Source organism: Erpetoichthys calabaricus, chromosome 9 (genome assembly GCF_900747795.2).
Source record: "Erpetoichthys calabaricus chromosome 9, fErpCal1.3, whole genome shotgun sequence".
Lineage (NCBI taxonomy): Eukaryota > Metazoa > Chordata > Cladistia > Polypteriformes > Polypteridae > Erpetoichthys > Erpetoichthys calabaricus.
In genome coordinates, this window is record NC_041402.2 from 135,529,651 (window position 1) to 135,601,739 (window position 72,089).

Consider the following 72,089-nt stretch of genomic DNA (forward strand, 5'->3'; position numbering starts at 1 on the left):
TTATATTTAAAAAATAAGAGGAGGCCAATGTAGCCAAGCAAAGTTTCTCAGGCACAGAGAGTGACCAGGCCAGCAGTAAACTCAGATAGCAGCAGTAATAACTGCACCATCATTGCCATCTGCAATGCTATAATTTCCAATTCAACACCTTAAAAACTGAGTAACGGTTAAAATGTATTTACCACAATGAGCTATTATTGAATTTTTGACTAAAATGTAATTAAGATTAAAATGGAGTGTCAATTTTCCAGAAAATTAAAAACAAGGTGCCAACAACAACACACTTTATCTCAGTCCAGATCTGGACACATGGCTAAGAAAGCTCATCTACTCCTTATGGGAGAAACATGACTACATTTAGTTAAAAGTCTTTAAAAATTGTAACAAAACATTGTTACTTATCCTGAATTTACTCACTTGTTGAGATTTGTTAGCCGGCTATCTTTTTGTGGCCATCTACATTTTTTTATTTGTTAGATAAAAAAAAGACTGAAAAATAACCAAATCATATTGTAGTAAAGAACAAATGCTGGACAGCATCATTTATTATAGCAACAAATGTTTACAAATCAGTTAACAGAAAATAGTTTTTTTTATTATTATTTCTTTTTTTTTTTTTGCAAACTAGAACTTTGCAGGTAAGATCACTCTTTTTCCTTTGTAAACTACAGGCTAGTTTATAAAACAGAACAGTTAAGAGCCCATTCTGCTTATCAGCAGAAATAACAGGGGTGTCACAATATTGCAAGAGGATGTGGGCAGTAATTAAGATAAAGAAATGTTCTAAAACACTCATGAGATGCAGGTGAATCTATATCCAAATAAATAAGCTTATTTTCAACTTAAGACAATTTTACATTGAAGGTTAAAATAAAAATGTATATTTACATTCAAAGTCCCAACTACTTTTCTAGCTACATATCACATCTAGAACAAAGACAGAAGCGCACAAGAGTCGGTCAGTGCACTTTAAAAATTACAATGGCGAGGGTACAAACAAAATAAATTGCAGCCTTTGAAAATTCAAATTAGCAGACTCCTATTGGTGAAAAAAATCTTGTAAAGTGTCTCTTGTTACCTTTTGAATTAATTTAATTGATACTGACAATAATTTTAGGAGGTAACATTTAAAAAATGGTTTTCTGAATCATATTGCCACAAAATAAATAAAAACACATATGAACATCAATAGGGCTGTAGACATGCTAGACACTAGCGCACTCACAGGAGCACACTGGAGATGAACTAATTAGCTAAGACATAAAAATAATTAAAAAGACACATTAAATTATAATATTGAGGACCAAGGAATTTGTCCTCATAAGGCATGGGCAGATGGATAAACTTGTAAAACTTGTCAGATTCAAATTCCTTCATGGTTTACTATTTTTCAACAAAAAAATTACATAGCACAATCTATGAGCACCCCTTAATGTTTAAAAATAATTAATATATATATATAGTTTTTTTTTTAATAAATATCACATATAAATCTGGCTGCTATAAAATATATACGCATAATGTCAACCACTTTCTCTTTGAAAATTGTGACACCTCCCATTAAAGATATGTTTAAGACTCTGTAATAAAAACAGATTTTTTAAACAAAATCCTGCTTGTTATAAAAACTCATATGTACACACTGATATACCTGCCACTGTTGCTGTATTTTAAATATACAGTATTGCTGTCTATTAGTAAGATGCAGTAGTAATAGATACAAGTCCACCCCCTGGCTATTATGATCCGATGGCCTATTGCCTCTTCAGGTGGCATATAATAATGGGTGTAAGGCTTTCATGGAAGCATACAGAAAGTATAAATTACATTCACATATAGTAATTTTGTGGTATCCAAGTGTCTCATACATCATTATAGCTAAGCTTCCACCTCCATTCTGTCCCAGCTGCTATATAAGACCACACTCCCATCTAGACTGGTGGGGATGCTGTGGAGACAGTGAGCTTTACATTTCCTGGGAGTGACCATTACTGATCAGCTGAAGTTGGCACATCATATCTTGGTTTTTGTCAAAAGGGCTTGCCCATGCCTCTACTTCCTCAGACTTTTCCATTTGGTCTTCCTAACGTTTACAGATGTGTAGTAGACTCCATCTTCAACTGGCGCATCACATTCTGGTATGTCCCCTGCTTGGCTAAAGAATGTAAAACACTGCAGAGGGTGGTGAAGACAGCATAGAATATACCAAAAGCCTGCTTTCTGTTCAGGACATATACAATACTCATTGTATTAGAAAGGCAAACTGTATTAAACACATCAGCCATCCCACTAACCCGCTTTTCTCACTCCTTCCATCTGGCAAACAGTACGGGACCACTGGTACTTGGACCAGGAGATTCAGGGACAGCTTCCATCCATTAATTGTACACGACAATAAACTGGAATATAAAATGAAGTGCCACAGGTGCCCAAATGTAATTTTGGAAACTTATATATGTACACACTCCTTTCTTGGCTTTAGGCCACTAAAGCAGTCCAATAAGTGATTGGGGGGGCTGGCTCTCCTGGCTTAGAGCTGAACAACAGTAAAGATTTCAAAATCTTCATACAATTTTGTCAAAAGCATTCACCAACCTTGGAACTTCAGCTTACAAATCCTGATTTGATCAGGTAACAAAATACCTAATTTATGTTAAGTTAAAGAAGCACAGAAATAATACTGACATGTTAAACAAGTATTTATGACAGGTGTCCTAAACTGTAGCTTATGTGTAAGACTTCTGCTGATAAAAACTTGGCTATCCCCCACACTTCCAAATAAGGGGTATTTCTTGCATATTCAAAAAGAAACCAGTGATTAGATCATGAATCTTTGTTCACAACTCAGATGACAATTTTAGCATCCATATTTACAAAAGCAATAGAAAATGAAAAGAAAAAAAGCCCCATCTGCTTTTCTTCTCCAAGGATATAAAAACTATAGTCCAACTCTTGGGAGTTTCATTATTCTTCTTATAAAAACAGACAACAAATAAAAGTATAAATAACAAGGCAGTGTTCTTATGCCACATGGAAGCCCATAAATAAATACAAAAATGATCAGAACATTACTCTTCTTTTGATATAAAAAAATCCTTCAGTCTTCTATGAGTGCTTCTATATAATATATAGAAATACAAAATCCCAGCCGCCCACTGTGGGCCACGGTGTTTTCAGGATAAGCAAAGCCAAGCTGCTTTACTTAAACTGATCTGGAATGTGGGAAATTTGAGACTGCATACTGGTTGGAGGGCTGGAGATGCCTTCTGACCAGTCTGACATATTGGAATGTGGAGAAGAGCTAGACCATTGGTCAGGTGATTCTGGGGATGGGGTTAGAAAGGGGTGATCTGGTACTTGGAGCTGGTGGTTTGGAGTATTGTCCAGTGGTGAAGAGTAGCTGTGCTGTGAAGGGGGAGTCAAAAACTGGGTGGTTGCAATTGGCTGGGTAATGGAGGAGGGCAAGATCTGGGGCTCTTGTGGCAGAATAGTGTGAATTGGCAAGGTGTTTCCTGAAAGCTGCAGATCAGGCTGGTTTAAGTCACCCCCAATGAAGCTCTGACTCAGTGCATGGCTATTGGTAGCACTGTTAGAATTCTGGTGTTGCAGTTGCGGGTGCAGGGTTTGTTGCTGCTGGAGCTGGAGGTTCTGCTGGTTTTGCACCTGCTGCATTTGCTGAGCCTGGATTAGGTGTGTTTGACTAGTGAGCCTTGTGTTTTGCATTCCCTGGTAGCTCATCATCTGAGAAAGGGTAGTTGTTGGTAATCCATTATGCAAAGTGGTCATCATGCCATGCTGAAGAGCCTGGTTACTCTGATGAATGCCGCCCTGATTGGTACTTCTCATTGGATTAAACTGGTTTTGCCCCATAGTTGCCTGTATTCTGGATAGCCAGTCACACTGACCATTCACACCTGGAGCTCCACTCATGGTGAAGGACATAGAGCCATTGTGCTGTGGAACTGTGCTGTTTGGACTGGACACTGGTAAATGAGACAGACGTGGTGGTACTGACTCAAATGGCATTCTGTTGGCCCCACCTATTGAAATATCTTGCTTTCCGGTCATACCCAGGTGGTTTACTCCAATGTGAGCATCTGATATACTCTGCATATGATTGAGTGGTATTGAAGGGGACTGTTGAAAGGGAGATGTCATCATTGGAGGTGATGCCACATCTGACAAGTAGCCATGAGGAGATTCAAGGGAATCTACTGGAGAGAGCACAGCCGAACTGTCAAGCAGGCTCCCCTTCCCGTCTTGGGACTTCTTCCTCCGTGCTTTGACATCTTTGGCCTCTTTTCCATTGCAGCTCATTCCCTTGGCACTTGGCTTTCTGGCTTTCTTGCTCTGAACTGCAGGTTTCAGGTTCCCAAGATAACTGTTCGGGGAGCAAAGAGGCGGTGAGAGCGTTGCCCCAATAGAACCATTGTGCAGTGGAGGGCTCCTGACTAAATTGTATTCATCCAGTAATCGTACAATATCATGGTGCATACGTTCCTGGGCAATGTCCCTTGGCAGACGGTCCATGTGGTCAGTAATTTCCCTGTTGGCAAAGTGATCTAACAAGACTTTTGCTGTCTCATAGCTGCCTTCTCTAGCTGCAAGGAACAATGGTGTTTCCTCCTGTTAACATTGAAGAAAAAGAAATCAATGAAACATTTGCTATACTCAATGACAAATAAGAAAAAAAGCATTTTTATGTAAAATTTGCCCTTTATGTTTGGTTCTGAATAGATGTCAATGTTCAGTTCCTCTATAATAACATAGCATTGCATTATTCACAATTGAAACAGTTTATAAAAACAGATTGTTAGGAGTTCGTGTCTAATCCTCAAATTTTTACTCTGTGTGCTCCTACCTTATTGTTCTGCATATCCTTATTGGCCCCATTCTTCAGCAGTACAACTGCAGCCTCCACATTGTTCACAGCTGCTGCCCAATGCAGAGCAGATTTGCCTAGAAAATGACAAATACTTATTATTACTGGGGGAAAGCAACGCCATGGAATAAGCAAGCAACCTGAATTTTACATTGTACCTTTCTACTGGAAACACCATCCTAAGGCTCTTGCAGATACATAGCAGAACTCTTCACAAATAAATATATATAGTTCAAGCATAGGCAGGTTAAGTAGTTATCTCCTGGTCATATGGTGAATGGCAGATGGGAAATGAACCAGTAACCTGGAGTCTAATTCCTTGCCTGCTAGACTTCACTGCCTCCAACATAACATAAATAAGTCAGTCAATTCCAGTCAACTTACCAAAGTCATCGATCGCATTAACATCTGCGTGGCAGTTAATGAGCTCCTCCACCATGCCTTCCACTGCAAGGCGAGCTGCCAGAATTAAAGGAGTGGTCCCATCATGCATGCGAGCATCCAAGTCTGTGGCTCGGTTTCTTATTAGAATCTGGAAGGATTAAAATAATGTAGTGCAGCAAATGAAGGAAGATTGTATCGATATTAAATTGAAAATTTTTCAAAATAAAACAGATTCTTCAATGGAAAGATTGAAAAGATTCTTCAGTGGTAGACAAGTTCATTTAACTGAAAGCCCATCAGCTTGTTCTAACAAACAATATTACCTGAAAAACTCCCTGAGCATCAGCTGCCACGGCAGCATGCAGTGGTGTGCGCCCCATGTTATCTTGGATGTTTGCATCTGCACTGGCTTCCAGGAGGCGCTTGGCTGCATCAGAACGGGCATATCTTGCTGCCAGATGTAGTGCTGTCTCTCCTGTGCGATCTGTCTGGTTGTGAAGATTTGCGCCTTGGTAGATGAAATCTGAAATGACGTTGGCAGAGGCATCTTCTTCTTCCTCACTATTTCCAGTCTCCAGTCCTCCACCACTACATGATGCTATCATCAGTGGAGTAAAGCCATCTAAAGGGAAAGCATTCCCGAGAACATGATGGGAAAACAATTCAGTAATATTCCAAGTACAAAAGCATTAATTAGTCAGTATATCTTAGTGTGATATGCTAAAATCCACAGTGAGGGATTTTTACTTGATCCACTTGCTTGTTAAAAAGGAAGGTCATAGTGGTCAGAAAAATGACTGGAATTCACATCTGAAGCAAACATTGAGGAGCAGAAAACTGGAACATACATGGGTTTATTAGCTCCCTTATGATTAAAATACAGTACATGACTAAAAAGTCATCAAGATGCTATACTCTGCTATTAAGCAGAACAGCCTAATAGAGAAATCTACAGGATTCTATAGGATATAGTAATTAGAAGTCACACATACCTGGTCCCCTAACATTCACATCCATACAGTCATTATCAATCTCTCCCTGTGGTGGGGTAGGAGCCATGGACGGCACACGAAGATCAGCTGCGTCTAAGTGCTGTTGTGTCCACTGCCTGTGATCTGTTTGATCATCAAAGTCTAACATTGCTTGTTCTTCAAACTGGCAAAATTAAAAAAAAATGCCATTAACAAATTTGAAACAAATCTTCAGTTAATACTGCCAGGCAAATATGAACACAATTACAAAATAAACAAGTCAAGCCATTAACATCAAAGCACATAAAAGGCTGCTTTAGGCAAGGATAGCTTTAATAAGTGAATTTCATTTGAAAGTCTTTACCCGGAATCGTTTGGTGTCGGATGGCTCCTCATCACCCCATTCATTTTGATTATCATCCATTAAGGACATGTCCAGAGAGTTTTTCAATGGCCTGTTTGAACAATAAAAAATAGGAATATGTAAGTGTAAGTAAACATTCTTTGCCAGTATTCCCAAGGATAAAAACAACGTTAATTAAAAGGGTGAAACTTGAAATATTCAAGGTTGAATCTATGTTTAAAAACAATTTAATTCTCATTAAAATGTAAAAAGCAGAAAGACAAGGTGTACTTACTTTAAGCCAACAGAGTCCTCCCCAACAGGCTCACGTCGCTGCTTCTTGCTTGGCTCTGTCACTTTGAAGCCCTCGGGAAACCACAGTTGTCCATGCTCTCTCCTGCGTTTTCGGGAGACTAAGACCCCAACGCCAATAAATGCTAGTAGCACAAGTGCTGCCACCACCACATACATAGGGTACAGCTCAAATCTGTTCGTCTCAAAATCTGTCTCACCTGCAGCAAGTGAAAAAAGGCACATTTCTTATTCGGAGTTGGGAATATCCACCACATGCATCACCTCTGGAGCAAGAGCCAAGAGGAATCTGCACTAGGCAATTATATTTGTATACTGAAAGCAGGGAGCAGGCTAATAATTTGTAAAACAAGGTTGTTTCATTCGCTAATAATCAGAATTGCTAACCATTTTGATGGGAGGGGGGGGGGGGGGAAATCCCCAGTCTCTTTCAGTCAAGAGCACCGAGAGACAACTTCACAATTTTTTCTTTAAGAAAAAAGGGATTAATGAACTTCAAATTACTGCACATGCTTTAAGCTGTAAAGACGAAGGATTTATTAGGATTTTCAAGATAACAAAGACTCGCAACTTCTAGCACACTCCCGATCAATTTTTTTTTTTTGCTAACGATTTTGAAATGATAAACTCTCACAACCTAAACCCTTTGGGATATATTAAGTCCTGGTATTACATTCAACAAGGCTGAGGTAGCAACATCCCCTTTTACTGAAGGAGGGGTTAGGATTGAGCGCAATTAACCATTTTATAGCCTGAACATTTTTAAATAACAAGACTAGTATATAAAGAAAGCCTCAAAAGGCTTTTTATATCTCAATGCTTATTTTGTTTATGAATATGCCTTATAAAGCAAACTGGTGTCCTGTCCAGGTGTTGCTACTCCCTTGCGCCCTATGGTTGCTGGTATGGACTCCAGCTGTCTCATGGCCCAGCCTTGGATAAGTGGGTTAGGAAGATGGACGGATAGAGGGATGGGCATAAAAAGGATGAATGGACAATTAAAGGGAAAGCACATTGTGTTTGGTTATTGGTGCCACATTTAAATGCATACAGCCTTTTCCCATTTGTCTTTATGTAAAGACCATGTATTTACTTAAATGACGTCCGCTACATAAAATGTACTATATATTGGCAAAAGAAAAACAGCAGAAATCCCACTCCTTTGTAAGAGCAGGGGGAAATGTCAAGATGTAACATATAAATGACTAATTAATGACGGCCAACTAAAACATACAGCCAAGGACAACAACCTTTGACCTCATATTTATCTAATTTATTCAAATGTCTTACTTGTGACAGATTTAACATAAGGCATATTCAAATTTCCACTGGAGGCAAGAGCACCAAGGAAAGCAGCCACATCTGTTGCACTCTGGAAACATTCTGTTGATTGTTGATAACACTGTCGGTTGTCAATCTCCAAATATACAACAGAGCTGAAAGATGAAACAAAGGCTTTTAAGTGTTGCATTACTAGATGTGACATTCTTCTTCTAAATATAATTTATGAAAATTCCTTTTTCAACACTTTGTCTAAATGTTTGAAAATGTAAGAGTACTATTTATTATTTATATGCTGTATTTGTTTTTCATTTGGAACTAACCCTTTAATTTGCATGGCATCCAGCTCTCTACGTTTTCTGGAGTTTATAGCTGAGTACATAGACGACTTCATCTTGGTAAAGACATTACTGGAGAAATCACTCCAGCTGCCTGTTGATCTCTTGATATTATGTTTTTTGAGCTCCTGTTCACTGCCGTAGTATGGGTATATCATGTACTCGCCCTTCTCATCTTTGCGGAAGACAACATTGGTGTGAAGTACCCTACTGAGCTCTCTGAGGAAGCCAAACGAATTGTTCTTCAGCTGTTCAGGTAAGATGTGCACCACCAGCACCAGCCGGCCTTCTGCCAATTTTTCTGGCATATTGGCACAGTCAAGGCCATCCCATTCACACTCTGGATTATTGCAACCTTGATCACAGTGTCCATCAGCATAGTGATCTTTACAGTATTGATCATATAATGGGCTAAAGGGAGAAGAAAAGAGATGCAGTTATGAGGGAATATAACCCTTTACAATGCATAAAATGCAGAGCTTATTTATGATCTAATATATGTTAACAAAAGTAGTTTTGAGGAGCAAACAAAAAACAAAGTATAATCTCCACTAAATTATCCAAGGACATGCATCTGTATATAGAGAGCAATGATACTTACTTGCACTGGCCATCCACATTTTGACAGTCAAAGCCATCATAGAGACAGCCAGGGTTGTTGCATTGTGTGTCGCATTTTCCATCATTGAAGTAGCGCCAGCACTGCAGGGACTGAGTACAGTTCTTCCATGGATCATTGAAATTAAGAGAACAGTCACCCCCATCCCAGCCACATGCATGGTTGTTGCACAGGCTGTCACAAATCTTGTTGTTCTTGCGGTTCTCACATTCTAGGTTCTCACATCGCTCTGTGATCTCAGGAGGTGGTGTAATATTTTGACCAATTCCACCTGTGAAAGTGTGGTCCAGTATGTGGCAAGAGATTCCATTGAATTTGGTGGGACACTCACACTGGTAGAAAGGAGATTCTGCAGAAGGCTTGCAAGTTCCTCCATTGTAACATGGGTTAGAGTTGCAGGGACTATTGACTGGATACTGGCATTCAGTGCCAGTAAAGGCTGCTGGGCACAAACACTTAGGACTTTTTGAAATCGACATGCAGGTTCCTCCATTTCGACACTGAAGACTTCCACAGAATCGGGAATCATATTCACATGCAGACCCTTCAAAACCCTGAAAGGGAAGAGGTGAGAAATACATATAAATGCTTTTGTGATAACTGTACAACTTCACTCATCACTATATGGATGCTTTGCAACTGTAATCTATAGTGCTGTAGAACAAAGGTAAAATCTGTGAGCCCGTTCTCATGTCTGTCTCAACCCTTTTCACAAGATGATTACCCAGCTATACCTCCATGTTCAGCCACTTAAGCAGGATTTACGTGTTAGGTCTATTGTGTTTTTTCTAAATTCAACTTACTGGAAGGCATCTACAGATGAATCCATGAGGTGTGTTACTGGCCACTGCACATGTCCCTCCATTTTGGCACGGCTTTCCCTTGCAGCCATCAAAAACTGCATCACAACGCCTTCCTGTTAGATACAACATTGCTTTAGAAACACAAAATGTTTGCAGATCCATAACATACTGTAATGTTTGTATCTGTCACTCACCAGTATAACCAGTGCGGCACTCACACCGATAGCTGTTTATTAGCTGTATGCAGTTCTGAGTGCCCCTGGGGTCACATGGATTTGACAAGCATTCATTGACGTCACCTTCACAGCGCTCTCCCACAAATCCAGCCTGACAGATACATTGGTATCCACCAACCTTGTCAATACATCTTCCACCATTAAAACACTTTGGTTCTTGTGTGATGGGATCCACAGAAGGATTACAGTCATCAACATTAATTTCACAATGTACACCTAGTGAAAAGTAAACAAAATTTTTGGAAAAATGGCAACAAGAAACAGCCAAAAAGATATCTTAATGTATATACACCATACCATCTCATTATCTAAGCCTGCTTAATCCTGAGCAGGGACACAGGCGGCTGGAGCCTATCCCAGCAAGCACAGGGCATAAGGTAAGAACAATCCCCTGGACAGGGTGCCAGTCCATCACAGGGGTACACACTCACACACACCACACACCCACTAGGGCCAATTTAGCTCCATCAATCCATCTAATCTGTGCATAATTGGACTGTGGGAAGAAACCAGGGCACTCAAAGGAAACCTATGCAGACACAAGGAGAACTTGCAAACTCTGTGCAAGGAAGACCTGGGATGCAAACCTGATCACAGTACTTCAAGGCAGCAGTGTATTACCTCAATGTATTTTTGTATGGATAATTGGATAAATGGATAAAGGCTGTTGATCAATCAATTGTTCAATGACTAAAAGCATACCTTGTGTTCCTCGAGGACATGAACACTTGTAAGTGTTAATCAGATCTATGCAAGTCCCACCATTCTGGCAAGGTTGTGAAAGGCACTCATTGATCTCATCTGAACAGTTCATTCCCTGATATCCTGGTACACACTGAAAAAAAAAAACACAATTTGTGAAAATCTGGTTTATTGCTGGAAAAGTTGTCCTTTTATTTACTAAACCGGTAAATGCTTTTTTTTTTTTTTTTTACATATTTAACACTTCCAATTTTTGCAACACGTGGCTTTTGTCCCTTCACTATTGTTAAAGATGAAATGTTTCTTTCAAAAAGAGGAACCTGTACATGCCATTTTATATAGTACACAGGCTTTAAAAAATTAAAAAAAACATACTGTATGATGCTTTTGCTAACAGTGCACTGAACGCTAAGGACATTTACCTTCCTTTAAACAGAAGTAGGAAAAAAAGTAAAACAATCTACAACGCTTTAATCTTCATAAAAGGCAACCAACTCCTGCTACTTAACTTATTTCACAATAGAAAACAAGTAGCACCATTAACTCTCCACAAAAGAAGAGGACTCACCTCACAGGAGTAACCTCCCAAATAGTCAGTACAGGTGGCACCATTCTGACAGGGATTGGGGATGCACTCATCCACTTGGGCCTCACAGTAACTGCCTGTATAACCAGCTTGACACTGGCAGTAATGAGTATTTCCTGCATTTACACAAAGGCCTGAATTTCTGCATAAGTGTGCCAAATCTGTGCCTAAAATGTAAACAACAATACAATTTTTATATATTTTTATTTATTTGCATTGATTCAGTGCATCATATTTGAAATATTAGCTTTCATGAATCCCATATTCAAGAATTTTCAATTAAAAAAATGTACAAGTAAATAAAAAACAAGTACAATTTTTTAAATAAAAATAAGACGTTTTGACACCGTTACGTCAAATATAATGAGAAGACAAGCTGAAAGTAGCATTTACCAGGGCTCAAGCAGCTGATAATTGGTAAGGATTGTAAGTAAAAGAAACTAAATGAATGACAACTGTATTACAAAAGGACAGTGAACTAGCTACTCTATGCTACAATATATTAAATGCAAGTCAGGAAATTATATGCACAAATGCCAGGTAAATGAATATACAAATGTAATGTGAACAGATGTGAAAATACAAAGTGCTCCTGCTCTGGAGCTCCCTGAAGCAACTGGCAGATAGTTAAACTTAGTTTCTCTTTCATGAATAAAGAAATATTGCAAAAAGCTGCATCAAGAACATGGCTGATGAAGTGAATTCTGATTTTTACTTTAAAATGCAGTTTATTAAGTAGAACTAACTATTTATGTCACAAACTGCATGCATGGTAAAAATGGTGACTACAGCAGAAGTGTATTATGAGGTAACATGATTTTAAAAATGTATATTTCAAGTATTTCAATTGAGGAGACAGCTTTAACACAGCATTTATAATATACATACATAAATATAGATGTAAATGCATATTCTGCAGACCAATTGTGCTAACCAAATTAAATGCCACAGATACCTTGTTGACGGGCTGCTACCTCACAGGAGACGCTTGGAACATCACAATAGAGTCCAGTCCAGCCACTTTTGCATTGGCAGCTATAGGAAGTGTTTGTCTGCCAACATGTGCCTCCGTTTTTGCATGGGGAGGAGTCACACCAACGTACAAGATTCTGAAATGAAATAAAAAGCCTTTTATGAAGAGGCTGGGCTGAAATGAGACTATTAATTACTTAAACAAGATTGGCATCTGTTTAATATACTGTATATGTGGGCATAACCACTGCAAATGCACAAATAAGCACCACCTAGAATGCTCTTAAATAAGTACAAAAAGTTAGTTCACCCATTCTATTCTCACACTAAAATTCTTGTATGCTAAAATAGCCCCTTGCTTCTATTAATAGACTAAATATGAATGTGTTTTTAGCTCAAGTAAGGCATGCAGGCTTAAAAGCCACTTCAGACAGTTTTCAATTAGTATATGTAAGTGTTAACATTCAATATATGTTTATCTATAAAATTTTATTAGAATTCAAGAAGTGAATGCCAGCTCAGAGAATGCTGTAGTTACCTGGCAGTTTATTCCTGTGTATCCATGAGGGCAGGTACACTTGTATGTGCCATAACTGTCCTGACAGGTGCCACCATTTAGGCAAGGCTTTGAGTCACATTCATTGATATCATGTTGGCAGTAGCTTCCTGTGAAGCCAGGTGGGCATAAGCAGGTAAATGTATTGATGCCATCCAAACATGTGCCTCCATTGAAGCAAGAGCTGCAGATTGAAATGACAAAGAGTTAAAGATTTTGTTAAAAAAATATCAACACAGTATATTTTCCCTGTTGCTATCAGTGACGGTTTGTAAACTAAAGACAAACAAAAATACTGGAATGTGAAATGTTTTTACAAAAGATTTTAGAGAAGGATTGTCTTACACTTGGATAATTGTGTGAGCTTTCTGAAGACAATGGCTGCACTAACAGGGAGGTGACTGTATAAAGTAAGAAACCCCAAACACTAAAATTTGGTCAATATAAAACACAAATAATCAGCCCGACTGAAACACTCCTTCACCTTCCATTTCAGGCGGCACGTGATACTCTTTTTAAGGATTACCTTTCAGTGCAGTCTTGGGTGTTGTTCTCACAGTGTATTCCACTGAAGCCTGGTGGGCAAGTGCATGTATAGCTGTTCACACAGTCAGTGCAGTTGGCTCCATTTTTGCAAGGGTTGCTGTCACATTCATTGATATCCTCTTCACATTTCAATCCACGAAATCCCAGAAGGCAAGTACATACAAACGTGTTGATGCCATCTGAACATGAGCCACCATTACTGCAAGGATCTAAATGTAATAAAAAATTTCTATAAATATAAATGTTTATAATGGGCTGAGTAACAAGAGCTTATGAAATGACATAAATTAGAGTAAGTTACTACAGACAGTCAATTAAAAATGAACTAATAATATAAATAAATCTATTATATTTACAGAGGACCGTACAAGTGAGTTTAAAAACAAATGATCACTGCCATACATATCAGACACAGAAACCTAAATGTTAATTTGCTTTGCTCCCTACCTCCCCCATGTTATTCACAACTCTACTAAATGGGTTAAAATTCTGTGATCTGCCACTTGGGTACCCAAAGCTAGGCCTGAACAGCTGTTCTTGTGGTTTTGCTTACTTGGCTGGCAGTCATCAATATCCGTTTCACAGTTGCGGCCAGAGTAGCCTGTCTTACAGTTACACTTGTAGCTGCCAATGGTGTTCTGGCAGGAGGCTGAGTTTTGGCAGGGATTTTCAACACATTCATTGATGTCGATTTCACAAGTCTGCCCTAAAAATAAAATGTTAAGAAAAAAAAAATGAATACACATTTGTAGAGCACTACAGACCGTGGTTTAAATATTTCCATCCTGCTTAGTGTAGTTTTGTTGCAATCTGAAATACACTGCCCAAAACTACAAAATAACAGTGTCTTTTTGTATATATGTCCACAAAAATTATGCACTTTTCGTCAAAATATACTTTTCACTGAATCTTTAAGTAAAAAGAAGGAAGCAGGGTACAAATTTAAATATGGCATATCTTTGTATATTTTAAAACAATTGTGTACATGTCAAATATTTTACATCATATATATTTTAATACAATATATTGATTTATTTCAGCCTAGTCTTTAAACAGTGTTGAAAGTGCACACTGAGTACCATTCCTAATATAGAAATACCACTTTCTCCAATTAACGTGACAAAAAAGATTTCCAATTAATACTTCTGTCAAGATGTAGTAAGTGCGAGTAGTTACTAATTCACAAAGATTAATGCATATGCTTAGTAATATATTGCAGTTTTATGATAGAAATGCAAACGTTACTAAAGTCTAAAGAGCAAATTACCTTGCCATCCTTCTGGACAATCACATGAGAAACTCTCATAATCCTCAGACTCCCTACATTTTCCATCATTCTTGCAGGGGTTTGAAGCACATGGAGCAAGCACTAGTTCACAGTTGTCTCCTGTAAATAAGAGGTATAGCTGATTCAGAAAGGAACAGTTTTAAAGAGTAAGAACACAGAAAGGAAAATCTGTCAATGCTTAGAAAAAATAGTTTAGGGTAGGCTATCGCCACCCAAATAGACAGACATGTTTTGCATAAATTAAACTCTAACTTAAATCTTTAGGCAAATAGCCATGAAGTACTACATCTCTAAATAACAACATAGTGCTTTCTTTTTCACCTCTACAGAGCCATTTTCTACTGTTTCCACAATAATGAAAACAGGCAGGAAAAGCTGCCCTGCTTCCTTCCATTGTCTGCTAGATTCTACTGCCACAGGATGTTGAAAAGGGGGGCAGGAAACTGGTTGAGTAGCAGTTCCCACCCTTCACATCCAGTGTTAGACCTCTGCTTTTTTCCAAAAAAGACGAGCCCAATAGGAAACAAAAACTGCAGACTTAAAACAAAGTGAAACAATGCATTGTAGTTTGTTTTCTAAAAAAACAGTTTCAGAGGAGAAAAATATGGCATAAAAATATTTACTTGCATTGTTGAGCATTGTAAAGGACCTATAAAACCTGCTTAAGAGTTTTTTAAACATCTGCCCATTTTTCCTATTCTTTGAAAAATTAGTAGGCAACTGCCACCTGCTTTTTTTTTGTAAAAGAAAGAAATTATATTTGTAATATGATGGGGCTAGATTCTGAAGTACGGTGTTTGGACAGCATAATCACATTGTCTACATGGAGGGGACAGGGTAGTGGTAATTTGTGCCTGAGGAAAGCTCTGTAATGTGTTTAAACATGCTTTGTTATTGATATTATACCACCACAAAATGTAAAGGCTATACTGATCAAGTATAATTTTTTAGTGATAAAGTACAGTTCAATGTATATCAAAACAAATATTAACCTCCAGTCTTATTAATACATCTATAAATAATTATTTTCCCATGTACAAAGCCAAGGGTTCAAAGTAGTCAGAGTCTTTGACATCAATAAATTGCGAAACATCCTGATGGGATACCTGTTGAAATTAGACACAAAGCTAGTATAAAAATGCATCCACCGCAATATAAAGGAAAACTGGAGCTTGTGGATACAAGTAAACTACACATAGAACAGTGTTCCAATTAGTCTTATATTATTATTATTTTTTACAACTTAAAATACTTCATTCAACACGTTTCCACTTGTTATTATGACTGAACATCCAAACAAAAGGTAGGATTGATGGAGGGCCACAGATGAGCCTGGTACAAAACCAATAGGAAAATGGTTCCATAAGTTGACCCGTATTTTCCTAAAAATGTCTGTAACATTAGGAAAAAATGTATTCCAGAAACTGTAACTGTGTACATATTCTCAGAAAGATAAGGTTACTTTAAAAATATAAACTAGGTATTTATATGTGCCTCTATAAACTTAAACATATGGGGAGAAAAAGATTGATAAAGAAGATGAGATAACAGGCTGAATTTAACATGTTATTAGCAGCTGGAGATCCACAATGGGAGAAAAATAAATCATGTATCATAAAGTAGTTTTTATTCCTGATTCTTGTAAGTCTAAGCATTATCCTCTGATGAAGGCTCCTGGTAGGGGCTGAAAGCTCAGGAATAAAAATTACTTTATGATACGCGATTCATTTTTCTCCCTTTGTGGATCTTCAGCTGCTAATATGCGAACCGTATCACAGTCCTTTGCTTCCAATATATGTTATATACATTATATGACATATATTGTACTGTATATGACATATATATTTCAAAAAGACTTCTTACCAGTATATGGAAGCATGCAGTTGCATTTATATCCAGCTACATCATCAATGCAATTTCCTTTGTTAAGACAAGGATTTGAAGCACATTCATTAATGTTTGTCTGGCAATTGGGACCTGGACAGAAGGAAAACAAATTTTTTAGCTTATAACTGAAAATAGTTACACTGACATTAATCACTTTTAGTTTACCTTATAGCTCATTTTGTTTGTGACATGTATTGTAATATCAGCATGTCTACTATTTAGCAGGGTTGAAAAAACCTTTCAAGGTTTCCTATATGCATAACTAGACATTTTCAAGTACAACCTTTTCTGCATCAACCCTAAAAGGCCAGTAGGAACTTGCTTCAGAAATAAACCGAGCAATGAGTACAGGGCAAATTACCAACGACGAACATCTAAAATGGATTACAAAATTGCTGCTGTTAGCAACTCACATTTTGCATCCAAAACTGTGACATTATTCTTGCTCTGAGAAGCACCATGTTTGGTCCACATTATGAAAGGTTTTAAATTGTAAATGTTAATTATCTAAAAAGAAATGTATTCTCTATTCTCAATATAATACATAGTTTCTTCTGTCTTTTTTGCATCTTTTCCACAATCCCTTCAGAGCTTTGCTGCCTTATTTTGTCTATCTTGATAATCATTTTTCATGGTGAGAAAGAACAAATTCTGCTTAAACAACATAATTATCTCAACGCATCACAATAACTCTTACCACTGAAGCCTGCTCTACAGGCACAAATGTATCCACTTGTCATGTCTTTGCAGGTCCCTCCATTCATGCAAGGGTTTGAATCACATTCATTGTTATTAATGTCACAGTTAGTGCCACTCCAGCCTGGATCACAAACACATTTGTAACTGCCAAAGCAAAGAGGATAAAAATAACCTTAGTCTTGTAAAATAAAAAGTAAACTATATTTACAAAACTATATGTACAACATTAAAAGAATAATATTTTAATCTATATAGAATTTACAACCTAAGATTGATAGGGTTGATTCACTGAGACCTATAAAGTTAAAAAGATCAGTATAAACAAGTACACACCTCTATGAACATTAAAAGCACTTAACAATGGACTAATCATTTACTGTTATATAAATTTACTTTTACGTTATTAGAAAATAGAAAACAGGAACTCTGGAGATTATCATAATTGGTTCACAAAAAAAACTAAACATTAATGAATAATGGAAAAAAATGGAATGTATAATAATTTTGTTTGAGATGCAGAAGAAATGCTTCATACCCATTGATTCCATCCTGACAACTGCCATGAATGCAGGGGTTACTGTTGCATTCATTCACTTCTGAAAGACAAGTAGGGTCATGATACCCTTCTGGGCACACACAGGTGAAGCCATTGATGCCATCTTTGCAAGTACCACCATTGTGGCAGGGATTGGAAGCACACTCATTAATATTAAAGTTACACATAGACCCTGTGGATACAAATAAAACTGAATAAATAGGTAAACAAAAATATTTGATTTCAAAACCAAAAGATAAAATCACAATCATAAATCACAAACTAATTAAAAATGCAAACTAGAGTAAGTCTGTAAATTATAATAAGCTAAGAAAATTTTATCTGAAAAAAGAAAAATATTCCAAATGCAAATCATATTTTTTAAATGAAGAGAGGCAACATGTTTGATATTTAAATACATATGTGTGCTAATGTCTGGCAGCCAGTACACACTACCAATAAAAAAAAGAATCACAAGTCTCTGAACTAAACAGCTACACTACAGGCTAGCCAGACTCTCTGGAGTTAACAGGAGCAGGAACATTCATGGCTCGTTTTACACATGACTAAGCAACAATTGTTATTCTGCTCCTTGCCTTCAGCCTCTTTTTTATTGTTGATTAAAAATGGTAATGAACTAGTTGTTCCTCAAATTACAAATTCTTTTTTTGTGATCTCTTTTCAGTGCTTGAAGATTTTATTCAGTAAAGAAATAAGAGGAGACTGGACCCCAGGCTGTAACTCTACCCAGCAGCATGTATCAACAGAGAAGAAAGGTTTCTTTCACCATTCTACATATGCAGAATGGTCAAAGCTGCATTACTTAGCTTTTTACAGGTAGATGGACAGTGCACGATGATGTGTAATTGTAAAGGCCTGCTCAAAATAATTTCTTTTAAAAAGTCACAATAAATAAAAAGGTTGCCTGCCTTTTTCATAATTTAAACTTTTTTTTTTGCAAATATTGTTTTGAGATACCATTCTGTGGCTAACAAGGTGTGGCTGTTAATATATAGGGCAACAAGACTAACTGTCTCTTGCTTTTCCACATTATTGCTTTTAGGTGCTATCTACTAGATCATGTTCTTATTCTTCTATAGCAATGTAGTCTGTGAACATAAAACATTTTTTGTGCTTTTAATTGGATCTGGTGCTTCAATTACTACCACAATGATTTGTAATACTCTTGAATTTAGCAACTAAATGCTGACTGTGCTCACTGCAAAACTGAAAAATGTGACCTCGTTTAATTTATCAAGCATGCTACATGCAGTCTGCTGTGCAAAAGTATGTATGAAGCTGAAATAAATTAAATATAATTGTGACATTCTTTGAAAGGGTACATTTGAAGTCAGGTAGGCAGCTTTGTAGGCAGTACAGGTTTTAGGGCTTTGAAAGATGTCTTGACATTTAACTTTCAGCCATCCATCCATTTTCCAACCCGCTGAATCCGAACACAGGGTCACGGGGGTCTGCTGGAGCCAATCCCAGCCAACACAGGGCACAAGGCAGGAACCAATCCTGGGCAGGGTGCCAACCCACCGCAGGACACACACAAACACACCAAGCACACATTAGGGCCGATGTAGAATCGCCAATCCACCTAACCTGCATGTCTTTGGACTGTGGGAGGAAACCGGAGCGCCCGGAGGAAACCCATGCAGACACGGGGAGAACATGCAAACTCCACACAGGGAGGACCCGGGAAGCGAACCCAGGTCCCCAGGTCTCCCAACTGCGAGGCAGCAGCGCTACCCACTGCGCCACCGTGCCGCCCCCATTTAACTTTCTCTTATTTTAATTGAAATAATTAAAAATGGAAATTAGGTGGTGCAATAAGCTCTCTTAATTTCTCCTCAAGGTGTATAGAGCCACTCACAATCGACTATTACCGTAAACACAGGGTTATGGGTATTCTCTGAGAATTATTTTTTGTATACAATGTTTTGATACACAGGAGTATTTGTCTAGAAGAAAAGATTGTTAAAATGTATATTTAATATTTTCAACACTTTAGTGTTATATTCATGTTCATATTTTCTTATTTCCATATTGCATAACATATTTTTAATAGACTCACTCTAGAATTTCTTTTAATTTAGTATTAGATAAGCTAAATACAAGGCCATCATACTGAAGCTTGACTCCTGGTATATACTGTACATCAGGGGAGTGTGAAATTCAGAAAAGGTATTTTCCCTTGTAAAAGATGATGTGAGCACACTTTCACTTTGGGAAATGTCTAAGATAATCATGCACTATAAAATTCATGAAGGTGCAAAACTACAACCACTTTACCACACAGAGGTAATGTACTTAATTTAAAAAAATGTCCTAAAACAAATAACTATCAGTTAACTGTTTATTTAATAATATTCACAAATCATAACGAGATACATATTCAGATACAAAGTGTATTTTTATTCTACAGCAGAAAGTTCATTGTATTTACTGTACAAGTTTCTGTATAAGGTTTGTTTGAGTAATATTTTAAATATCCATAAACTAAAATCTGTTGTAGTTATAGAACTTGGGAAAAATAACACTAGGAAATAAAGAAAAAAATCGGACATAACAACCATGTAACTTTGCAGAGATACATTTCCTAGCATCTTTAATATAGGTGTTACCCAATCTTCTGGAAAAAAAAGCAGATCAGCTGCCAGCTATGCTGTTAGCAAGACCAAGTACCGCTGTTCAATAATCTTAAATAGGTAACTTGAGACAGAAATGCTGGAAACACTCTATGGAAGCCACCTGTCGACAAGGTATAAAGCACAGAAAGGCATACCTGTATAACCCAGCTCACAGGCGCATTCATAGCCATTAATTTTGTCTATACACTTTCCATAATCACAGGGATTGCTCTCACAATCATCCAGATTTATTTCACAGTTAGGTCCTATTAAAAAAGAAAATAAAACAATTGTAAAGAAGGGAGCCAAACTGCATGAAACACTGACATTCACTGCGTACACCTGTGAATAAGAATTTAAACTTACCTGCTGTACCCTTAGGACATATACAATAGTAAGCATTGACTCTGTCCTGACAGGTTCCTCCATTCTGACAAGGATGGCTTTGACACTCATTAATTTCAGTTTCACACCGGCGACCCCCATAACCAGGTTTGCAGAGGCAAGTAAAGGTTGCCACGCCATCCTTACATGTTCCATAATGACAAGGATCTGGCTGGCACTCATCAATGTCAATTTCACAGTGGGGGCCTGTAAAACCTTCAATGGAAATTTAATGGAAACAATTACTTTAAGAAGCACTCACAACTTCTTTGAAAAGTTCAAGGAAAGCGAAAGGTCACTACTGCTCTTGGGACACACCCATACATACCTTCAGTGCACTGGCAAGTATACTTGTTAGAACCATCAATGCATTTGGCACCATTTTTGCAAGGAGTACTAGCACATTCATCTATATCCACCTGACATAACGTTCCTGTGAAGCCTAAAAGAATGAAAATAGATTAAGTAACAATGCAAACTATGACAATAATAACAAATAAAATAACCTACATAATAAATTTCAGTAGTACAGAGGATGAAAGCCCATGCAAACTGTATTGGTGCGAAAGGCAGGAACCAGCTTGGGAAATGGACTAATTCACTGCAAGGCCCATTCATTCATACACTCACATGGACCCAATTTACAGTTGCTAATTCACGCAATGCACAAATGTTTGGGAATATGGAAAGAAAACACTCAAACTTCATATCAATGAAGACCAAGTTTGAATAAATTAGTTAGAAAATCTAAGCACTGCACCATCCAATAGCACACATGATTAAAAAATACTGAAAATTTTATACATTAATTTATGTGGATGAAAAAACAAAACAGTGAGAGGTACAGTGTCCCTGCCCAAGCTTTTAAAGTTATTACAAGTCAATATATATTATTGCTCACCACAATTTTCCTATGACCAGCAAATCTGAAAAGTTTAAACTGCAATTTAGATAGGTATATTTCAAATATACAGAACTTGGTTGTTTTAATATTTTATGGAGTTAAGATTTTCACAAAAATGCTTTAACTGTAACCTATCTTAAATAAAGCGCTAAAATATGTTAACCTTTCTGCAATAGAATTCTTTAATTGTATAATGTATGTTTTCCAAAATACTACCAGTAAACTGTAAAATTTACATGGCTTAATCATTATTTTCTTGCAAAAATTTCAGAAATAACTTAATTTCTATGGATATTTTTTCCAGGTATTGGACAAATGTTTACTTCACTGCATTAAACATATAATAGGAAATAACCAAATGAAACATCTAATTCACTCTTACCTAACATTAATTTATCACTAGATAAACTATTATAATATTTGTGTCAAGGTCTCTTTTTAGACAAGGTATTTAAAACACATATTTCTTTTAAATGATCAAAGTTATTTGACCGAACTTGGGTAAAGTCCAAATTTCAATTGGACGGGTACACCTACAGAAAGCAATCACTCACAGACAGTTTAGAAAAACTAGACCTAAACAGTTGCACTATGAAACACCTTGACTTTAATATTTAGGAACTGTGTTCAGCAACTCAGATGGCCTATTACAATTATTTATTCAAGATCAATAATGAGTTCATAACAACTATAACTATAATGTTATGGTTGAATGTTACAGTAACAAATAATGAACCAACATAACTTAGCAGTCATTAGACCACAGCCTATTCTGGCAGCACTTTGCACAATTCAGGAAAACAGTCCTGGACATTCAACCTGCACAGGGCCCATTCACACATGCACTCAATCTGGGCCAACTTGTAACCACCAATTAATATACAATTGACAATCTTTTGGGATGAGGGTGGAAAACTGGATTAACAGAGGGAAATCAAAGCAGACAGAAACTGTGCTAACCCCACAGAAACAATGTCCTGGGATGTGATTTAAACCTAGGTTACTTGATTTCAGAGGTGGCAGCTTTATTCACTGCACCACCATGAACAAAGTAGACATGCCCAACAGATGCCTCAATCAGAACCGTCCAATTTGAAAGTTTTGGAAACAAAAGATATTGGAAAGGGGAGAGAGAAAAGCAGATTTTAAGATGAACGTTTTGTCCATAACAAAAAGAAAGAGCAAACAGGACTCTAACACTCCAACAAAAAATGATGAGAACATTCCATAAACAAACCAAACAAACAAACAAACAAACAAATAAATGCAAATCTCATATTGTTATCAAATCTTGATTGGCAAAACAATTTTTAAATCTGCTTTTGTCTAATTTATTTACAGAAATTGAGATCTTATGCCCACTTTTTTCTCCATTATTTGCTCTATTTTAGTCTTTTCATTTTTTGAAGATTCATCATCTTTAAAAGTTAAAAAGTGTAAAACTTTAAAGCTCCACACTTCCTCGATTTTAGGGCTTATATTAAACTATTACTTAAGCCTCTCTCATATGGATTTTCCTGCATTTTCGTGCCCTGCCTGCTAAGCCTGCCTACAGGCAAGGATTAATTTTTGTATCCATTTCCAGTTCAAAGGCCCTTCTAACAGAGTCTCCATCGACTCTCCTCTCTTACCTGTGGGGCACTCGCAGTGATGTGCATTGATCTTGTCGATACAGTTTCCATTGTTCAAACATGGGCTGCTTGCACACTCATCTACATTGTTTTCACAAAACATTCCTGCATAACCTGTAGATCAGAGCATAAAAGTTACTGAATGCAACTATCTAGTCACACACATTCAAAAAGACTAGGAAACAACCTCACAGAATCTTCTTGCTGGTCTATGCCAAAGAACTTAACAGCAGATTTTAATATTTTAAATGCCAAAAAATAATTTTACAGTTATAGTTCTTAGATTTTTAGAAAAATTTAAAAACAACTCTGCTAGTTTATATTTGTCACGTTTTTTGCCCCATCTCTGCAGGCTACTCCAGACCTTTTCTTTATGTGTGAAAATGCTACTAATGCTACTACTACTACTAAAATCTATCGGATAACATACAATCTCTGCCTGAATTTCACACTGCGCCTATTCCTATTGTATTTTTAAGAAAGACTTTGTTACAATATAATATTAAATGTACTTTTATCTCTTCATTAGTGTTTTGGAACTGTGCATAGATTTTCTCTTCATATAGATAAAACAAAATATTCTAATTTAATGTGAAATTTGGTGCCCCTAGTTTAGAAGGTGGTTTCTTATCTTTTTCAGTGATTTCATGTCTGTATTTGGAACCTCACCTGGCATGCAGATACAATGGAATCCACCAATCTGATCCAAGCAGGTAGCATCATTCATGCAGGGATTTGACATACACTCATTAACATCCAGCTCACAGCGGGGACCAGTATACCCTGGAAGACACTGGCACTGAAAGGAACCCTTAGTGTTGATACATTTTCCTGCATGCTCACATGGATTGGCACCTAAAATGCAAAATTGAAATTGTAGCATACTATAGTAGTATTTCTGTTAAAATCTAAATTCTATGTAAAAATGAAAAAAAAAAAAAAACCCTTAACAATTTAGGATGTGAAAAATGATTACCTAGAGCACATTCATCAACGTCTACATTGCAGGCTGAACCAGTATAGCCAGGAGGACATGTGCAAATTGCCTTGCCGTTAACTGGGTTAGTATCACAATTGGAGCCCATTCGGCATGGATTGCTAATGCAAGCGTCATTCAGGTGGCACAGCAAGCCTGAGAAAATTTGAAAAGAGTCAACAAACTAAGAGCTACTAACTTTTTTCCTCTAGTAGTAAGCACTTCATAAATATGTGATAACTATCAGTTGTTAAGATTTCCACCTACTACAAGTCAGTAAATGTTTTAAAAAGTGTTACTCACCGGTGCGTCCATGTGGACACTGGCAAAAGAAAGAGGCAACACGGTCATGGCAAGTGGCTCCATTGTGGCAAGCAGCATTAGCACAATCGTCAATATTCTCACTGCAGTCATCTCCTGTCCAGCCATTTACACAGACGCAGTTATAGCCACCATGAGTATTATGGCAAGTACCTCCATTCTGGCACGCATTTGGCATTAGCTGGCATTCATCAACATCCTCGGTGCAGTACTGGCCTACAGTTACAAACAGAACCCACTTTTATCATAGTTCACTAGATATGTGGCTCTATTATTTTTGCAAAACAAGGCAGCAGAGAATGAGAATGTACCTGTCCATTCTGGTGGGCACTGGCAGTTGTAGGTGTGAATTCCATCCACACAGGTTCCTCCATTCTGGCACTTGTTATCTGGACAGTCATCCACATTAGTTTCACAGTTCTGACCTATAAATCCTAGTGAGGCACAAAAATCAAAACCATTACTTTACATATGAATTACTAAGTGAATTTTCATCTAGTTATCGCATTTCTGTGTTCACTGAATACGATTACCTCAACCACAATAAACGAAAAAAAAAAATGTTTTGTACTAAGAAATAATTGATCAGCCTGAATTACTTGACCTTATTCTCCACCTTTTAAATTCATATTTTGTTAGAATGTCTAATCTGTAAAATAAATATTAATTTGACAGATATGAGGGACATTGAAAAAGTTTCCGCACTTTTATATTTTCGGTGAAGGCAGGAGGAGTAGTAATTTAGCATTAAAAAGTTGGTATGATGCTGGAAAAATTGCATCCCAAGCGAAGGTAACTATGTAGAAAAGTGATGTAATTTGTTTTTGAAATTCTTAATAAATAGAGTTAAAAAAAAGTGCAGAAACTTTTTGAATGACCCTCGTATATAACTCTCAGAGAGATGCATCCTGAAAGATATGTTTCTGAAACCCTGGCATAATATAAATGGTTTAATGTTTATTTAACCCAGAAACAATTCAGTTAATTACTGACTGACTAAACTATGAGGCACCACGCATGAAGCTTTATTCACAAGAAGATAAAAGTTAGACACAATGTAAACCAAGAGGAATGTCCTTTTCCTTTTCTTTATAAACTCTGCTGTGAGCTACATTTTAAGAATACAATGTTGTCCCTGCTGAATTAAACATTTCTGTTGTCTCTATTTTGATGCACAATTAGTAGAGTAATGGTGCATTTTAATTGTACATGAATGGAAGACATTTGCTAATAGTCAGTAAAACTATTATCCTTATAATCACCTAAGATTTTATAGTGAATAACTGCACAGACATAAGGAAGGCACAATGGAAAGCTGCAAAAAATAAAAGTCAGATATACATTTCTAAAAGACAAAATAAAGAAACAAAAATGAATGTCATTTTAAAAACAATTCTAAAGCCTGTGGCAGACCCCAGCCGGGATGCCCCTTCACTGTATATTCAGGGGGAGCAACCCTGGAGGGTGCAGTATCTCCCCCTGGACACTAGATGGCAGCCTCCCTGGGTTGCAGCTGTGCCTCTGACTCCCCCAGGGCTTCATGGGGGTTGGAGTTCGCTGAAGCCCTGTTGGGTTCCGCAGGTGTCGTCAGGGGGTTCTGCAGCAGGTGCTGCCGGACCCTTCTGGGCATTAGTTTCACCACACCCGGAAGTACAGCCGGATGTCGGCAATGAAACACCTGGAGCACTTGGCCAGAGTCGGGAGGAGGAGGACAAAGCTTGAGGAAGAGTGGTGGTGGAAGAGAGAGAAGTGTGCTATACGTTTGTGTGTTGTATTGGGACTGTGTTGTGGCTGGGGGAACACGGGGAAGACGTTCCCTCCAGCTGAAGAAAATAAAAGTTTTGTTTTATTTTTATACGTGCCTCCGTGTGAATCTGTGTTGGGTCAGGCACAATGTATCGCCTTTCTTACAAGCTGTAATACACTGATTCAATCCATCACAAACAAAATCTGTTCAATCTCAGGAGTACATTTCAGTGCACTGCAATCAAAATTCGAACTGTTGCTGACTTTTAACAAGGTATTGACAAAGCACAAGATAAGATAAATACAACAGGCAGATAAAAAATGGCTTGACCTTGATATAACTGCACTATCTTTGTCCTTTTGTGTATTCTTTTGTTATTGTTTTAATAAGCATTTGTGCACTTATATTTACAAATGTATCTTTTATCTTTTTAGTTTGTATTTGTTATATTCCTTGCCCTTTGTGTGTTGAGCCTTTGGGGATAGGTCTAATGCTTCAACTGTGAGATTGCTCCCAGTCTTACTTACGCTGTTGGTTAACACAGTACTAGTACTGTGACATTAGTTAATAACTTCTGCTGTATGTATCTCTTGTGGGTTTCTGGATTTTTGAATCTGCAATTGCTTCCCTTTTTCTTTATCTTCTTGTTTAAGGACATGGGCTTGTTTAAGGGTAAACATCTGGAATTCTGAACTCATTTGCTTTCTTTGGCTCTTTAAATACAATGTAACATTGTTATTAATATGGGAAAGGTGATATATAAATAAAATGCATTATTATTATTGATGGTTTGCACATGTTCCCTTCTCCTTTCTGAGATTTTTAATACTTAAGTTTTTACTAATTTTTGAAAGTCTACTTTAAATTTTGGGGTAAGGCTTACCCTGTATGCTAGGCCTCTCTGAAGCCCTAAAGCCTATATCTTGACATGAACCTGGATCTTGAGTTTGTGGAGCTCAGCAGGTCATAATTCATTTGACCATTAATCTTTAAAAAAAAAAAAAAAAACACTGCATGCCATGAGGAATGGAGGAAGGCCTAAGCTCATATCAGAAACAAAGGGCATAAAGTAGTAATTTGAACAATAAAATTATATTAGTCCATTGCACAGTGCACACAACAGCTTGGTGACTCAGAACTGAACAACTGGATTATGGAATGGGATCTTCAAATGTAAATTCACAGACTTCTACATACATTGCTACATAACTTTATAATCCAAAATGTACATTAATGTGGCAGCATGATAAGGAAACTTTTAGTCACAGAAGGTCTTGCGCACTTAAAGTTACTATAATTTAGTAGCCTTTACACTTTTAAAAGAAACACACATGAACACTGGGAGAACAGGCAAGAGATACCCAGGAGGAATCATTAGCAAGATGTAAAATGGCCTCTATCAAAGCTGTGTATTGAAGCTATAATGTCCATCATTTAACCATGCTGCCTGTAAAGAATGGCCAGTAACCACGTTTTTTTTTCCATTCTTGCTATGGAATGAAGGCTTTTCCCATGTAGTTCACAGTACTATCCCTGCCTGTCAGTTTGCTACATGTCTTCATATGTTTCCTGTAGATAAGCTTGCTGACAATTTCCTTTTCTAGCAATTCACAAACGTAATCTGCTCTGGCCAAACAGGAAATATTCAAGACCTCCTAGTTTCTAGAAAAAAAAGTTAAGTTTGTATTCATGTGCTATCTAAGGTAGTGACAAAGTCTACATAATATTTAGTGAGATAAATTTTAAATCTGCAACTTTATAAGTGTATTCTGTAGTAATATTTATATACAGTTTGCATAGATGTGTATAACCAAAACAAAAGTCCAAATACTTTTTAACAAATAAAGATGCCACCATGACTTCTTGGTCAATGTTGAACTTTTCAATAAAATAAATTTTAAAAATATTCAGCAAGCTCTTACCTGGCAGACATGTGCAGTCATAGGTAGTCTCCCCAGTCTGTCGACATGTGCCCCCATTTAAACAAGGAGAAGGACTGCATGGCACATAAAGGATTTCACAGTTTTTCCCGGTGAACTCCACTGGACATGAGCATTTATAAGAGCCAACCATATTAAGACAGGTACCTCCATTCTTACATTGGGGGGGATTTAATGCACATTCATTGACATCTTGTACGCATGAATGTCCGTGAAAACCTGGTGGACACTTGCAACGGTAGTGAGCATCAAATGGGCTACACTGACCACCATTGGCACACGGATTAGAAGCACAGGGGTCAGGCTGATGGCAAATTTGACCTATTAAATAGACAGGAAAACAAATTGCATGAATGTTTACAAGATAACCAATTTTTGTGCAACTGTCTATTGATATAGTTAAAGGTTGTGCAAGCACTCAGGTAACATTTAGCAGTACAGTATCCTACTGTCATAATGCATAGTAACTATAAACACATTTTTAGTTTAAATTAATCATCTTTAATTATTTCATGATTTAAATGGGTTGGTAAAAAATAAGCACATATGCCTTCTTACCTGACCAACCTGGTGGGCAACGACATTTGTATTCATTGAGAGAGATGAGATCACAAGTCCCACCATTTTTGCAGGGATTGTTCAGGCACGCATGGCTGATTGGCGTGAGGCACAGCTGATCAGTAAATCCAAGTCTGCAGTTACATTTAAAGTCCATGCCGTTACCACGATCAATCAAGTTACAAGTTCCCCCATTGTTACATGGGGAGCTCATGCAGGGGTCTTTAAATTGGCACCTCCCTCCAGCATATCCAGAAATACACCTAAAAACAATGGTATAGTAAATCCTTAAAGAATACATATTAATTACACTATAGTCATTTTTTGTTCAGAAGAAAATTATGGGAAATAAAGTAGCATCTTTGATATGATAACTTGCACATGCACAACTACATGTAAACTTTAATCTTTTGTGGTTAAGATACAATGTATATTTTAATGATATTATTTGTATGAAAGAGTAAGAAAGCGTTTTGAGGTCTGTATGAGGAAATAACTTGAAGCAAAATTTTTGCTAAAGTTAACAGGCACAGTCATTAAAAATAAAGTGCACTTTACAAATTGGTCATATTCTCATCTGGCCAGAAGATAAATACTACTACCAGTTAAACAAATGTAAAAAGAATGATCTGGATAACAAGTGATCTTATAAAAGAGCTCTGCTAAATTATGAATTTAACCACAAAAAATCAAAAAATACCCGAAACCTGTAGTTATGGTAAGGTAGACAACAAGGGTTTATGAAAAGAAAACACGAATTTGCCGCTTGGAAAGAATCCTATTTTTAATCAGTATATCAACAAGGGAAAAGTCATCAATCATACAATGAAGTGGGAAAAGATGAAGAGGAAGAAGATATCAATAGGAAAAAGTACACACACATTGAAATCCAGGGGCTGTAATGCATATGAAAAGGATTTCAGTGTTGCACAGTATAAACTATTTTGGAAGGCAGACTCTAAAAAATGACTTAACCATTAAAACAGAACTATGTTATACAAGATAAATTCATAATGTCCAATGGTTTCCAATAGTGTCAGTAATAGTACTGCTGATTTCAAACAGAAACCTAAGTTCTACATAAAAGTCTGATGGTAGCAAATAATTAGTGAGATCAACAGACTACCCTCAAGGAAAATATAATACCCTCATTATTTAAAGACCATGGAAAGAATAAAAACATTCAAAATGTATTTTTTATGCAACTTCACAACATGTGAACATGAGAAACATTTAAACTATAATTACATTATTGCTATTTGTAATGCTGAACATTCACTGAATGGTAGTCTCCTTAAAGGTTTATAATCTAGTTACACTAAGAGACTCAATTAAAAATACTTTTTATGCAGACATATATATGTTAATGAATAACTAGTACATTGCTCTGTGATGAGAGGTAGCAGACAGTGGGTCTTAAAATCTCTTAGCAGAGCTAAATAAAGCTGCTTCTTCTGTTGATAATGTTTGCAAATAGACAAAACTTAAACAAATGTAGTATAATGAAACAACAACATTAGGAACCCATTATGGACTCCTGACTTTTGTTTGTCAGTTTGAATAAATAGGTTTGCTTAATAAAGATTTAAAATAAATAGATAAGTTATTTACATTAAGTTAGGATTTATGGTGCCAGAGTCATAAATGTTTTGTCAAAAACAGGCCACTCTAACTGGAATGTACTAAAATGCGTTCAGCTTCTGGCCAGGTCTCTGTAAGGCAAATGACCCTTTTTACACAACATTTTAAAAGCTGTTTCACCCATCAGTTGTGCCCTTTACTAACCCAGATAATTGCTGATCAAAAACAAAGGTGACAAGCGCCACTCAGTTTGCGGCTCCCAAGGAACCCGACACTCCGTGGGAATCCTCTTTGATGAGGTTTAAAAAAAACGCCAGTTCACCACCTGTTCCCTGCATTCCCCAGAGCTAACCATGCCTATAAATCAAGTCCATAATAAAAGGATGGTCACTATCCAGACACTACTTTGAAAAAACAATGGTAAGAGAAATCCATCTGGGATCACTGATGGTCAGAAGTTTGCTGTGTAGAATGAGTAGAATTGGCCGCTATAAAATACCTTATTTAATTAAGATTTTGTTTCTTCCATAAAGGAGCTATAACTCTCAGTGCTGATATTCTCAGGGTGTGTTTTGCTAGGACTATCACATGCCTAAAAAATGACATTGAAAAATAAACAGTCAAGGGCTGTCTTTCTCCGAGCTGTCACTCATACATTTAAACAGTATAAAGCATTTATTCTAAACCAGATTATACTCAGATTTACTGATCTTTCTGAAATACTCCTTCACACTTTATATATACTAGTATTTCCCACAAAAGTCTGAAATAATTATATTTGCCTTGCTTAATTTTCTAAACAAATGTTATGATGAAAATCTCAATGTTTTGTTTTGGTTTAATTCATAAGGTTTCACATATCTAATGAATACTCCCCTGGACTGGAGATTATTAGATATAAATTAACTGTTGCATTAGAAACATTCAGCACAACAGGGATGCAATTAAAGCAAAGACACTGTGTCTTTTTCAAAGATATATGCCTATACCTAAATTAATTTTTCCAATGAATTATTTACTATATTTTGCATTTCTCTTTCTACCAATACAATGTAAAACCAAATTCCATACTCCTCTGTTCTGTTACAAAGGCCATTATCTGCTGCAGATAAGCGCAACTGTAGAAACCCAACCTGCTGCTAATGAAAATCTCACTAAACAAAGCCAATGATAATTTCAATAACCAGTTGTTCACTTATTCTCTATTATCTTATTAAATGACTCTGTTAATCGTTTAAATATATAGTATTTTAATTAACTGTTTTTAAGGAATTGTGGTCATAAACCAATTACAAAAAAGGTATTTCTACTGAGCACAATTAATGGTGAAATTATTTTGTGGAAACTAAAAAGACAAAGACAGCTGAACTTCACAAGGAACAGAAAAAGCAGATCCATAATTATATCACCCTTTGTACAGGCAGGTGTGAAATGTTGTGATGGTCAGTCGATATGATTGACAATATGATTACTTCTAACATATATGCATTAACTCTTGATTTGGCCGTCTTAAAAATATGATACAGAGATTCATCCAATCATCCATCCATTATCCAACCCGCTAAATCTGAACACAGGGTCACGGGGGTCTGCTGGAGCCAATCCCAGCCAACACAGGGCACAAGGCAGGAACCAATCCCGGGCAGGAATGAGTAACTACATCATATTTATGGGTGAAATACCAAGTTTAAATTGTCTTAAACATTGACCTCCTTCTCATTTTCTAATATTCTCTTAGTGGTTACAATAAATGCAACACTATAATTCTAAACTCTGTAAGTTTTTAAACACTGCATATTACACACTGCTACAGTACTTTATCAGATTAAAGGCAATGAATTCAAAATGTTCCAGAATTATTAAAAAGTGTCAACAATTTGAATAAACTTCTGCAAAAAATATTAATGGAAAATAAGGTTTAAAGATTGTACTAATGCATCTTTTGTAATTAGGGTCAGTCCCAAAGCAGTATGCCCCAATTTATTGTCTGCCACTTTGTCTTTTTCTTATGCTATGATTTGCTGTTAAACTGAAACATCCAGAAGAGATAGAGCTTAAAGCTTTGGTATTTAATGGTAGCTCTATACTGTACATACAGGCCAGATCATACAAACTGTCTGATTTTATTAAGTTTAAATGATTTTCCCCATATTATGAACTAGTTCCAAAAAAAAAAAAACAACAACAATTCTCCTGTGCACACTAAACATGACAAACACATGTGATTGCACTTATGTTCCAATGGATATTAGACAAAAGCTGAATTCTGTAATGCACAAACTGCAGCATTCAATTTGCTTTGCATGGAAACAGTAAAGTTAAAAGTCTTTTCAGGTTAAAAAAATGAAGAGTTTGTTTGCAAATAAAAATGAAAAAAAATTATATAGTGTAAACCACTTGTCATCATCTGCAAAACAAAGACAATCATTAGGCTTTGACTTTAACTGTATTATTCACTCAAAATACAAGGTACTGTCTATTTCAGTGACTTTGAAGTTTTAGCTCATATTATCTGACTTCAAAGCCAGGAACTGCCTGAATACCTTGCATTCACAGTTTGAAGAAGGACTCCTCTCTGCCAATCAAGGCTTCATAAAAACAAAGGCAGGCTTTCCTCAATGGGGATAGAGAGATTTGATAAAGCACCATTAAAATGCTTGCACTGGCATCTCATAAAAAGTACCAGCATCACTGGTTGTTTTTTTACTTTTACCATCACATTTTCTTCTGCAATGACAAAATATTTTCCTATCAGATGATATCTGAATACTAAAGCCATAGCAACAGGACTTCTCCCTGTATAACGATCTCCTTTATTAGGCCCCCAACATCCTCCTTCCAAAAAAGATTTAAGAGGTATGATAGCACCTGCTGAGGGACTCAGACGTCTCACCTTGCTTCAAAGAACATTTTGGCAACTGCAAGTGTTCTTTAGTCAGTGTAATGTACTTTAATAAATTTACACTCATGGTCCACTTTAAAGTCAATGCTTTGTTGAAGAAATAAAACAACAAGGTGTAGACTAGCCATCCAATAAACACATCTAATAGATCCTGCTGTACACTTTCATGTTATAAAATAGTAATTTAAAAAGTTCCCTTTCTACTCAACTTTACATATTTGTTTTTTTTTTTTTTACAAGTCAGTTTGTTCCATTTTTATAATCTGAGTGAGGTTACAAGAAAACAAACTTTCCAGTTAATCTCCTATATCTCTCTCTCTGATGACTTTGCAGCATCCATCTGTCTCAAAAAAAAGGCTTTTAGACAATATATAAAAAACATTTAAAACAAACCTAATTCTTTTTTTCCTTATAATGATTAAAAAATAGGAAAGATTCTCGAATCTATCAGATAATGGGATTACGCCAGTCAAAAAAAAAAAAAAACGCATAACAACAGGCCCATAAAGACGCTGGGCATCTGCATGCCTCTTGCAAAGGCCACAAGGAGCAGGTGTGCATGTTAATGAGTAGACAGCAGCTGCTGGCTGCCAGGCCACCAATCAAAGCCTGGAATGGACTTGCCCGGGCTAAAAGAAAGAGCCAAGCTGCTCACGGCCGAGAATGAAGGAGCGGGTTTCCAACATGTTGTCCTCATGAGTGGCTCCATTGTTCTTAAGGTCTTTCAGAGCCTGACTGAAGGCATGCTGACTGCAAACTGCCAGAATGTGAATTCAGCTCTTAAACATACTAGTTATGGTTCTTACTTGCCGCTGTTTTTAAAACATTTTAATCACTATGAGAATTTGTTACAGTTGGAAGAAATAATACTTGAAGCAAAATAATTGAAAGCTCAACATTGCATTGCCATTCTGGATCCCACCACCCACAGATTGTAGCAGTTCAGTGCCTTACTTTGGGCACTTGATCTGAAAAAAATTTTAGACATATATTTCAGGTTCACTAAATTCATGTTCCAATAGTAAAACGATTTGTTGTCAAAAAGAAAAACAAAAAAGTTTGTAGCCTTTTGACTAGTCTACAAGTCTGAAGAAAGGAAAACCCAAGCACAGACTAATCATATCAGGACTAACCAAAAATACTTGTGATTGTTATGTCTGAAATGTTAATGTCAGATACGAACTTAGGCAGTTTTCACCCAGCTACTCTACACATAACTGTTGGTAGTCAGAGCAGTTTAACAACTGATGGCAAAATCTCTCCCTGGGGATTGTATCTACACAAAATCCACAAAATTTTCTGGACACATTTGAATGATTTTATGCATTTTTGGACATGAAAACTCCAGTCCACTGAAGAAAAAAATGCATACACTTTGTTTGGTCTGAACTTCTGATGAATTCAGTTAATGAAACATCATTAATTCGTCAATAATAAGTGTTTTTCTAACTAGATGCTTAAGGAGTTATTTCAAGTTGCCGTTTAAATAAAATATACTGTAATCCAGAAAAGCGATTTTTATGTTCCATCAAGCAAATGAATCAATTAAAGTAAAAGACTGTTGTCAAAAAATAACTTCACCCTAAAGCAGGGGCACTTACAACTTACTTAAATATCCTCGAATTTAGCATTTATATTTTAAGCTTTTTCTTATGCCTGTCATTGGTGGACATGTAGCTGTGAGAGGCCTCTGCTGTTTAGCTTTATTTGAACCATCTCTGGCAGGCTCACTTTGCAGGCAACTGCAAAATTGCTCTCTCTTAGGTCTAAAACCCTAGGACACAAATCATCCACACAAAAAGCACTCTTTACCTTTTGGACTAATTTTTCACACTACTCTCATAGTCAATAAACCTTTGGCTAAAAATATCTAGGAATAGACATGTCCAGGGAATGGTCATTATTTATTGTTTAAAATAGCAAAATGATGTTAGCAGACACAGTCAGCAAAAAGTGAAATGAAATGAATAATGCTGAGCATAGGCTGAAATTTATATCATATGCATCTAAATAACTCTACATTTCATTTTCTAATTTTCAAAAAGACTTCTGAAAATTAAGTAGCTAACAGCAACAATGGCAAGTTATTTATTAATTGTACTGTACCATTTAATGACAGAGGTCAAGAAAAAATCTTAGTGTGAGAGGATGCACTGTGACAGCTTACTACATCCCTGAAACCGGATGGATGGATTTCTGATAATTACGTTCACTTCATTCTCAAAACTGTCTACAAAGACTAAACTTACAATGATTCACATATTATATCTATCTTCTTCTGGTTTTATGCTTTAAAACATTAAAGTATAAATTCAAGTACATAATAAAAAGTTGTTCCTAGAACATAGGGAAAAGGAAAATTAAATTTACGGTGTTCAAGTATCCCCATTAAACAACCAGCATGAGCTCAAAATTAATGTATAAAAATATTTATTGCATAACACAAATGAACTGACTAAAAAGACAAAAAAGATAGTACACAGGGCCAAAGAAAGTACTTTGTTGTTTTCGATTTAGTTGCATGCCAGTTCCTGCTGTAAGGAGAGAGCTCAATCTGGCTCTATTGTTGCCTTATTCAACTTTTTGCACACTGCCTGGATTTCCTGCAACAGGTTTCATTCAGTGTAGCTATGTGCCTTCTAATAGCAACTAGAGGCAGATGTTTCTGTGACCTGTGACCCACAGCTATTAGAAGCTGTGATGTTTTTCTCCACAGTATGCTAAGTTGCCATCTGTCACTCGAAGAGTTAGCCCTCCCTCTCTGATAAACACACATTTACTGAAGAGGCGGTGGATGTGGATGGATGTACAGAATAGCTATATTGAAACAAAATGGCACAGGGAACATATGACTGAAAATGAAAGAAGTAAATGACATAATGTATATAAAGGCAAAAAAAGTGCTTACTAATGTTTAATGGAAAATTAAGTGGTTAGAGAATTAGAGAAACCTTTACCTGCTGTTAATGGTGTTTTACAGTTTATGTACTAAATTTTCCTACACTTGAAAGAAAAGATTGGAAAATAATATTCTGTAGACTTTAAAATTCTAGCTTGAAAGTTAACCTTACTTGATATACTAAAACATATCTTATTATCATTCTTCTCCAGAAATAATCAATAAATAGCTTGACTGGAATTTATTGAATATATCTTGAATTACTAAAGCATTAAAAAGTAAATATAGTTTTGGCATGATATACTATTGAATATTCTCCTCTTTTTCATTTTTGGACAAATCATTTCTGGTAGTGTTTAAATAATCATTTCACAAAAAATTTAAATGTGCCTTTACTGTTTTTTCTACATTTTAAAAAACTTAATTTACAAAAAAGTAGCCACTGCACTAAATAAAAGTTATCCAAGGCTACAGATACAGCTATACAAGAAAATTTGAGTTACCTAAACAACAACCCCCAAGCCAGCTCTGATTTTTACCATTTTCTGACTTGTCTCAAGGACACATATGTTCTGGAAACTGGTTCTGCACTTGCTAAACATGACTCCCTCCACATATCCCAGTATGCATGGGAAATCTATGCTCTTAGGAAAGATTCTGAAATCAAATAGAAATTAGAAAGTCATGCTTGTGTATAATTAAACAAGAGTAAAACAACAACAAAAGAAAAAACTCTCAGGGTTTTCAGTTTAAGATCAACATTGGGATACCACAGAGTCTGAAATTTAAACTACTTTCTAAACTAAGAAACGCTTTCCAGTTTTTATGAGTATTACATTCCACAGTATACAGGTTCAAAAATTCAAGACTTAGTAAAACTTGCTGGATGACAAAGAGGGCTTTTTTTTACTTTGATCAAGGAATACTATTGAAAAACACTAACTAGCAAATGGAAAGACATTTTGCACCCATCCTTAAATGAGTAAAGAAAGAACATTACTGTAGTACTTACTTTGTAAAGCTTGTGGAAAATTTACTGTTTCTGAGCAACAGCATATTGAAGAAGGACACTATCTCCTTTGACAATGCAATTTGTTAATAATTCAATTTCAATTTAAATTGAAAGAATATTTATCAATGTGATAATGTCCTTTCTACAATCAATACTTTGATTTAACCAAAGAAGTAATTTTATTTCACTGAATGCAATAATAATCACAGCATACTTCAAAATGTTTCCCAGCTGGTCTCATTAATCTCGAGATCAACAATCCAAATGCCTACCCATAAATGCATTTATGAGCATATTTCATAAGCCTATCTCATCAGCACTGTGCCCAAGTCAAAGCCTAACTCATACTCAATCATACAAGTGCATTTTTGAGTTACTGACTGGCCTACCCTTACTGAGTTACTAGCGGACCTTTGGCTTGTGGTAAAAGAACAAAGTGCACACAATGACTGGGCCTTGACTAGATTATGCTACTAATAAAATCAATAAAAATTATTATGAACTTTAGTGATCTATATGTATCAAGCATATAAATTAGGTTTTAGACTTCATAAAAGCAAAATATTGTAGAGTGTTAAGTAGGAAATAAAGTCAAAGCTTTTAATAGAAATCAGAGATTAACATGTGGATTAACAATCACATTTTTTAATCCATGTTTCTAAGTGTTCATTCCCTTACTTTAGTCATATTTCAACATGTATTCCTTTTGTGTTTCCATTGGAAAAACCCATGGTAATAACCATGGTGATACTAAAAAAGAAAGTTCAGAAGCACAAAATACTGGATTAGAAGCAATACATAGCCTGATGCTTCATCCTGCCCATAGTTCTCTGATAAAGCTACATTTACATTCTGTTCTTTTGTACAAGCATCTTAGAAGGTCTCCTAAACACCTCATGAGAACACTCAGTCATGTATATAGTTGGCATCATGCATTTTGCTTCATTCAAAATTACTCTTCAAAAAGCACACTTTGACAAATTACAGAGTTAATTTCTAGAATAGCAGTTGGTGAGTGGCAATGTTAAGACATAATGCAACACCTGCCTTTAAAACCACATCACTTTGTTTCAAGCTAAACTATTTTCAGGAATTATAGCTACATATAATTAAAGGAAAAGAAAGAAAAAAAAACTCTTTGGATAAAGTATCTTAAGACACACCTTTCTCACAGTGGCTTGCACGTGTTGCAGGCTTATTCTCAAACAAACAAAATGCTCTACTTCGGACTTGGAGAGGAAGAATGCAAAAAGAAAACAAAATTTGTATTGTATGTTTTGTGGCTTTGCTTCACTGACTGGTAAAGTTATTCAGCCAGTAATTCGAGCACATCAAATTCTTTCAAGTATCATGCAGGGCTTTCGGTTATGTGTGTCTGTCCTCTAATCAAAAAGAGCAGCTCTACAACAATAATAAAACTAAAAGAAGCTAAAATAATTTAAAGGCCCAGTCAGTTGACTTCTTTAGTGCAACTCAAAAATAATTAATCATTGCTACAGGAAAGCTGGTGACAACAACAAAAAAATATGCAAACAACCAACAAACCAAGAAAGAGTTTTAGTGCATATGTGCATGTTTAAAAAAAATCATGAAACTAAAACTGTGTTTACTCTTGTGCTAACATGCATGTAAGTGGCCCAGTTAGTTAACCAAGTATTAGAATGAAGGGATGCCAAAGGATTCCAATCTAACTCTTCTCTGGTTGTGATAAAATAATAAATATTACACAACAATGTAATAATAAATGTATACTTTTATTGAATCTTTGAGAAAAATATGTCAATGTGAAGAAATTATTAAAAGATTTGTACTCAGTAATCATCAGATACATCTGTAACCAGGCCCAGATACAAATGTAAATTGCCTGATCACATTTTTCATTTTGCACTTACTATACTAATATAGTTTTTATTGTCATGTACAAAATACATTTTTCCTATGTTATCATAGATTCATATGCTGTTTTTAATAAATTAATAGTCAGCACTGTCACGCCAAGAGGAAAAGTAAATTTTTATTTGGCTAAATAATAAATCCTTGTCAACAAATACTTAACAAAGAAGCACACAACAGCAACTGAACCTGCAAGATGGAAGGTAACTGACAACATCTTAGTAGGCATATTAATACATATAACAGTGAGAATGGATTTACCACCCAACACCACTGGGTATGACGTTAATCTGCATCCAGCTCTGCAAACAGGTCTTCCAATTTGCAGGGAAAACTTGGGGGTTGGCGGCAGGATTGGCAATCCGGCCACCATAAAAATACCTCACAATGTTCTAGTGTGGTACTGAAGTGCCACCTGTTGCATGGCTGCACTTAAGTCCCAATCCGGGTGGTTCTTCATGTGGTGGGTGCAACAACTCACTGTAAAATCAGTGCATGCTCCCTACCAACCAACCACAAGAGGCAGGTAACATCCCAGTCTGTGAATCCTAATTTCCAGTGCACTCTATGCAGTTGTCACTTGCTGACACATACCTTTTACAATGTCCTGAACAAAAAAGGACAGAGTCTCCAAAAATGTGAAACCGGCATCCTAATGTCAACAGCAAAAATAGGAAGTTTTGCATGTAGATTAACCTCAAAGGTGATATCAACAGCAACATCTATATTCTGTTACACAAGTACATCCTTCAGGGTAGTGAAATTTCTATACAAAACTATGCTTATTTGTATATACCCTTTATAATTTTACACATTTTTCAAACCTTTACCTGCGAAAAAAGTAGGCACTAAAAGACTAGCTGTGACAAGAAAATGAAAACTTTAACTAAATAATTATTACTAAGAACATGGACCCTTGCACTTCAGCTGAGACTGCAGTGTTTCAGGCAGATGCATGTGGCTTAAGGGTAGAGTGCAATCAAAGAAACACTTAAGGTGGGAGCAAACCTTCAAGTATGCTAGTGCATATTTTATGCCCATTATCCATTTGTACATAGTCAAAAGCTGCGGTGGGTTGGCACCCTGCCCAGGATTGTTTCCTGCCTTGTGCCCTGTGTTGGCTGGGATTGGCTCCAGCAGACCCCCGTGACCCTGTGTTCGGATTCAGCGGGTTGGAAAATGGATGGATGGACATAGTCAAAAGTGGAGATTAAGAACATCTGAATTATTCTGTTAATTTTCAGCCTCAGGTCTGGGTGACCAGAACACATGATTTGATTTTTTATTTTTTAATAAATAAATGCATTATTATTAATATTCTCTAAGTGGTAGCTGCTCATTTGGAACCCAAGTTTCTCAAGCATAATTAGAAACATCTTAAGTATATGTGTTGTGGGCTATTTAAAAGCCCACTTAACAATTTTAGGTACAAATAAATGTTTAACTCAAAACACATCATTAACAGTCTAGTATAGGCCCCAAGGGATCTTCCAAATGTGAAGGGGAATCAAAACCAAATAAGAATTATAACCACAAGCCAATACACTCCACTCTAAACATTTCATTAAGCAGCTTTAAAGCTCACTGAGAAGAAATAGTTACTACTACTTCATAAATGGTGTACCTATAGAAAGCTGCTTCGGTAAAATGATCCCAGTACAAAGCAAAACAAAGGAATTGAAAGGAATCTACAAATACTTGTGTCTGTTTTGTATCACTACTCCATTTCTGTTACAAACGCAATGGATTTTTATACTGCAATGCATATATTTTACAGAAAAAATCTTTTTAATCCTACAAGTTTAAAGGACATTTCTGTTTAGTCCCTGCTCCTGTTTAGAACTAGAACTTCAGTACTAGCTCTGAATTTGTCTTGTGCTTCATCTTACTAGCACTTCAGTTCAATTTTTATACCCAAAAACTTTACTCATCTTAGTATGGGACTACATGTAACATGATGTGTAGTTTCTCTAATTTCTTAGCAGCCTTACATTGATTCTATCTCAATGAATGCAGCATGCAAGATGAAGTCAAAACAATATAATTATACTTGCCAATTTGTGTCATTAGCTGTATTGGTGCCCAAGTTCAGAATTAAAGCTTTTGGTTAATCCCTTAGTGGGTTAATCTCTACATAATATGCTTGAAAGTGTCTCGTCACTAATATTTACCAGTAGCTTGCCTTCACAGCTCATCCATACTACTATTTCACCCAACAGCCAAAACACTAAGAAAAATGCTGCTCTCTGTAGAAGTCAACTGAAAATGAGTAGTTAAGGTAAACCACGTTGCAGAATTCTGGCCCCTAATTAAAACTTTAAGTGTCATGGGCAAGTATTTATACCTGTACTATGCAAAACTGCTCTATAAAAAGTGCAGCTGTAAGACAGTCCTGTAAAGAAAAGCTTTGTCTCAATGCACTTTGCCCTTCACGACTTCTGTTTTTATGGTAAACAACACTCCCAGACAGTTAGACACAAGACAGGTGAACAGGGGTGTTCTGTACATTTATGTGATACCTGCTCTTGTTAAACAAAACATTCAACTTTCATTTTTTACACAACTTTGCTCTCCCCCTTACTGTTTTAGATTGTAAATGAACCTGTAACATCCCCCAGGCCTACATACTGAAACAGAACGTTACACTTTAGGAATGTGGATTCATTAGTTTTCTGGCATTCCCCCAGGGCTTTATTCACCTGCTCACTGGACAAGGCACTCAAGCCTGCTTAAATATTACAGGTCACAGTGATTTCATTAGCATAAAAAATATTTTTAGCTTCCACATCAACTTGCTGATTATTCTGTAAGTAGTTAAAATTGCTGTCACAGTGTTTGCTTTGGCCCTATCCGCTGATGCTAAAGCCTTCATCTTCTACAACCTTTAACATTTAACATCCATCCATTTTCCAACCCGCTGAATCCGAACACAGGATCACGGGGGTCTGCTGGAGCCAATTCCTGCCAACACAGGGCGCCAACCCACCACAGGACACACACACACCAAGCACACACTAGAGCCAAATTAGAATCGCCAATCCACCTAACCTGCATGTCTTTGGACTGTGGGAGGAAACCAGAGCAGCCTGGGGAAACCCACGCAGACACGGGGAGAACATGCAAACTCCATGCAGGGAGAACATGCGAAGCGAACCCGGGTCTCCTTACTGCGAGGCAGCAGCACTACCACTGCGCCACCATGCTGCCCAACATTTAACATATAATGCTTCAATGGATTCCGTAACACTGCAATTAACGGCACAAGTATCATCTTTGAAGAAAAGCCGAAGGACCCAGCCAGTGCCTGAACGGAATCTGTATACTCCCTTCATGTCTGTGTAGGGCTTCACCAGATACTCTGGTTTTCTCCCATATTCCAATGCAAGTTAAGCTAACTGCAGGTCTGATCTTGCCCATTGTGTGTGTTGGTGTGTAACTGTGAGTGTACCCTTCAACGGACTTGCTTAATTTCATGCCTTGCTGTCTGTGATTGACAACGTCTTTCTGTGTGGCTCTGTAATGTAAATATATTTTATATAAATAGCTTAAGCGTGACATATCTTATTTTTTTTCAACTTTTATTTAATTTATTTAAAGCATGTAACAGTCCATACAACCAAGTCAAACTTCACAAAACTAAATTCGATTCAACTCCCACCCATGAGAAAGCGTGACATATCTGAGTAACTAAACATAACACATTGTTCAAAATAGTCTACCCATAATACACTGTTCACAAATTAATAATAACCAATTATGAGTATAATAAGAGTGTTTGGCTTCTCATAAGATAATGAACACAAGAAACGTTCCATGTAGAAAATCAGGGAATGTATCATTTTAGCATTTATTTTTGACACACTACATGCTACCATTACCATCTACAATAAAATGTCGCAATATCAACTACTTAAATGATTAAATGGTTACACCTTTTCCTTCCAGGCTCCGTTTTGTCAATACATACTACATAACTGAATTGAAATTTTGTTTGAAGAGGAAAAGGCTTTCAGTCTTTTTCTACAAAGAAACAAATAGCCGGAACTAAGTTATGAAGCAAGGCAGAGAACAAGCTGTGCACACAACAGCATGATACAACCATCTCTCTGTGGACTGACTAAATATGGAAGGAGGAAACCACCATAACATTACAACAAATGATTCTGAGAAAGATCCTAGTAGGTTTTAAAGAATGTCAAATCAACAAACAAGGATACTATCAAACACACATCATCACATTATGACCACTGTTGTTCAATAATCTAGTGTCAATTAGCCTTATGAATATGAACCTGAACTGAATGGCAGAGAAGAAAAAAAAAGTCCCAAAGTAAAAATTAGCTCTACGCTTATGCAGCCACAACTTTGCTGAGCCATCAAAACACTAAAGTTAAGTACTGAGTGAAATTAATCCTTAGAGTCATTCCCATATCAAACTTGTTGGACAAAATAAAAGTAAATGACAACAGGAAAACATAATTCTGATGTTTTTCACTAAATATTAGACAGCAAGTAGCATTATGCAAGTCTATAAACTGGGTTCCAACCAAGACTGAAGTGATCCTAAAGAAATGAGAACATAAGTAAAATTTGGATATAAAAATTTCTAAAAATTTTAACTTGTGCTTCAAAGCACATTCAGAACCATAAGATAACTCTAGTCATGACTATGTTTTGAATAATTTTACAAAGCATTTTTTCATTTAAAATACTGTAAATACTTGGAAGCTGTTGCCTAGCAATACAGTTGGGACCTCAAGACCTAATTGAAATTTGTTTTGGAAGCAATATATTAAACAGCACTGACATGTCATGCTGGGCTGGAAAGCTAGTTTTTGTCGAAACATGTAATGTTCTAACATTATCTGAAATTAGCAGCACAGATTTTTTTCAATCTTTGTTCTAAAAAGTTCAGCTCTTTTACTGATTCTTATCACACTCTGGATACAGAATCATTCTCAAAGCTACAATTAAAAGAACGGAAAAATGCTTCCCTTCTGAAGAAATGTCTCTCTTTGGAGAAATCCGAGGGGGAAAAGACACACAATGGGGGCTTTGTGACCAGGGTGCACTGGGTGCCAGATAAAATTAAGCTATGGAGGTCTGCCAAGATAGTTTATTTCCAGGATCCATAATTAAGTGCCAACTGCAGATATGGGCAGCTTTCTTCTGCAAAGATAGGAATTCTTTATAAAAGTTGCATTACTACACAAACTTACAAAGCCCATGGCTACAACCTAAGTGCAATTATATAAGTTGTTTAGCTAAGTACAAAATTCTAACCATATTTTTCAGAAACTGATTATTTCTTAAAATATAAACTTGAAAACTCTCCATCTAAATATGTGTCTTATAATCTGTGCTTTAAACTTAAATCAGTGTGCATAAGAAAATTGGAGGAAAGTTAACAGAGTGAGACGCTACGAAGGATTGGGGGGGGGGCTAAGCATTCTGGGAAGCCAGAGAGCGATTAGTCACAGCGCATTAATCTGCCTCCCTAACAATAGACGCTGAGATTCGACCGAAGCCCAGCTGTCGTCCCCATGAAAAGAAAAGAAAAGCGAGATTTAGAGCGTCCAGCGTCCATGAGACTTCTGTAAGAGTAGTGCCCCGCATTCATTAGCGGCTCCAAGAGAGGGGGTGAGACGCCGCTTTTGTCTGCTAAATTGCACATGTGCCTGATTAATTTGCATGAGGGGGTGGGTGGGAGTTATTGTGCAGATGAAAGAATTGGATAAACAACATTAAAATATTTTAAAAAATCAAATACAAAAAATTATGGCAACCCTAAGAGAAATGAGTGGATGAGAATAACAAAAAAATATTTGGCAAAAATTATGGGGTCACACGAGAAAAATAAATATGAAACTTACCGATGCAACGCAGAGTTTATACAATGTGAAATTATGAAAAACGTTCAGTAACCAGCAAATAAAGGTGAACCAATAACTACTTTACAAACTAAACGTGTACTCAAATCACTTCTCATGTCTGCTTATTCATTTTAATCGTCAGTTTAATAGTGGCTTTATAAAGAAAAAAACGGACAAAGCTTGATATCCAGATGTGTACCATTTACTCCAAAGCCGTTCCAACTTTTAAGGCTGCAAAGCAATGGTAGATATCACACAAGGAGAATGCCTCTACAAAGTAAGTCTTCAGGTTTAAAGGCTTTTAAAACAGTGATTACTAGCAAAGGTATTATAAATAGCGAGACAAAAGGTGGTTCTTTGCGTAACCAATCTGAGACCTTACCTGCATTTCCCAAAGTCATCGCATCTCCCACCATTTAAGCACGATCCAGCGGACTCTGTGCAGGTTATACCTTTAAGAAAAAGAGACCATAGAATATTTATGGGGGTTATAACTTCCTCACAACTGACTGAAAATCTTTTACCGCTTAATAAATGTTTAAGTCCAAATACAGTTAGTACTACATCTAATAATAACAATAAGAATAATAGGAAGTGGTCGTGAATTGCGCCCTTCTCTGAAGTGTCTCAGTGCGCTAAACTAGCGAGGCACGGATAACCCTACCATATGGTTCTGTGCTCACCTATTCATTTTAAAACTAGTTCGGCGGTGCTTCCGTGTTGCACACAATCACTAAATCTGTTCCAAAGTCATGCTCAGTGTTTTTTCTGTTTAACAGTTATTACTTTTCCGTGGTTTAGATATTAATGCGCAAACCCAGTCTGACACTTTCTTCTGATAATTACCGGGGGCAGAAGTTGCGGTTTCCCGTCGATTTATTGCATTAACCTAAGAGTATCACATAAGAGCACAAAACGCGAAAAATTCTCAAAAAGAATGGCAAATATTAAATGTTCTTCCGCATAAAGTCGGAAAATTTTTCACTTTGCATTCTTGGCCAAGTTTAAAGTTCTATAATTTTAAAGTAACCTGGAAAGAAGTCTGATTTAATGTTTAATCTTAAAATACCTGTCAAACGTACGTATGACACGCGCATAAATGTGCAACAAAACTGCGCGGACGTTTGGGAATTGTTGAGAACTCGCGCACGTACTAAGGTACATGTCTCTGACAAGCCGACGAAACTAGGACCAGGTCACCAACTTTCACTCCTATAGACTGAAGAAGTTGCTAAAAGAGAAGATGAATCACGGGTTTCCCCACTGAGGTTTCAGTTCTCACGACCTAACGCGGAGCAGTATATGCGAATGCTGCTCAAGCTACTCTCCCTCGCATATTACTTCGAAGTTTCCAAAAGTCAAACATTAAGACTTTACGACCGCGTGATAACACGTTGACCTGAGACAATGTAATATCTGTAGCCTGCTCTCACGTTTCAACCTCCGCCTACATTGGAAAGCTGCACTAGACACTTCCCGACACATGCCTCAGTCTTAGTTCAAAAATATGCAACAAGTGCCCTTCTTTACAGTCGGCACGCGATTCCCAAATTCGCGAAAAAATGAAACGGGAAACAGGAGTACAAACGTGCGCTCCAGTTCCTTCTTACACATCACATCATGCAGTTTCACAGATCAGTAGAAGTTCAACCCTGGAACAAGTATGAAGTTTCTTCCGACTCTGAAAGTAAGGCATGCAAGATAATGTGCTCGCGAAGAAAAAACTGACACCCAAACCCGGACTTACCTTGTGAGAAAGGGAGCAATGATATCAAAAACACTAGGTTCGTAAGCAAATGATACATTCCTCCTGCTCTGTTTTACAGATTCGTATTAATTCCACTTTAAGGTCAACATATATCCAAGCGAGGTTTCTACAGACTGGTGTCTATTTGTATATAAATATATATCGTAAAAGTTTATATAAAGGTATTGTATCCTTAATAAATAAATAATTCCAAATGACGACAATTGCTCTTTTGAAGTGACCACGCCGCTCCTCCGCTCTGATCACTTCTGCCTCTGACTTGTGAAATGGCTCAAGTGCCGTGTGCTCTAATCTCCACTAGGCAGTCAATGGGCGTATCCTTCCGCGCAGGTGCTTTTAAAAACGAACAGTGTCCCCATGTAGGTGACGCCTCGCGTTGTAAAAAAAATCAGTTTGATAAAAAAAAAAGATAGAGAGAGTTACGGTTCTTAGGTAAATTTATAAAATAATGCCAACCACAATCTCATGTATAGACGTAAATAAAGAACTATGCTGGCGAAGTACCACAACTGTAACGCTTGAGAAAAGTTTGTAACGCGGAGGGATACTGCCCCCAAGTTATTAGAGATCAATGAAGCGCTAGTGTCGCGCGGGTCGGCCGCACGAGGGTGGCGCTCGCTCGGGTCTTTGTTAGTCTTTTGAAAGAGCGGAGTGCGTCGCATCTCTTTGGCTTATCACGGCTTAGTAGGAGGCTAACAAAGAAAGCTAGGAAGCTAGAGTAGGACGTTGGCTAAATATGTATATGGGCTTTCGAAAGTGACTTGTCGGTGTTGCTAAGGATTGCCTTACTTGTCCCCAAAATCGCGACGATTAAGGGGAGCGTCCAGAATTTCAGATTTTTCTAAAATAAATGTAACAGTGCATCTGAAAGACAACTGATGCAATAAGATTATTACACTTTTGAAGTATGTAAACGTGATGGACTTCATTCACTTAAATTATTTCAGACAATGAGAATACATTTAAATGGGCATTTGTAGCTGTTTCCCACTAAATTATTTCGCGTTTTCTTTGAGTAGACAATCGCAAATTAATTACGTATTTAAATTACCATCTCTATCATATATATACTAGACGACCTAAATAAACAAAATATACACGTGATCATGTATCGAGTTAAAAAAAATCTACAAAACCGCATACACATGTCCAATTTAGAGTGTTAAGAAATGTTGCTGAAACTTGTCGGCTGAACTCAAAAGGCATGCCCACTAACAGGCAAACTCTGCGAGGCTGCTGCCCTCAGCTTTAATTTGCATCCATGTTGTTATCACGAATACAAATACTGTACCAAATTCGGCTTAACTCGGGTTAAAACAACCCAATTACAGGCATATTAAACACATTCAATGGGATAAACAGAGTACCTGCCATCGTAAGCACTTTCTAAACTCACTTACCGATATTCCAGTGATACAGACATTCTTTCTGGGTGTGGTTTTCTGTTTTGCTTGATATGGCCATGATAGACCCTAGTCTCTCTATGACACTGACCTGTATTAAATGGGTATGCTAATAGTTGGAAGTGTGTTAAATTAAACAATTCAATGATTGTTAATCATAGAACATACAGAAAATGCAACATTATTAGCAACCAGATAGTACTTTTAAGTAGAGGGTGAAAATAAAACAAAAAATTAAATATTCAGTATGGATATCTACTTAAAAAAATGGCAATATAGAAAACGGAGGTGTGGACTTCAGTGTCAGAACTGACTAACCTTCAAGGACAAGACTGTTCCAAAGAGTGGGTGCCACACAACTGGATAAATATGCAGATAATACTTTAATGAAGCATAGGAATGAATTAAAGGCTGGAGTCCTGAATTAAGTCAAAATAGGAATGCCCACAAACAATAACAGTAGACAGACATGCAGGAACTTCTCTTTATTGCTTTTCAAAATCCAATAAGATATGCACATACTGTATGCACATTTGTAAGTATGTTATAAAAAGACAGTATTTTTTTAGCTGTTTTAATTGGATGTTTTTAAATACATACCTTTTGGAAATTTTGACCAGTACATAGGTTTTCTGGGCTTATCCAAATATTATAGATAATCTTGTAGCTGTATTCTTGTAGAACTTTTAAATCTTGCTTTATGTATTAGAAAAGGAATTAATTACATTTTATTATTGTTTATTTTCTAAATAAAAATACTTATTACAATTTGTTTCATATTAACTTTACATAGTTTAAGATAGTCTTTAAATACAATTATACTGTACATCAGATATGAAATTATAAAGTAGAATAAGGAAATGCAATGTGCTGTAAGATACTGCATATTATGATTTTGCCTGACCCTATATTGTCCAGAGAAGGCATCATATACTATACCATGAATCACTGCCGTAACATAACATGAGTCTCCAGAACCGGGAAAAGAGAGTCATGGTACCTGGTTTGGACTGTGAGCAGCTAGTCAGAGGCACATCTCAATGTAACTGTGCAAGTGTCTTTGGTCTAGAAAGAATAATGGGCCCTGAGAATTTGTGCTGTGAGCTGGAAGATTGGCTCTCTGAGATTTAGGTACAGAAGAACATATGTTTATACTATCTGCGTATCATGCATGTACATCTGAGGATCACCATGTCATCTCTGATCAGGTATGTGGTAGCACGCTGGGACGAGAAGGGGCACTGTTGCTAACTGTCTTGTCTCTACCTTCACAGTTCAGAGATAATGCCCTAGGTGGGAGACTGACCATGCCCCCATCGCTCTGAAACATCCTGCCCTTTCCGGTCTTAAGCATGTTAAAATGGCCGTCCCCAGAAGGACGCGTCTCACTTGTTACCCAAGTCTTAACAGGATGGAGCTCCCCAGTCAGACCCACTGAAATAGAGGCGAATTGGCTACTCAGTTATTTTGTGCTACTGCACCCCTGAGTGCCTGTTTGTTTCTTTGAAGTTTTTATTTTATTTTATTTTTTGTTGACTTGCAATTAAACGATGTAGCCTGGTGGGCACCTTAACTATTTTTGGGGCTCTGCAAGTCACTCTGTTCCACATCAGGCTCACAAGTATTTAGAAGATACCTACTGTATATCATTGTAAAAAAACAGTCCTAAGCTTTTTCTAATGGAGGACCAGGTGGTCCATGATAGGTTCTTCTGTGACCTTGGCTGCCAAAGGTACACAGAAATGTAAATAAGATTTGAGATCAGATAGTTTAGCTAATCCCTTGTTTTCTGATTCTCTACCCTCCCTCCCATTGCTGGATGTTATAGAAGAAAAGCAGTGGTCTGTTTTTGTAATGAAAACCTGTTATCAAGTTATAGAGAATGTCAAATGTCCACAATATGAGGTCTCAATGGGACCTTTTGCCTTTAGGGCCATGTACATCACAGTTCGCTTTATGAAATAATTTCATACTTCATCTTTCATCTTCACTTCTGTGTGTTAAAGACTGCTGGGATAGTCTCCAGCTACCCCATTATATACTCTGCCCTGAATAAGCAGAAAGATGGTCATATGTTCATAGTAGTCAATGTTTAAATTAATACACACTATAATTTTCTGAATAGCTGCATGTTAATACCCATTTGGGCATGGGGGAAACAAGCAAACTTCAAACAATGACTGGGTGCAGTAGTTTAATGGTGGAAACTGGGTCCACAAAGCACAAGCTCTAACTACTGGGCCATATGTCACCCACATTACAAATATCTTTTACATTTGACACCAATTGGTGACTTGACCAAGGTCACTCAGAAAGTATCAGGCAGATACTGAACATAGGAGTTAAGCTATGTAATTGATGTAGGGTACAAATAAAGTTTTAAAATTGCAGTCATTACCAATTATTATGTGAACATTTATGAAAAATGTGGGTACAAGCTTTACAAATTAAGGAGTGTTAATAATTACATTTAGATTGTTTTGTATCCATAATATGAAATGCCCTCTTGATTTGTATAAATTATTGATAGATTGATGGATTGATTGATTGATTGATTAGTGATTTAAGATATCTGTTTTTTATTAGATGATTTATTAATGGATTCATTGAAAACACTAAAATAAAAAGTTGTTACAATGGACCAAACAGATAGTGTTTAATCAGAGCATGTTGCCCATCCATTTCAGCAGAGAATGGCCTAAAGTTGTCATAAGGCTTTCTCAGGTTTTTGGTTTAGTTTTCCTCTCACCATATCTCACCTGTTCTCACATATGTTGGCAACTTTGAATGTAAAGGTTTGTTAATAGTGTATAAACTAATCATAAGGAGAATTTTAAAACTTGTTTTTAGACAGTGATTCATCCCCATTCTATTCTTATGCATACTGTGGCATCTAAAAACACAATAAGTGTAAAAGGTATCAACATGTATTTGCCATGCAAGGAGGAAAATTTAGAAGATGTAACATTCCTCACTGGTATTAAGCATTGCACACTGTGGTTCTCTTGTCATGTTACATCCAATCTCTGGGCACTAGTGACTAAGAGAAAACAACATCTGTTTGAGTCCAATGTATAGGACTAGAGAGCTGACTAGTCTCAGGAACAATTCTATCAGGTACATGGCAGTTCTTAGTCCGAAAGGACTGATGTGATTTTTTCAGAGAAGTGGTTCTCAGACTGGATCTGAGAGAGCCATAGTGAATACAACCTTTCTTTTTCTACCAACAATGATCAACTGTCCCAAAAATGGGAAGATGCGGTTTATATGTTGTGATATCAAATGTAACAGATCACATGAAGACTGAATGCAAGGCCCAACTATTTATAAGTGATGCAGAGTTTGAAGAGCGGCTCCAAAGTAGGGTTGACTAGGCAGAATACATAATCATTTTTAAATAATCCTTAACTGAATTGAGCTAAAAAGAACCTAATCCATGTCTTTCTGGAAGTTATTGATAAAGTCAATTAATTCTTTCAAGTAAATAATAAATTATATAGTTGAGGACAATGGTGGAAAATAAAGGGAATAGTATTTGAGTCCGAAGTTGGGGGGACTTCGTCACATATAGGGTTATGGAAAACTGCAGCAAACTACTGAATCATGTACTTAAAACAGAAACCTCGGCAACATTTTACAATGTATCTGAATGAGATATTTGGAAAATTTAGCAATTAGCTAACCAAGCAATGCTTTATAGACTAAATAATATCCTCTCATTTGCCATACTTCTTAGTATGTAAAATAAATAATTGCCTAATGAAATATCACATAAAATATTTTAATAATAGGGTAAAAATGTATATTGCTCTGAAAAGATACAATGACTTAAAGCCTCAAAATAGTGATAATATACCAACATATTGCACACATTCTTGTCATGGTATCTTTCATAAAACTGCATAAGAATAGATGTTGACATTTAATGCAGAAACTAAACAGAACTCAATACATTTGAAAATACCCCAAAATGGGTTTATTATTTGCATGTTTTAATTTAATCTCAACTAGTCATTTTGATAAAATTACATTTCTTTACAGATTGCAATATAAAACACAAAAAATGTACCTTAACGGTAAAGTGATGGAGTTATAATTTAATGCGAATCTAAATTATATTTAGGAAAAATGTACTAAAGAAGCAAATATATTCTAAAATATTTTAATTGATTGTTCAACATTCATCCATTTTCCAAACACATTAATTATAAACAGAGTCATGGGGGAGCCTCTCCCACCAAGCATTGGGCATAAGACCGGAACAAGCCCTATACAGGAAGCCAGTCCATCACAGGGTGAACACACACAAACTCGCCAAGGTCAGTTTAACAATGGCAGTTCACCTAACCTGCATGTCTTTGGTCTGTGGGAGTAAACTTAAGCAAACCTACATGGACAAGTGGACAACATGCAAACTCCACAAAGGGAGCACAGAGGATACAAACTCAGATTTCCTTGTTATTCGACAGCACCGCCACCACTGTACCACCCATTGTTTCGATATATTGAAGAATATTTCATTTCAATTTGGAAGGCTAATGAGGCAGAACGTCTTACAAAAATCCATGTCTTCAGTCTTCACAAAGGCATCAATAAAGTTAATCAAGTAAAATTTTTTCACATAAATAGTGAATCACATACTCAGCGACACTAGGTGAAATTTAGGGGAAATGCATTCAAGATTGAAAACTAGGAAGTAACTTTTCACACAAAGGGTTTTACAGACTTAGGTTAAAACTACCAAGAAGGCTTTTAAAATTTTTGGATCAGATATTAGGGCAAGTTACTATTAGATAAACAAAGCTCAGCTTCATAGACTAAATGAAGTGCTCTTGTTGATAAAACATTCTTACACTCTTCGTAAAAAATTTCAAGTGATATGTATTATTACTGATGACACAGTGGTAGCATTGCTACCTCACATCTCCAAGATCCTGTGTTTGAACTCTGGCCTAAACAGTGAATGGAGTTTGCACATTCTCCTCTGTGTACATATATTTTTGTTGTGGCACTTGTTTTCCTTCCACATCTGAAGTAATTAATTGATAACTCTAAATTTACATACACATCCAGATTTATTACCATGATGTCATCATTAAGTTGCCAAATAAACTATCCCATGTATCTATGAGATGTAGGAGAAAAAATAAATTACCTGTCAGAAGACCCATGCAGACACAAGCAGAACAGGCAGTGACCTGGATGGGATTCAAAACCCTTCTCTTGGATCTGTCAGGTAATAATGCTACCCACTATTCCCTCATGCTTCCATAAAATCACATATTACTTTGCAAAACAGCAACCTCAAAAGAAACAACAAATCATTGTTAGAGTGTGTGCTGCATGTTACAGTAAATTTTTTTTTTTGGGAAAAATTGAAAATTTTAAACAATATTCAATATTGATGTAGTACTAGGGTGCTGTACCGTGTTAGCCATTATGAATGTAGTTGCTTGGCTTTTCTCTACAATATTGATGTAGAAACAGAAATCAGTGTGACTTTAGGATTGTAAATAACGGTATACTTTGGCCTTTAGTTAAAAAAAGAATTAACAAAAACTAGCACTTATGCTGTGTACTGGGGCGTGTGTGCAGACTGACATAAGACAGCGCTACTTTGAAGTAGCCATGATCAACTTTAATTAGATAAAACATAAGCAGATTACAGTTTCTTTCCACAGTTGTTTTCAAATTAAACCAAAATCCCGCCTATAACGTTTGCGGCCTTTTCTTTTATAATGCACTTATTAAAGTAATTTACATTATGGTTATGAAACAGTTTGGTACATTTACAAGCAGCATAAGCACATACTGTACGTAAAGTAAAATGAACAAGTTGTTTATATCAAGATCAAGAATGCAACAAAAGTACAGCAGGTGTCTTGGAGTGATTACATTTAAAAGTTGATTGAGAAAGTCATTATTTCTGATAATGTGCTTTTTTCCTGTTTAGACTAAGAACCATCACTGGCTTGATGTCACAGGGTATATATTTTTGAAATAATGAAGTGAACACAATCAAACCGAGCAGTCGCAGATGAAAATAAAGCCCACATTATTTACTACAGTATGTCTGTGTTTACTGGAAGCATTTTCACTTTCCAATTTCATCTGTGTAACAATTGGACAACTTCAATGAATGTTAGTTTGAAAGAGTCTTTCTTTTTTCTTTCAGTAAAAATTAATTATATTCTTCTTTCAGCTATGTAGGCGATTGTATGAACATTTGACATTTTTAGGAACATTGGGACTTTCATTTAACGAAAGAGCAGCACAGGATGTGAATTTGGCTTAGTTTGACACATCTCATTGTGCAAATTTAAAACCTAAAATTCAGAAGTTCCGAACAGCTTTTATTTTCATGCAGTCAAACGTGAATAATTTATTTTCATTACATTTAAGTTTTTATGAGATCAATCATATTATTAAACAATAATTAATATTAAATAATATTTTTACCCCGTGACCCTGTGTTCGGATTCAGCGGGTTGGAAAATGGATGGATGGATGGATAATATTTTTAATATTCATTAAATGACTTGATATAATTTCCAGACTTAATGCTCCTTTTGTTTTTACACTTTTGTTTTACAGATTTATTTTGAATACAATTTTAAATTTGAATGTTTTTCCAGAGATTACCGCTGCCTTGTTATTTTGTTAGCTTTGTCTTTTTCAGCATGACAGTATCCTAATTAGTTATGCTTAATAAAGTACTGAATACTTTAAAATAGGCATGGTTCACTGAAACAACTTTGTAACAGTTTATTCCTTTTCAAGGAATAAGAATAATTAATATTTTGAAAACTAAACACTTTTATGAAATGATTTTATGTAGCAATATTAACATTATGCAAAGAATAAGTGACTTTATTTTAATTTTTGTTCCTATTTATTACTATTTATAAAATTACCCTGCAGGTGCTTTTGGACTTTGTGTACTCAGGAGAGCTAGTGTTTTAGATTTTTATGACAAGAAAAAAAATTAATCTTCCTTTATGTATCAAGTAATACAGCATATCCCATGATATCTATAGGAATATTTCCTATTTTTTATGGCTATTTTTTATCATGAACAAATAGTGTGTATACTTCTTTGAGCGGTGTTGTCATTGTATATATTTTTTTCAAACAACTGATATTTTATGACTTTGTCCATTTACTGATTGTATTATGAGTAACATTCTATATTATATATTTAAATGTCATTTTGTGTGATCACAATTTAGACTGGGTGTAATAAGCCAATTAGACGCTAGAAATAAACACCAGAACCTTTTGTCTGTTGGCTGACTATTTTTACTTGAACAGGATACCTTATAAAAATACCTTCTATTTAAAGGAGGTAAAGTGTTGCCTTGTATCCAGAAATCTTGGATTTAGGTAATCAGTTTTGAAACAGGTTCGGTTTCTTTAATACTATACTTTCACATTCCACATATATTGCAATTTGTTCTTAATTTTTATCAATATGTATGGTACATACAGTAAGACAACATTTTCATGATTTTGTAACATCCAATAGGGAGTAAACAGCATTTTTCCCTATGTCAAATGGTGAAATAGTTCATTTTCTTCATTTAATAAATGTTAAAAGTAAATTGCAGATTGAACAGAACCTTAAAACAAATTCATGTGATATATGATTAATGGCAAAGTGAAAAACTATGAGTCAATGTTGGAACTGGTGACTAAATTAATAAAAGCCGTTCAAATGACGCATTTGATCTGAATGCACAGTGAAGGAAATTCCTTAAAATTATGTTTTAACTATCTATCATAGTAAAATATATTTTGGATAATAATTTGAAACAGAGGGATTACTGAGGGCACAAAGAAGCATTATTATACAATTGCAAATTATTGCCACCAGCTGTGGAATACAAAACTATCAATACTGCTTTATAAAATGCAGTGTCTGCGAGACAGGATCTCCCACTGAAGTACAACAAGCATTAAAAGAGTAAATGGTTTAAATATTAAACTTCACACATTTTTTTTTTTACCTGAAACATAATCCAACTTCTAGAGTCTGAATTCCCCAATTCTTTCTGTCACTTTAACTATGCTTGAAATGTATTTGATGGGGTGGTGTGTGCTTGGAGTCCAATAATTTTAAATAACTTTGAGAATTAAACTGGATTTTGATATACCTTATGGTGATATATGGGTGTTAGCTTAACTGGTGTTTTCCATTATACAGCCTGATGAACCATCAAACATAGGAATGAAGAGCTAGACAGTGACCAGTATTGATGATAGTAACCATTTTTCACAACACACTCATTGTTTCATTGTTCTATATTCTTATTACACACTTAAAACACTAAGAAGAGCCAATAAAAAGCAGCGGTGAAAATGCCAAAATGAAGATGATGAAAAATGATTCTCATGTTAGAATTAGAGAAAAATAGCAACAATAACAACAAAAATGCTATCATCATGGAGTGATTCACACATCAATTTAAAAGTTGGAGAAAAAATTATTTAATTCCCTCCCCTCTCCAGACACACATTTCTGTATAAAAGAGTTTGAGCAGAATTAAAAATCTGAATTGTTTTGTTTTATATGAATTAATAGTATCCTTTGATTAATAAGTTTCCTTGAATTTGGAATTCTTTTAATTCATAATGGTAAAGTAGGGGGTTTTCTACTTTACTGAAATGTTGTAGGAGGTATTTTTTTCTGTTTAGATGAACATGCAATTTAAGAGCCAGTTTTCCTACCATCATGAATGAATCAGACCATGGAAACAAGGTAAAGGGAGTAAGGTGAGAGCAAGTAGGCTGGGTAAAGCTGACAACATGCACGATAAAATTAGGAGAAAGGCCAGCTCATCAATATAACATTAAATTGACTTACTGTTTTTTCAGTTTACTCACACAATCAAATGCAAATCTAATGAAATAAATGTCAGTCTTCGATTCCATACAGAATTTGAACAATAAATGTATGTTGTCAAATGTTACAAATGTTACTATTATACATTAGGAAACAGATGGATATATTTACAGCTGAAACACTTTAGAAGATTTTACAATGATCAAACCAAAAGTAATGAACATACTGGTATTACCAAGAAGTGTTTGACAATATTGAAATGCTTATCATCATTATTAGCTGTGCCATCTATTGTCTCACATCATCATTATCAGGTTAATGGTTGAGGTTAGACAGCTGCCCCCAAATCTTTTGCAACCTTTCTCTGTAATGTGTTCATGTTTGAATACTTGGAAAAAATGGCTGATAAACACATTTTAACAGCATATGGTAATTCATATACTACTGAAGGAAAGAAAAATCCTCCAGGGACATTCATACACAATTTCAATTGTACGAATAGTGTTTGATAATGGGTAAAGCGCTTAAAGAGGGAAATAAATACATTGGCAATCAACCACATGGTGGTCATCGGTGAACTTCCTCTACCCAGAGCAAAAAATAAAAAAATCACAAACTCATCATAAATGTGACATGTGGGAACAAGAGGGATGACACTATTCAGAAAACAGTGCATTTTCATTTACACACAACTGGAATAAAGTTCTACCACAAGGAACTAATCAAATGGTGACAAAGATGCATTAATGTGGATTTTGTAGAGAAGTAAACAAAGACATGTGTAGTAGGTTTGATTGATATGTACTAATTTCCTATTCATATCTTTATTGAATCTTAAAATTAATATGCTGATTACTTTTGGCATGACATTTATAATATACATTTCCAGTGTATTTATCAAAACAGATGTATTTAGTCTACATTGGATCATTCTTTAGCTTACTTTCCTATATAAATGTATGTCTTCTAATTATATATAAATTTTGAATTATCGTACCAATACAGAGCTCTCTGTATGTTCAGTGAGTTGCTGTTTTATTGGGTACATCAGCCCAGACCAGGAAACTGACTGTTCAGCCGATTATATTAGCATGAGTGTGGACTGTGCTGTTTAAATCAGGTATGCAGGTACCAATAGATAGTGCGTGCATATGCAGTTGTAAGGGTGGGATAGGAAAAAGTAACGTTTTAAGTGGCATTTTACATGGCATGATAAAGTGCCAGATTCATTTATTAGTGATGGCAATCCTGTAGAATGACCACTGATAAAAAAAAATCCAAAAAACACCAGACAATTGATGAAAGTGGTTGATGGAGTGTGACACAACCTGTGCTGAGTAGAATATTAAATTCAGTTAGTCAACAAGCAACAAAGTACAGCCGTTATGCTAAAGAGGCATTTCATAACAAATAACTGATGCCTTATTATAGGTAGTTTAAAGTATCTGATGACCCAACTTGCTTGCACTTCTGCCAGGTATAAAAAGATGGTGGGGTTGCATTGTACCAAGAACCTGGACAGTGTAGAAGTGGAGAAATGTTACCTAGTTTGTTAAATCCTAGTTCGAGATGGTTTATGTTGCTGAGACATCCCATAAATCCATCTTACTGCTTGCCAGCAATGCACACTGCAGACTTTTTGTGGTTTTACAAAGATATACGGTGTATGGTCCACATTGAGTTTGTCTAGCATTTGAATGCCATAGGATATCTAAACATCATTACCAAGGAGGTGCACAACATTTGTATTTTTCAAAGGGGATCATTCTCTACCATAAAAACTAGACCATATAACATATTTATATAGATAGAATTTTAATAACTGTTTATTAAAAACTGCAGTATGGTGTGATATGTAAGAAAATGTATGCTACTCACCCATGAAGGTACCAATATTTTGTGTATGAGAAGTAGATCAATAACTGGACACATTCACGTTTACTTACAGTTAATGTTGCATGCATGTTTTTAGGAAGGGGGAGGAAAATAGGCGTAGCTGAAGAAAAACCCAGGGAAAGAATGTGCAAACTCCATAGAGATTCTTAGCAGGCCAGGAATCTTACTCTAACTCCTAGACCAGTGGTTCTCAAACTGTGGGGTGGGCCCCCTTAAGGGGGTGTGAAGTAACAAAAGGGGGGGGCGTGAAGATGTGAAAAAAAGAAAACAAGAATCAAAAATATAAAAAATACATCTATTGAAACCAAAACAAATTAACTTAAACTACATTCTGATACTAGAAAAATAAATATAGAGTTAGATTAATTTCGATAAAAGTTAAGTAGGTATAATAAAATATGCATCTATGATATATCATTAATTAAAAAAGAACAAATTGGTATTAGTGGGCTCCTTTTCAAAAAACGTTAGGGGGGCGCGATTACAACTGTTATGAAAACTTGGGTCACAAATACTTAAAGGCTGAGAAACACTGTCCTAGACAATGGAGGTAACAATACTAACCACTGCACCAACTCATAAAGCTTTTGATAGTATTTAATCTTATTACTCATTTTTATATTATCTGTTAAAGCAATAAATGTCCATCTGTTCCTCCATTCATCTGCTGAGCAAAGCTTTGCTTTGCTATACATTACAGGGTTGTAGAAGGCATTTGGTGAATCTTAAGAACCAAAACTGGATGTGACACCTGACACAACATGGCACTCTTTCATTCATTCATTTTACAGAGAATTTGGAGAGTATTTTGACTGTTTTGAAGCTGTAGATTTCTAGATGTTCTCTGGTGCCATCCTGTCTTACCTGTAAGTACATATGTGTCTGCATAAGTACTTTGCAGACCTACTATACCAATTGTCAGAGTTGTTAGAGTCGCCCAGTTAACAGAACAATGATTACTTTCATGTTTCTGTTTAAAATCAGCACTTTGCAAATGGCAAGAAATGTCTGGCAACTGCTTTCACTATTTTCACTCAATATAAAAAGGAAAGAAAATGAATTGTTTATCTGTTTACCTATGTCAGCCAAATAAGTTACTAAATGAAAAGAACCTTCTTTAATGCCATACGTGCGTTGTAAGTGTCCATTGCCCCAAGTCTTGGCCACATTTGAGCATGGTTGTGGCTGTGAGCCCTATGAGCTTACCTGAATTTATTGTTGGGGTTTCATTTTTAGGGTATCAAACTATTTAAAACTGCAGGGCAAGTACAACAGCTTTTATTAATTATGATCTTTGAAACTGTAGTCTCTGTACCCTCTGGGCACAACTAAAGACTTTGTGATTCCTTCACACTGTAAATGCAAAAACATTTCCAGCATGTGCATATGCAATAGGTTAAGAAATAAGCAGAGAATGAAATCACATGCCTGACTGATGTCTTCAGGGGGAAATTAATCTCACGTAATTTTGGGTGTTTTTGGCAGCTGAAAGGCATGTTCACCAAGTAAGCACACGTATCAGGTGTGGGAAACTGTGGGAATGATCTTTGATGGATAATGAATATGGATGCGTCATCTTTTCTTTAAAAAAGCTTCACATATTTACAAATGAACTTTATAATAATTGTTACCCCTATCTACTTCCAATTATAGCAGCCTTGCTTATTTTATGTCAAGGCACAAGTCATTTCTCTAGAACTCCCCACAGACATTTAGTCTGGTGACTTCCTTTTTCTTGGACTTGGCCTTAGTGCCCAAAATATTGGCCACTTACTCATTATCTAGCTGAATATTCAGTGAATTCCTAATGCTACATGTCTAATTAAGTCATGCAGTCTTGGACAATTAAAAAATATAGTATTTTTTATTAATTACAGCAGTTATGATTAGCATTAAAAGGCCAAAGGTTGTAGTGCATTGAGTGTGATGAGAATAAAACTTTGAATTCTATGATAGTATCTCTGTGGGCTTTAGAAAGAGTGAGATGAGCAAAGTAAGTTCAGAGTTTTATAATACAGTAATAATGTTACAATAATATACTGTATAGACAATGGACACATTAATTAATTAAGTAATTAATTAATTGCCCTTCAGACAACACAATATTACAAGGCACTATTTACTAGGGTGTTGTACCGTATTAGCCATTATGGATGTAATGAGAAGTTAAGCAAAATGACACCTTTTATTGACTAATTAAAAAGATTACAATATGAAAGCTTTCGAGGAAATTCAGGCTCCTGAAGAAGGGTGTGAGTTGCCTCAAAACCTTGCATATTGTAATCTTTTTAGTTAGCCAAATAAAGGTGTCATTTTGCTTGACTTCTCATTAAAAGGCACTATTTTTTAAAGAAAACAAGAATACTGTTTAGAGTATGTTTGTCTCTGTGGAGTTTGCACATTCTCTCCATGTTTGCTTTGAGATTTCCTTCAGGTACTTTGGTTTCCCCACAAACTGCATAAACATGCCCTTGTGAAAAACTGGTACTCTAACTAGAGTTGGTTTTTGCCTTGCATCTAATACTACTATGGTAGGCTGCAGTCCATTTAGCCTTCATCTTTACAGCTATGGATTAGAAAATGAATTAATATAAGGGATAAACTGTTCTAATTGAATAACATAGCTTTTTTTCTCACAAATTACATTGCCCAGTAACTGTGAACCAAACTGACCACATTTGTAATATTGCCTCTGGCTTTAAAGTGACTGGTAGCAGGTGGTTCCTGAGTGTAACAGTTTTTCTGATTATTTCTGCAGTTGAGACCTTGCACATTCAAGAGGTTGGATTTCTTTTCAGAACACCTAATATTTGGCAGATTTCCATGACAGATAACAAAAACCACACTTGGGGGGTGGTTGGTGTTTGTGGGCGGTTGTCTCTTGCTTAAACCCGCAAGTCATTGAATTATAGATATTGTCAAGGCATGTGAAGTGGGTGGTGTTGCTGTCAGGTCTGGCAGTTTGGCAGCTCACATGTCTTAAGGCAATACTGTTCATTCAAACCCCATAATGCTGCTTTCCTGTCAATATAAGTTGGGAAAAGTAATTGAAATGATTTAATTGCTTAGATGGTAAAGAATATGTAAACATTAGCTAGTCAGGTTAGCATGCAAAGAACCTGCAAAATTTTGACTGTTCAATAAAAAGGATTTTTAGAACTCAGTATTAAAAGATTAACAGACTGTCATGTAAAGTAATGGTATCTCTTCCTTTTTTGAGAGGTTAAAACACTGTTTAATCTCCTCAATTAGACTAGTGATTAAAGGAACATTGTCTCCGACTTCATATCCTTTCCCTTTGTTGTTTATTACAGTTGATCCTCAACAGAAAGTCATTTTTTTCCTCAGTAGTACACATTGTAGCATAGAATGAATGTTAAATTTCAATTTATTCATTCATTCTTTCATTCATTCATTAATTGCCCAAATTAATTTGTTTCAGTACATCAAAACAAATAACAGTTTCAACATTCTTCTTCTGCACACTTACCCTGCCTTGACTTTTGCTTGGCTCTCAGAAATGATAGTATGTTTTTAGGAAATATAGTATGTCCCCCTTTACACCTGGCATTGACATTCACTTTGGGTGATTCGACCGCAATTGCATAGCAGTTATTCAACATGAAAGAACAGCTGTAAATGCATTTGTGATTAGATTATGATCGATCATTTTGACCATATTTTGAAGTTATGAGAAAGAGTGCTGGCCAAGTGCAGTGACCACATTAATCACAATTCTGAATGCATATGTGTTTTCTTAGTCACATGTAACAGTCATGTAAGTGGAATATGACTGGAACTTTGTGCAGGGATCTCTGTCTAGACACAAAGCAGACACCAGAGATGCATTTTGATTCCAGATGTAAATGTAATCTGGCTAAATTATGTCTGGAAACAATTTACTTACAAAATGCACGTTAATGCCAGGTGTTAAGTGAGCAGGTTTGGATATGGATGGAAAGGTGGATGGAGAGATGGATGGAGATGCATGCAGTAAACTCTAGATTAATGTTTAGGTTCTTCTAGGCCTAAAGCCAGGCACAACTTCATTAAATGGGCTGAAAATGAAGATGGATTTAAAAATCTTACAAAAATGTCAATACAGGTAAGAAACTTAGACTTACCATGTAACATGATCACAAATGTTTCTATCAACATTAAAAGATGTAGCAGCATATTTTATATGAGTCAGCTATTCAGTTGAATCGCTGGCACAATGAAAATGCAACTATTTGTTATTACTTTACCCTTTGGATATACCTCTTTATTCCATTCTTATCCTTTATGCTACGAACACATGATTAGTAACCATGCTGTACTAGATAATGGATAATGTAACTAGATAATGTCCATTACTGCACAATAAATGTTTCTTCCATTATAGCAATGCTGAATCTGTGATCGGCTACATCTGTAGCAAATCTTAGGCCACCATTAATGTTGATATACAGTAAATTTGCTCTCTATATGACACAAGCAAATCTCAGGCTCTTTAACATTTTAATTTGAAGCTCTCCTTTCAAGAACATGCAGAAAATATGTCACTCTGTGATCCAATATGTACATCCAACTTTGAAAGATGGTTGCTGCTGGATCAAATACAGGATCAAACTGCACCTGCCGGTCAGTTCTATGTCAATGACCCAAATAGTTTTTCTAATTATTTGCAAATATGAAGAATGCAGTAGTCAACACTCATCTAGTGTATTGCACACAGTTACTGCTTTATCCTGCTTTGTGTTGTCTGTAAAGATGCATATGTTGTTCAAGTCAGAGGTGAAGTTCAGGAACTAACCATGAAGTTGACGGTAGTCTACCATTAGACACATTGACTCATTAGATGTCAGTTTAGAGTCACTGATTATGCTAATTTAATGCCATTGGCATGTAGGATTTAAACCCATGCAAACATGGGAAGAATATGCAAACCCCACACAGAGAATTTAGTCCAGGACCCTAACATGTAGGGTAGCAGTACCTACCAGTAGACAAAATAAATGCACAGGAAAGAAAGATTCAGTGGTTCAAAAAGAAGTTATAATGTAGAGATCAGATGGCTTCTAGTTTTTCATTGTTTCCTCATAGAGATGTGGGGATTTGTATGTGTGGTTATGCAACAGAAGAACTTTGTGCAGGGACAGAAGAAGGAATGACTAACAAGTAATGGTTCATATAGAGCTTTTTACCAACAATACTGGAGATAACCTTGGCTACATTTTTTGCAAAGTATATAGTGATGGAATAAATGCAACATGTTCTTAGCAATATAGACAATGTTAGTTTAAATATACTGTTTTTACTTGTGATCCATTAACTTGCTATCTCACACATGAGCATCTGTTTGATCAGTGACCCAAGACATGTTTGAGTTAACATCTGCACTCCCAGTTTACTTATTGTTATGGACCATCTTACAGATCAGTTTATTCTATTATCTGGTCAAGCCCACACTACATATTTTAATTAATGGCGGGTTGATGAAAAGGCTACTTGCTGTTATGGACCCCTGGGTTTGCACCCAGAACTCCCTGATGGTAGATCTACCTCAGTCTGGTTGTATCTGGTTGTATTTGTTCTGTCTTGTTAACTGTTGTATGATTACTGTATGTCTGATATATATGTTTTTAGAGGTACTTTGATAAAGATAAGATTACATGACATATGTAATCATAGTGTAGAAAAATATGTCCTGTTGTCCAGCATATAACAAAGGTATCTGTTTGTTTCAGAATGTGATATACACTACTTCCCTTTTAATAAAAGCTGCTATATATACACTTTCAGCCAATAAGCACCTTCCAAACATATAACCTGAGAGAGTGAGGATGCAGTGTTGGTGGAGTTAGCCATATACTGTATTTCATTTACTTGTACTTGTTTATTTATTGTTAGTCATTGTACTTTACAGACTCTTGCCTATTGTCTTCATGCTTGTTTACGAGACCACAGTATTTTGCGATCACAGCTACTGCAAGGCTTTGTTGCCCTAAGTTGTTAGCTTTTATGAGGCACTGTTTAAGACTTGGTTCATTCTTAACAGTGCATTCACACTTTATTGTAATACTTATGTTTTATACTAAAACTCTTGCAATGTATACAAAAGTACAAATACTTAATACTAAAACACATGCACTAATATAGTAAAAATCTTACACCATGTATGCATACATTACTGACCTTTTATTGAATTGACTGTAACAGATGTGTGAAGGGCTTAAACTACTTAATTTGTCAGGTATTGGAAATGAAATAACAGCTGAAAAATCAAGTAGGCTTTGACTCAGTGTGTACCTTGCTGCAAGAGCAGAGTAACAGGATAGAGTCCTGTGCAGTGATAAAAATGATTTATGTATGTCCCAAACGACATACTTATAAGCTTTTTTCCTGATTTCTTTGTGGAACATCTCAACATCACCTTTATTATTCTTCGGTGCATGTTTCTAAAGGTATTGTTGGTGTTGTTTGTGTGTCCTTCTTGTCGTTTTTTTTACCATATAATACATTTTTGTTTTAATTACATCATATTTAGTCTTTTATTATTTTATCTTGTTTTAATTCAGTTTGATTTAATTGATTTTATTTTTAAGATGTATTACCTGTGCTCATTGCTTAGTGTATTGGCTTAAGAAAAATTATATTTTTCTGAAAATAACATTTTAAATTTTTGAAAAAGTTTCAAAATAAATTTAACACATTGTCAATTTTCTCCATAATATTTAATCACAACAAAAAAGGTAATTTTTTCAGCTAGTCTAAAAGAGATAAAAGCATTTTGTAATGAAACTCTTCATTCACATTTATGACTATTAGTTACTGCCTTTACTTTAAATAGTATTTTGTGTCTTCTGCACTTTGTCAATGTTTTGTCTTGTATAGTTTCATTCCTTCCAACACTAGCTCTGTCAAGAGTATTTTGTGTTGTTATTAAAAGGCATAATAACAGTTAACTGAAGGGCACTAAATTAAATGTGGTGATTTAGTGTTGATAGAGTCAAAACCTGTCTTACAAACACTGGGCAAAACACACAAGCAACTACTAAATGAAGACACATCACACACAAACCACTTACTCACAGTAGGACAATTCACAGTACAATCATAAATTGACCTTATTTTTTTGGATGTCAACTTTTTTAAAACATTTTGCTTGCAAGGTGAAACCAAGCATCAGTTTTTCTCCAGTTACTGTAAACCAGAGCCTCTCTTGCCAGCTCTGAACTGGCAGAAAGTCCTTTAAAGGGCATATCCACACATAAACACACACGCAAATACAGGGTCACTTTTTAATTACCAGATAATATTCATGTCACTGTGACTTGGAAGGAAAACAGGATCTGAGGCATTATCTTTCTCTCTCTTTGTAAGGGCACTGATGATGGAAATTACCTGTGGAACCAGGGTTTTCTGCTGTTACCTTTTGTGGTTTCATACCAATATATATATATATATATATATATATATATATATATATATATATATATATATATATATATATATATATATATATATATATATATATATATATAAATATATATATACACAATATATAAATAAAAGAGAGGAAAAGAGAGAGGGTAGTGAATTAGATGAGTCCAGTAACTGATGGATGGATATTAGTATGTGAATCCAGGAGGCATAGTGGTTAGTGGCATTTTCTGACTGTTGTAAAAGTAATGTCTTGAGTCACTGGATTAGATACTGTGTTTGTAAAAATGATGTATTTTTGGGTACTCTGATTTCCCCTAATGAACAAAATGTGAATGTTAGGTTGATTGGTTGTCTACAATGTACTGGCATTTCCAATCACGTTTGTTTCTTTTCCTTGCGCTTGATGTTGATGAAATTTCAACATTGCCCACCAAGAAATTAATTTACTGCACACATTTAATTCAGTATTACCAGTAATTTTACCATTCACACAGGCTTAATTTAGAGGCAAGGTGAGAAAGTACAAATTCTACATGCATGCACAAATCCTTACTCACACACACACATACATACACACACATATATTTAAATACCAATATTTACTTAAATGTACAATTGAATGTACAACAATACTATCAATGTATAACTTGTAGAAAAGCTTCATATAAAAATAAGTGTAATGTTATGAATTTGAGTCATTTATAAAAGTGGCTGTAGCTGACTCTAAATTCAGATTCATTAGTATCTTCAACAGGCAAGTCACAGTCAGTAAGTAACACCAGAGAAACTGAAAATTAGCATTGAGGAGAGAACAGTTAGAAGAGATCCTCTTATCCATACCCTCTATTCTTTTTAGGAGGCAGGTGTGGGAAACACCGCTGAGCCAGGCTCAGCCACACCAGGTGTTATTCCTTTGTGTCAGTAGACTGCAACTAACTCTTAAGTACACCTGAAAAAAAACAAGGAGAAAAGGTTGGTGAACATCTTGTATTCACTGGCTTTTTATATTAGCTTTGAGGGTCATGCTGCACCTGTTACCTGTTGTTATGGGGAGCATGCAGGAGACCAAATTTCTCAGACTTTGCCTGTCTCATAGCGCAAATGTCTGCCTTATTAAGGGAACAGCTTGAGCTCCTAAAGTAGAGAGGAGTGGAGAAGATTTTTAAGCTCACTAGACCTTACAAGTTATGCATTTGTTTTTTTCTCTTCTACATGAATCTGCTAATTGATGGGTGTGTTTCTAGGTTTTAGGTTACAGATTCTCAAGTATGAGAACAGCCATAATCCATGAGCTGATGCTAAATTGATCGGCTTGCTTTTGATAATTGTCACTTTAAACCAGTAAGCTGATCTAGAATGGGGCTGGCTTATCCTGTGCCATTTGAATTTGAAATCATAGGTTCCCAGACATTTTTTCCTACTCTTAGCCAAACATTCACCCCCACCTTATTTGTACGCATTACTCCTGTTTGTACATTGTTATTTAATCAGAGAAGAAGAGTGATGAAGTGGAGATCCCATCAAAAGCCCCTTTAATTTGTTGGCAGCTCTTTAAACACTTTCCTCTATGCAACTATTTTAGTAATCTACTGGTATCTAGTGCCAGCCTGTCAAACTTGTGTGCCTCCAAATTTACAATATTTCCTGATGTGAAAATTTCCCAACAGTAGATTGCCAAAGCAATGACAATGTTAACTGTATTCTGGATTTTGTATTGGTGGGGAATTACCGAACACCTCTTATTTCCTATGTTCAGACATAGTGTGGGTGTAAAGTTATCAAATTCTAACAGACAACCTTTATTTTACAAAATGTTTTTCTATGGTTATATTCCATAACAAGTATTTTTACAAGTATGAAGCTTTAGTACAATTGTTTACATTTATGTTTCACAGCTGAAGCAGGAAGGTCAAATGTCTTGCTCAAGGGTCATGCTGTAAATACTGTATGAGGTAGCATTTGAACTAGCAAGTTTGTAAATTACACTTTTACGTCTTGCCTGAAGAAGGGGCCTGAGTTGCCTCAAAAGCTTGCATATTGTAATCTTTTTAGTTAGCCAATAAAAGGTGTCATTTTGCTTGGCTTTTTTCTACATTCATAATGGCTAACACGGTACAACACCCTAGAACTGGTGATGTATAAATAAATACAGTAAATAATTAAAAGAAGCAGAAGATAAATGCACGAATAAATTTTAAAAATCAGAAGAAATAAACAGGGAAGGAAAGGAGATAAGATAAAATAAGAGAGTTTAAAAAACAGTATACAGTACAGTTACACATAAACCAGTAGGTGGGTACAATACATAGTGCAGGGCATGTGGGATCTAGTTACTGGGACTTCAGTGAAAGAAGGAAAACATCATAAATTGTTTGGAACAGCATAAACAACAAAGTATTGTCGTCTTTTAGCTCAGCAGATCTAAACTCCTAGAAGTCATTAAGGACTCATTACTTTCCATAATCAGCGGAGGGTTATGCTAGGTTATATAGCCGGATAAGTGAAGTACAATTCCAAGAAGGTTATACTTAAGGTATATAACTGTTGTGAAACCTGATGGAGAATTGGAAAGCCCCTAGGGAAGCAGTAAAAGGACCAGGAGATAAGCATTAGTCAAATAAACACGGCAAAGAAACTCTGCAATCAAACAGAATGGTCATCAAAGTTAAAACACCAGGCAAGAACAAAGCAAAAGAACCTACCCAGAAGTCAATGAACACAATAGTAGTTTTTTGTTTGCTTATAAAGTGTTGCATGCATGATGTCATGGACCACGCTCTAGTGCAACCCACAGCAAATACATGTCAACACCATGAAAATGAAACCTGAAGATACTAACACACAATGAAAAACAAAATGACATCATGGAAAGTACAATATATGATGTTATTAAAAATTCACATTGTTACAAAGACAATAAACCAGAAAAAAAACAACAAAATTCATAATCTATGCTGTAAAAAAACATAAATCTAATTCAGAACCTAGAGAAAAAAATGTATAACAGCCACAAAAAGTTCATAAAAATCATCAGATTTTAACTCACACTTGTGAGACTTTTGTGCACTTTTGGTTTCCCTATTATAAAAATATAGATGTGCTAGAGAAAGTCCAGAGAAGAGCAACTAGGCTGATTCCAGGACTGCAAGGTATGAGCATGGAGAAAAGACCGAAACAATTAAAACCTTTCAGATGAAACAAATGGAGCAGTGAACCATATTGGAATTATCTTAGACACCTGTCTTTCATCATACACAGTATAGTATTGTCCAAAAGCTGTTTTTTCTAACTAAAATGGTTTCTAAGTGTGCAGGACAGAGAAAAGTCCATATATTTATAGTAGAATTAACAGCTGCAATGCATTACTTACAGACTCTTCAAATCAATATTTGTTTGTTATGTGCATAAGTCTAGCGTGGAAGGTTGAACTTTTACACCCATAGGAACATTTTACTGCTGAAAGGTTAATCTTTGATGGCTGATGAGACTTAAAAGAGATTTTTGTTTAAAAATCAACTTTGTTACAGATGTTTCTTCTAAAATTCCTTAGGAGAAATAGATTAAGACAAAAAGGAGACTTGAGGTAAAAAGAGTCAAAACTGAGAACATGGAAAGCATGTTATATTTTGTGAGATCTCTCTCTAATCTTTAAAGACTTTAGATTTTCACTTGTTATTGGACAAATGTCTTTACCCAAAGTGACTTACAACATTTGAGTTATGGTTGATTCAATTTCTTTCCTTTTCCAAATTGGAACACAGGCAGATGAAGTGACTTTCTCAGGTTCCCATATTGCTTGTAGTGGGATCTGAACCCACAGCCTTACGGTGTGAAATCCAAAATCTTAACCACTATGCTACCATTGTCTTCTGAAAGGTGTATGACCTAATTGGAGCATGGCAATATACATAAGAGCAGCTAACATTCAGAAACAAAGACTATAGTTTTGTAATCATAGTAAAGTGTTTTATTACCACAAACAACTGTCTATACATTTCATCATATATTACTGAGCACACAATGCAAATACTTTCAAATTGCAAAAAATATGTCAAGACACTAGTTGGAAAATCTGAGCCCATTGTGTTACTTTGCTGAGAACACTGCTGAAGCTCAAGAGGAGACACTTGTGAGAATACCGTGGTATTTTTTCTGAGGAAAAAACTTTTGAGAAGCTTAAGACAAAAGAAAATGTCTCCATTTTATTTCTTTCTGATTTCATTGTTGTCTAGAAGAAACCAAAAAAGATATTAAGGATATCTCTTTTTATGATTTTTTCATTCCTATGGGCAAGGCCTCAAATCTGTGGGGTGAACTGCCTGCTTTAGTCTCAGCATTTAAATCCCAACTGGACATTTACTATTAGTCTAGCATACCTTGCAACTCTTATTTTTAGTTATTTGCTCAAAATAAAATCTTGGTAATCATCATAAATCGTTATTGGTCCCCTTCCCTCATTCCATTACTCTTATTGGCATCTTGCTGTGGCTCTTGATGCTACTTCTACTTTACTAAGCTACTACTCCTTCACATGGAAAGTGACACCAAAGCTTTTAAGGAACCTTGGGATTAAATTAGAATATCAGAACATTAGAAAACATTTTGATAACAGGCTATTCAGCCTATACAAAGCTAACCAAGCCTATTCAGCTAATTTCTCCAAAACAACATCAAGCCAGGTTTTGAATGTTCCTAGAGTCCTAAACTGATGCAAGGATTCAATCTACTTCTTTTTAGGTTGTCAATTCAGGAAGGGAAGAGTGGCAAGTTGGCCTATATCATCAAAACTGTGACTTTATAAATTTTAAACAACCATGACCCCAGTCCCCCAAGAGATTTATTTTCTGCAGGAATGCTGTTAACTGGACTTTCTGTTTGTCTCTCCTCAATTATCAACTGGCGACATTACAGTCATGATGTTAATGAACTTTATATCCTCATACTTTATTTCTTTTTAGTAAACATTGAGAATTGTTTTGTTCTTCTGTCTATTTACCATAATTTTTGTGTTCATGTATGTAACTGTATGGCTCAACAATTTACCGTTAATGAATTCTTGCTTTAAAATTTTGAAAGCACTCTGAGCCTGTACTCAGTTAAGAGTGCCCATCAAAAGTATTTGAATTAAACTGAATCTACTGTACACAGTGAATAAACAATAAATATCCTTCTTTATGGAGGATGGGTGACACTTTCAAATCACTTATAAATCTTAAACAGAATGAAAATTATATATTAAACATGTTTAAATAAAGGATAAAGAAGAGAATACTTTCTATTAGAATAATTATCAAAGAGGAAGATCTCCGCTTTCAACATATGAATTCAGTGTAATATATCAGTTGCTTATACAAAAAGCTGCACTTTAATAAGCTTAGGCAATCCCTTCCTCTCTGTAGAAACCATTCAACAATGATGTTCATCTTGTATACATTACAAACATACCACAAATATTCTTCGGAAAACAAAATTCTTTGTAAATCATCTGTCCTCAAGTTGTAATTTCGTACTACAAAATTAAGGGTTTTTTATTTGTTTACTGTTTGAAGTGATTG

General features: G+C 35.9%; 1 protein-coding gene across 1 annotated transcript; it reads right to left on the reverse strand.

The window, feature by feature from the left end:
* Positions 1 to 510: 510 nt before the first annotated feature.
* On the reverse strand, positions 511 to 47,227 carry LOC114658135 (neurogenic locus notch homolog protein 1-like). The gene is made up of 34 exons (XM_028810199.2): positions 46,945 to 47,227; positions 45,580 to 45,649; positions 29,038 to 29,300; positions 28,462 to 28,800; positions 25,104 to 25,226; positions 24,775 to 25,008; positions 24,472 to 24,627; positions 24,165 to 24,350; positions 23,496 to 23,609; positions 21,289 to 21,402; positions 20,943 to 21,176; positions 20,732 to 20,842; positions 17,941 to 18,133; positions 17,404 to 17,549; positions 16,683 to 16,796; positions 14,799 to 14,918; positions 14,085 to 14,237; positions 13,512 to 13,740; positions 12,968 to 13,169; positions 12,413 to 12,566; positions 11,440 to 11,624; positions 10,872 to 11,004; positions 10,128 to 10,385; positions 9,934 to 10,046; positions 9,113 to 9,684; positions 8,497 to 8,922; positions 8,183 to 8,328; positions 6,876 to 7,092; positions 6,602 to 6,692; positions 6,259 to 6,421; positions 5,590 to 5,888; positions 5,267 to 5,414; positions 4,862 to 4,959; positions 511 to 4,626 (listed from the first exon to the last, which is right to left on the reverse strand). Exons 1-34 carry the CDS (start codon positions 47,000 to 47,002, stop codon positions 3,199 to 3,201), a joined length of 7,590 nt encoding a protein of 2,529 aa, XP_028666032.1. The 5' UTR covers positions 47,003 to 47,227; the 3' UTR covers positions 511 to 3,198.
* Positions 47,228 to 72,089: the final 24,862 nt, after the last annotated feature.

Excerpts from the sequence above, each read along its gene's own strand:
- LOC114658135 (XM_028810199.2), bottom strand. The coding sequence starts at position 47,002 with ATGTATCATTTGCTTACGAACCTAGTGTTTTTGATATCATTGCTCCCT. Across the intron at positions 29,301-45,579 it reads GATGACTTTGGGAAATGCAG|GTGTATTTCTGGATATGCTG; the intron begins GTAAGGTCTCAG and ends CATTGTTTTTAG. Across the intron at positions 25,009-25,103 it reads GTGCCCACCAGAATGGACAG|GCCAGTACTGCACCGAGGAT; the intron begins GTACATTCTCAT and ends TTGTAACTGTAG.